General features: G+C 37.8%; 2 protein-coding genes and 1 pseudogene across 3 annotated transcripts; 2 read left to right on the top strand and 1 right to left on the bottom strand.

Moving 5' to 3' along the window:
* Positions 1-19,324: 19,324 nt before the first annotated feature.
* LOC311605056 (olfactory receptor 2T1) lies at positions 19,325-20,278 on the top strand (the record flags this gene model as incomplete). The annotated part of the gene is made up of 1 exon (XM_084795349.1): positions 19,325-20,278. The coding sequence occupies one exon, from the start codon at positions 19,325-19,327 to the stop codon at positions 20,276-20,278; it is 954 nt and encodes a 317-aa protein (XP_084651475.1).
* A 19,162-nt stretch (positions 20,279-39,440) lies between these two features.
* Positions 39,441-42,846, bottom strand: LOC311605055 (ATP synthase subunit f, mitochondrial-like; annotated as a pseudogene). The gene is made up of 2 exons: positions 42,798-42,846; positions 39,441-39,736 (listed from the first exon to the last, which is right to left on the bottom strand). The product of its transcript is annotated as an ATP synthase subunit f, mitochondrial-like (transcript).
* Positions 42,847-48,312: 5,466 nt separating this feature from the next.
* Positions 48,313-49,278, top strand: LOC311605053 (olfactory receptor 2T2; the record flags this gene model as incomplete). Its single annotated transcript, XM_084795342.1, has 1 exon — positions 48,313-49,278. The coding sequence occupies one exon, from the start codon at positions 48,313-48,315 to the stop codon at positions 49,276-49,278; it is 966 nt and encodes a 321-aa protein (XP_084651468.1).
* Between the last annotated feature and the right edge of the window lie 22,811 nt (positions 49,279-72,089).

The following is a 72,089-nucleotide window of genomic DNA, read 5'->3' as shown; positions in this document are numbered from 1 at the left end:
AAACACTTGAAGAAATGCTCAATGATCTTAGTCATCAGGGATATGCAAATTAAAACAACTCTGAGATTCCATCTTACACCAGTCAGAATGGCTAAGATAAAAAACTCAAGTAACAGCACATGCTGGTGAGAATGTGGAGAAAGGGGAACACTCTTCCATTGCTGGTAGGAGTGCAAACTTGTACAACCATATCAGAAATTAATTGGCATGTTTTCAGAAAACTGGGAATAGTGCTACTAAAAACCCAGCTATATCATTCCTGGGCATGTACCCAAAAGATGATCCACTATACAACAAGGACATTTGCTTAACTATGTTCGTAGTAGCTTTATATGTAATAGCTAGAACTGGAAACAACTTAGATGTCCCTCAACTGAAGCATGGATAATGAAACCGTGATACATTTCCACAATGAAATACTACTAAGCTATTAAAAACAAGGGGATATTGAAATTTGCAGGCAAATGTATGGAACTAGAAAATATCGTCCTAAGTAAGGTAACCCTGGCCCAGAAAGACACACATGGGATATATTCATTTATAGGCCAATATTATCCACATAACACATGATAGCCATGCTACAATATACAGACCCCCAAAAAAAAGCTAAATAACAAGGAAGATGCTAAGGAGGATGCTTAATTCTCCTTCAGAAGGACAGATAAAATAGACAGCAAAAGTGGTTGAAGAGAAGGAAGAGGAAAGTAGCCTAACTGAAGTCCTCTGAAAAATTTCACCTGTTGGAGATCATAGCAGATGCTGAGACCCACAGTCAAATTTTAGATAAATTGTGTGTAGTCTTAAGGAAGAGTTGGGGCATAGAAGAACCTGATGGAGACAGGAGCTTCACAAGAAGACCAATGGAGCCAAGAATCTGAGCTGAAGAGACTGATGTACCCACCAAAGACTATGCTCAGTGTCCTTGTGAGTCCCATAAAGTGGGCAGTAGAGGCTACGTTTGACTTGGTCTCTGGTTCTCACTCATTGATCACCTTGCCAGACACAGAGGAAGAGGATGCAGGCAGTCCAGATAAGACTAGAGAGTCTGGGGTTGCATGATAAGGGAGGAGGGTTCCCCTTTTCTGAGGACTAGGGAAGGAGGGATGAGGGAGAGAGGGTGACACCAGGAGGAGATGAGGAAGGGGGCTACAGTTGGGATGTAAAGTGAATAAGTTAATAGAAGAAGATAAAATCATGCTGTCTGAAAATAAGATGAGTTTGACTTCTTTGTTTCCTATTTTAAGCCCTATTTTTTAAACATAAAACCTTTCTCTTGTCTTATATTTTCTACAGATGGGATTTAAAGCTGATACTGAGTAGAGAAATAAAATGGGCATCCTTGTCTTATTTCTTATTTCAGTTTGTCTCCATTTGGTATCAATTTGGCAATATATTTGTTTTTCTAAGAATTATTCTAAGAATCAAATAATTCTATGGAACCAGAAAATATTGCACACAGCTAAAGCAATCCTAAGGAGTAAGAATATAGCTGTAGGCATTGTTGTACCTGAACTCGAATTTTATGACAGAGCCATATAGGTAGCAAAAAAATATACAGAACAAAGCTATGGCCACCTAATTTTTGATGAATGAGACAAAAGCATTCAGTGGAAAAAAACATAGACTATTAAAAAAAATGGTGCAGGCAAAACTGAGTAACCACAGGAAGAAGAATAAAAACAGATTCAAGATTTTCATCTTATAAAAATTAATTTTGAAATGGATTAAAGACTTTAATTAAAATCTGAAACTCTTAGAGAAAAAATGGGAAATACTTTTCAAGATACTAGAGTAAGGTGGCTCTGTGGTGCAATGGATAGTGCATTGGACTTCTATTGACCACGTGCCCTGGATGTGGAGGCCTGGTGGCACTCAGAGGAAGGATAGCAGGCTACCAAGAAGAGACTTGATACCCTATGAGCATATACAGGGGGAGGAGGTCCCCCTCAGTCACAGTCATAGGGAGGGAACTAAGGGGAAAATGGAAGGGAGGGAGAAATGGGAGGATATAAGGGATGGGATAACAATTGAGATGTAATATGAATAAATTAATAAAAATATTTTTAAAAAGATAGTGGAGTGATAACTTTCTGAAGAAAAGTTCAACAGCACAGGAATTAGTCCCAGGTATCGGTCAATGAAGTAAATAAAATAAAATTTTCTTGACAGAAAATGAAATTATCAGCAGAACAAACAGTCCACAATGGGGAAACTATTTATAAGGAGTAAGATACAGAATCTATAAGGAATGCAGAAGTTACATACCAAAGAAAGAAAACTTCAAATTAACAAAGGAGATAAGGAAATGAAACAATTTTTAGAAAATAATATAGAAATGGCTCATGGAACTCTGCGAGTTAAGGTCGAAGTCCATCTTTCCCAGACAGTTGTTTTCCAGCTCAGTCTATGAAGAATGGACTCCCTTTCTCAGTGAGGTTCTCACTACACCTGATAAGGTAACCCCAGATCTTGTAAGGGGAGTTACATAGTCTTAAAAAAAATAATACAGGTCCTACCCTTTCCTGATAACAAGCACAGGGATTGCCAGGAAGTAACCCCACCCCGTGCTGAGAGCCTAGCCTCCAGCAAATCGTCCTGAATTACACTAGGCACCATCCTCTCACATCTAGGATAATTACATACTGTCTTCCTTCCTGTGATAAGGGCCCTGTGTTACCACTGTATGTAGATGAAGTATCCTGGCACTCTTAGCCCAGCGAATTAGACACAGCCACCCTTATGGCCCAGGGTTTATAAATCCCTCATTCACAAGTAAGATTGCCTTGAGTTCTTACTTCCTATGACTGTCTCAGACTCGTCATTATGAGAAAATAAGGGCTTCTGAGACATGCCAGGCTTCCAGGATTTCCAGGAGATCACCAGTGCTCAGAATCACCTGTTCCGTCAGGGCAAGACTGGCACTGGTGGCTGGGGAAGCACCCACTGAGCTAGCGTCACACCCTGTCTGCCTGTGGCCTTCAGGCATCCCTCCACATCCCCTGCCATGCTGGGCGAGGTAGATGAACCAAAGAGCTGTGACACCGTGGCACTCATGAAGCTTGCAAATCCCCAATTCCTATTTAGACCTGCAGTCTCATTCTGAGAAGGAGCTTAGTAAACGCTCATTTCCCACCTCCTCTGAGAGTCTGGGAACCTGGTTCTGTGCCTAAGATAAAAGCCTCTACCCTAAAGTGAGAGAGAGAGAGAGAGAGAGAGAGAGAGAAAGAGAGAGAGAGAGAAAGAGAGAGAGAGAGAGAGAGAGAGGCAGGCAGGCAGACAGAGAGAGAGACAGAGACAGAGACAGACAGACAGAGACAGAGAGAGAAAGAGACAGACAGACAGACAGAGACAGAGAGAGAAAGAGACAGAGAGAGACAGAGACAGAGAGACAGAGACAGAGAGATGGGACTTCTGGCCTCGAGGTCCACTCATTCCCATCTGGAAGCAAGCAACGGCTGGACCAACCTGCTGAGAACCAGTCCGGTGCCACGGGACACAGGACTCAGACCAGACCCACTGGGTGCTACTGGATGTGAAACCACAATGGTCAATAATTATTTTTAAATTTTTATTGGTTAACCAGGCATGGTGGCACATGCCTTTAATCCCAGCACTCAGGAGGCAGAGGCAGGCAGATCAATGAGAGAGTTCGAGGCCAGCCTGGTCTTCAAAGCAAGTCCAGGACAGTCAAGGCTACACAGAGAAACACTATCTTGAAAAAACAAACAAACGAAAAATTGGTTCATGCACCCCAATTCCATTTGTTTCCCCCTTCCCTTGTACCTGTCTTCCACTCTTGCAATGCCCCCAACAACATAAAGAAAATGTCCCTATGGAAGCTGTAGTGTGCCGCAGGGTGTCCCACAGTGTACTGTTTTGTCCACTCCAACATCTAGGCCTTTGATGAACTGCTGGAATGCATGAAGGTGCTGGTCCTACAGATCCAAAACTATGGCATCTCCATGACACAGGACAACAACATAGTACCCAAGAGGAGTCCCAGTGAGGTCCTAGTATTGATAGTGTAGCAGAAGCCAGAGACCTCCATACCAGATCAATGACGTATTGCAGTGAACATTTGCAAGCAAAGAAATATGGACAAGAATTATATTTTAAAGGGTCTAATATCCCTTCCTATCAAGGAAATGTGAATTAAAATTTGAGCTACCACATCACCCGTGTCAAAATGGCTATCACAGAGAAATCTGAAAAGTGTTGAAGAGAATGTGGATGAAGAGCCCATATTGACTGCTTTTACAGGTGAAAATTAATACAGCTATTATGCACATAAGTTTAGTGGTTCCACAAAAAATTAAAAATAGGACTACTGTGTGACACAGACAGTCTACTTCTGGACATACACCCATACAAACCATGTATACATTTTCACACCTTTTATTGATGCCATTTTTGCTATAGGAAGAACCTAAATGTCTTTCGACAGGTGCATAGATAATGGCAAAATGACACACATAAATAAAATATAATATTCTTCATCTGTAAAGAAAAATAAAACCATGAAAATGGATAGACTTGAAAGTATAATATTAAGCAAGGGCACTCAAACTCAGAAATAAAACCCACATGTTCTCTCTCATATCTTAGCCTATAATTCATATGTGTTTGTATTTAAACAGCTACAGGTATGAGTATACCATAAGATTTGGAAAAGAGACAAACAAAGGACAACCTTAGGTTATGGGGAAAGACAGAATTCAGGCAAAAGCTCATGTTTGGGAGCTGCAGGTCCAGAGCTAGGCCTAGGCATGTGGCGATAGCCCTGGTGGGAGAGGTTCTGAGCAGCCCAGCAGGCAGAGCTTATGTATGCAATATGTATCTTACACTGCAGTTTTTTGATGAAGGTCTGTGTCTCCAAGCTCACATATTTTATTCTACTTAGTGCAAATAGATCACCAGTGATAGGAATCCCGTAGAACAGCTGCTGCTATAGTTTACAAACGCACCTGGCAGGTAGAAAGTCACAAGACAGGGTTGGACAGCTCTTGCAGACTTCGATTCAGGACAGAGAGGGGAATGTGCCCAGCGGGGAGCATCTCAGGTGCCTTTTCTTACTTTGCTTTGTTGTTGTTAACACATTATATGGTGTTATGTCTTATGGTGGAAGTCCGCATGATGACGTCAGTGACTTTGATGGAGCTAAGTACCAATTCCTCCAAACACGAACTGAACCTGGATTGTGAATATGAACTACAATGACATCAAAATAATGTGGACCTGACTTCTACAACAGAATAGTTGTTCAGAGAAGCCATACAAGGGAAGGATACAATATGACTACATCTTCAGTTCAGGGAGAAAAGGAGCCTCGATTCTGCAACAGAGAAAACATCATTGTTACTTCAGACACTTCATTTCTAAAAAGAAACACAACTGTCCAAACTTATAATTGAATTACTGCACCCTGCATATGGGCTGCTGCCATTGCAAAAAGCACAGGTTGGGCAATTTTACACATAGAAGTTTACTTTCACACATACAGAAGCTAGATTGAGATGGCAAATAGGTTTGATCACTTCTGGATCATTTCTGTAGTTTTTGGATAGCTACCTTCTTTCTGTTCTTCACGCTCTTTTTTTTAAACAAAACATTTATTCTTGTTACATCTCAATGGTTATCCCATCCCTTGTATCCTCCCATTCTTCCCTCCCTCCCATTTTCCCCTTATTCCCCTCCCCTATGACTGTTCCTGAGGGGGATTACCTCCCCCTGTATATGCTCATAGGGTATCAAGTCTCTTCTTGGTAACCTGCTGTCCTTCCTCTGAGTGCCACCAGGTCTCCCCCTTCAGGGGACATGGTCAAATGTTCACACTCTTTTTCAATGGTGCCTATGCCTCCATCACCTCTTATTAAGAGCACAGTTTTACTATAGTAGGGCCTCCTTCTGAGGAACTCACTTAACCTTGATTACAGATGCTAAAAGGTTTTTCCATCACAGTGAGCACATTTTGGCCCATTGATCCATGAGTATCTGTAATATTTTTTTATTATTGAAGACTCATTATAAAGACAGTTTATACTTTAGAGAGGCATTCTTATGATAACAGTTTTTGGAGAACTAATTGTTTAACTGTGGAAAAATGTACACAAGATTGTATTTTTGTTTTAACTTATTTTTGAGGCAGTATTTCATGATGGAGCCCAGGCTGGCCTTTAACTTGTGATCTTTCTACCTCTGACCCCCAAGCACTAAGATTACAAGTGTGGACCACCATCATTTAATCACTCTTCAGTGTACAATTCAGTGATGTTAATACATACAATATATGATAAAGCACTCCACCATAATCCCCAGTTGGTCTTCTCTACTATCCAAACAGAAATTCTTTACCTTTAGAAAATGTGATAGTTAATATTGGTTGTCAGCTTGACTGGATCTGAGATCAATTAGGGAGTGCACATTTGAGCAGTTTTGTCAGAGTGTTTTATAGACAGATTGTCTGAAAGGGGAGGACCTTCACTTGGAGTGGGGAGCACCATCTGGCTGTGGCCTAGATAATGTAGGTTAAGGGAAAAGCAGGATGCTTTGCCTGTTTGCCATTGCCACTTGATGGTGAGTGCATCTACTGTATAGCTCTTGCTCCCATCTGTACAGACATTGGAAGTCAGTTCTTTGGCCTTTGAGTGTGAATCACAGACCAGTGACTCTCCAGAGGACCCCACACCTTTGGTAACATATTCTAGGTTCATGAAGGCATCCAGCTTCATGAAACTAACAGTGACCTGGTGTTTAGCCTTTCCAGTCTGCACACAGCCGTATTGAACTACATACATGATATCATGTAAGTCAAACTATTACCAGCCTTTAAATGCATTCTTTCTGTTGGTTCTAAACCTTTACAGAACTCTGATAAATATAAATTTCTAATAACTTAATCATGTCCTCTAGCTTTTGCTTTCCAGGGAAAGAGAGAGGGACTTGAGTATGGCAGAAGAGTGCGAAACTCAAGAATCAGCCTCAGTGCAGGAAGAAAAGAAAACATAAAGAGTTCTGTAATTGTGCTGAAGGGATAACATTTGATCAAGTTAGACCATTACTTGCAGTGTACTTTTAATTTTATAGCTGAAGGGCAGAATTGAGGTAGAGTTTTCCTTATGGAAGATGGTGTTATTGAGTTCCATGCCAATATACCCAGTAACTTCTTTTTACCTAGCATGTCAAGAAGAAAGAGTAGAGAGCTCACGCTTCTTACAAAGGTGACTCATCTTCCATTATGATTTGTGTTTCCTCTGAGATCTACAAGACAGGAAGCTACAGATTCTAGGAAGTCCAACATATAAAGCATGTGACGTATTCCCTCATTCTGTCTGGATTCTCTCCAGTATGGTAATACAGAGTGTTACAGATTCTAGAAGGCTCCAATGATGCAAATGTGCAGATATTGTGTCATGCCTATAGTGTCTATTCCTATGCATGTAAAGTTGATGACAAACTTAGGTGGCTTTTCAACATTAAAAAAAAAAGACCCTCAAATGTCCAAGCCTTGTCAGCTAAAAATCTTTTTTTAAAGGATGTTATAATTATTTTAGTGTTGTCCTGATTAGACATTCTGTAAAGGGTGATTAAAAGGATAAAGAGCTTATTTCATCTCACAGTATCGTCTATCTTTTTTAAAATTATTTTTTATTTTTTACATGTACATTTATATTATTACACATATATACAAGAAACCACTTAATGCAAGAAGAACCATGAAACAATCAGGAATTACATAAATGTTACATTCTTAGTGTTTTTGGCTATTTGTATTTGACAGCCTTGAAGAAAACATCTTTCCTATCTTGGTGCATCTAAAATTCAGAGTGTAAATCAATCTGCATCACATATTGTTATTATCAACTTAAAACATCTATCTAGATCTAAAACCATCTTAATCCCTAAACAATTAAGCTTCATTGTAAAACTAAGCTACCTGGTCTTCAACTCCATCAGAGGCTTGAGAAGAAATAAACTTCATTACCTGAACATGCCAGGAGTACAGTTTAGTAGCTTTCCAAATGAGAAGATGACAGAGATAGGTTTCTTCTTGAATAGTCATGCAAACCTCTCTATTATGTTGGAGCATCATCTTCAGCCATCTGCTCCAATATATCTGACAGACATATTTGTGAGGCAGGAACTACTAAGGACTTGCTTACCCTGTCTTGGCAGAGTTTGGCCATCAACTCTGCCTGCATCCAAGTTTGCCTTCTTTAGGCAGAATTCTTCCTGTGGCACAAACGAGAACATTTTGCCCAGTGGCTTGTTTGCCATATTTCAAGTCACCTCCATAAGGAGGTTCTTTATTGTGCATCAACCTCTTTGATGTAGGCTGGTTGTTGCGAGGAGTTAACTTGTTTCATTGTCAGTAAATCTTTATAAAAACATTTTAAAATGCCATATTCTGTAGTTCTCTGAGGTTTTTGAAGACCTTATCTAACTATCCTATCTTATCTTTCTATAGAATAATATCTACCTGCCACATCTAAGATGTATATTCTTGTGATAAAAGTAGCCTAGTGATTGACATGGCCATGATTTGATCAGCTAACAATTAATTTGTATAACTTATTTATCCCAAACAACCTGCATTAGCACATTCAAAGTTTTGGAAGTAAACCTTGTATTATAATTAAGTTACATGGGTATAATGTCTCACATTAGAGTAGAAATATTTAAATATAATATGTGTGAAGAATAAACTTACATTTGAATTTTATACCACTGTATCTAGAATTAAACTCATTTTGCACCTATATACAAAATTATATACTGGTGAATTAAAAATAACCTTGTGAGCGACAACTGAGGCATTATGTTAAGTAGATTCACTAATCTACTTTTTGTTCTGTCTTCCCTATATATTTCTATATTCCTCCCTTCTTTCTTTTCAACCACTATCTCCAAACCTAAGAATGTTAATATAAAGGAAAAGAGACATTGCTGAGTCTAACTTTGTTTTCTTTCTAAATAAGACCAATAATAACTTGTAACCAACTCCCATTGATAATAATCCTCTATAGCCCAAGAAAGCAACCAAAAATCTTCCTGACCCCCCTAAAATGAAATGGGACATCATTCTCTTAAGTTTTTTTTTTCTGGCTGATTTGGGGATGAATAATACCTAGTAGAGGCCCAAATAAAATTGGGGAAATGGTTAAGCAAGCTAGAAATTGTGGTCCAGTTTTTTAATGTTGAGAAATTCAAGGCTTAATTAGAGTCCTGTGTGGGACAGTCTGAAATGTTGGACCAATTGGGGTTGGAAGCTTTCTTTGAAAGTGTCCTGGGAGCTGTCTTGTTCTGGTGAGGAACAGCAACTGAAGTATACTTGGTGCAGGAACATGAACGATACAGGATGTCAATGTCCAGAATGTTGAGAGGAATGCATCCTATCAGGTTTGATCCAATGTCAGTGTCTGGTTCTTTTTTTCTGAGAGCATAAAATTTCTCACAAGCATTATACAGTCCTAAAATTATAAGTATTTAAGGTGTATGTGATGCACAGAACAATTAAGGCTGGCTTTCTGTTCTTTGTATGAGCAGAAAAAAAATCTGTGAAACTTCATTCATGCCATATGAAGAATGGCATCTAATAGTAATTCATAGGGATTCTGTAGCCAACAAGAAGCACTGTCTATGCCTAGACACTCGTGTCTCAGCCAGTCTCAGAGCTATTCCCATATAGTGGGATTAGCAATTTAAGTTACCTGTTTGTTATGCCATTTAAGTTCTTCACATCCTGATTGTATCCCCCTCCCTTATTCCTTCCTGATCCCCCTCCCTCCCTCATCCCCTCTCCCTCCCTCTCTTAGTACTCAGAAAGGGGAGCCCTCTTCCGCTAACATCTGACCTCAGCCTATCAAGTCTCATCTGTACTAACTGTAACTTCTTCCTCTGTAGTCTGGCAAGTCTGTCTTGCCAAGGGGAAGTGATCCAAATTCAGGGGCCAGAGTGCATGTATGAAGTAGCCCCTATTCTTCACAAGTGTGATGAACAAAGAGACATCAGAGCAGTGGTCTAGGTTCACATCGGACATGGTCCTTGTTTGATGTTTCAGTCTCTGTGTTGTAGTGTAATTATCCTGTAATATGTAGTTAATATCCACTTATGAGTGAGTATTTACCATGCATGTGTTTCTGTGTCTGGGTTACCTCATTCAGGATGATCCTTTCCAGTTCCATCCATTTGCCTGAAAATTTAAAGATTTCCTTGTTTTTAATAGTGGAACACTATTCCATTTATGTAAATGTACCATAGGTTTTTTTTATCCATTCTTTCAGCTAAAATCTTTAAGAAAGTTTAAGGTGAATACAAGAGTTGGTTCTTTGAAAAGATTAGTAGGATTAACAAATCTTTAGCCAAATTAACCAAAAGAAAGAGAAAAAAGACTTATATTAATAAAACCATAGATGAAAAGTGAGACATGACAATAGATATTGAGGAAATTCAGAGAATCATATAAACATAATTTTTCAAAATCTATACTCCACTGAACTGGAAAACCTAAAAGAAATGGATATTTTTGAGTATGGATGACAACCAAAATTAAATTAAGGTAAAGGAAATGATTTAAAGAACCAATGAGTAAATGTTTTAACAACCAATGAGATGGGAACAGTAATTTAAAAAATCTTCCAACAGAAAAAGCTTAGGTCCAGATTAAGATATCAAAAGGTTCTACCATACCATCAAAGAATTAACAGCAAAACTCTTCTAATTATTCCATAAAATAGAAACACACAATACACTTCTAAACTATTTTTCTGAAGCAGGGATTACTATGACAAAGATTCAACAGAAATGAAAATTGGTTCTCAATCACAGATGTAAAAATTTGCAATAAAATAATTACAAATGGAATTCAAGAACCATGAAAAAGAGTGTTCACTATAATCAATTTGGTTTAACCCCAGACATTCAGGGAAAGCATAATATAAGTAAATCGATAATGAAATATACCAATATAATAATGGAAATGTAGAAGAAGCCCATGAACAACATCTTGTCAAATGGGGGAAAAAAAACTAAAGAAGTTTACACTGAAATCAAGAACAAAGAAAGGATGTCTACTCTTTGTGTTCAATATAGTGCTTAAAATCTTACCTGAAACAATAAAAGTAAAAAAATAAAAATAAAAAAGGAAATAGAAAAAGAATCAAATTATCTTTACTTGCAGATTATATGATTATAAACATAAAAGATTCTCCAGATATTTTATGTTTGATAAATGACTTCAACAAAGTAGCAGGACACAACATTAACACACACAAACCAGTAGTTTTCTTATATACGAATGACAAACATACAAAAAAAGGAATCAGGAAAACAATGTAATTCACAACAGCATTAAAAAAATTTAACTACAAAAGTGAAAGAATTAGATAATAAAAACTTTAAGACATTAAAAAATTAAAAATGAAAACAAAACAAAACAAAAAACAAAAAAAAAGAGGACACCAGAAGATTGAAAGACCCCTGTCCTCACAGATTAGAAGGACTAATATTATACAAATGTCCATCTTACCAGAGGAAATGTGCAGATTCAACACATTTCTTATCAAAATTCTAACACATTTCTTCTGAGCACACACACACACACACACACACACACACACACACACACACACACACACGGAAACAAACAAACATAAAACCCACAGGATAGATCTAACAGTAAAAGATCGGCTGGCGGTTTCACCATCCATGGTTTTAGTATATCATAAAGCAATGGTAATAAAAGCAGCATTGTGCTGGCATAACAAAAGCACACTGGTCAATGAACTAGAATTGAGGACCCATATGCACACTCATTCTTCTACAGCCCCTTGAGAATACACACTGGAGAAAACAGCTCCTAACCTGTATTTTCTGTTTACTCTGCTAATTACTTTTGTTCCTTCTCAAGTCTCTGATGGGGTTGAAGGCCAGATAGTTTAGTTTTACAATTAAGCTTAGTTATTTAGAGGTTAAGATGTTTTTAGTTCTAGATAGATGTTGTAAGTTGATAGAGATGAAATATGATAGATATTGTTTACATTGATAATAAGATAGGAACAATGTTTTCTTCAAGATTGCCAAATACAAATAGCAAACATTATGAATGTAACATTAATGCAATTCCTGATTGTTTTGTGGTTCTTTTTGCTGTATGTAGTTTATTTTATATATGTGTGTAATAACATAAATGTATATGTTAAAAAAGAATTAATTAAAATAAATAAATAAATAAACAGTGCTGGTTAAACTAGATAGTTACTTGTTGAAGAATGAAATCCTTTTCTCTTACAAACCTCGACTCCAAATAGATCAAGAATATTGACATAGGACTTGATACCCAGAATCTGATGGAAAACCCAAGTTGTACACATGAACTTACAGGGACAAGAAATGACTTTCTAAACATACTATGAAAGCACGTGCATTAAGACCAACAGTTAACAAATGAGATCCTGTGAAACTAAATGTTTTTGTATAGCAAAGGACACTATCACTCAAGTAGATAGGGAATAGGAAAGAAAATCCTTAACTACTCTATAAGTGACAAAATGTTAGTTTCTGAACTATCCAAAGAAGTCAAGAGAAAGAAAGAAGAAAAGAAAAATTTAAGCATCAAGAAAACAACATTAATTATAAACTGGGCATGGATTTAAACAGAATTTTCAAAATAAAATAAAAATGGTTGATAGTTGCAATGGTGGCATGAATGTTATGGGGGTAACCAACCATTTCCTGATTGGATCAAAGTCCCACTCCATGAGAGGGAACATATGACATTATTAATGGAGCTAAAATTCTGTGGCTAGATAGGTCATAGGCACTAAAGAAGAACCCAATAATATTATTCTGCTAAATGGGCATACTATTTAAATGACTACAAATGACTTATTGTTGCGTTGGTAAATCAGAGCATCTTTCAACTCTCCTTAGAGAAGTTTCTCTTTGTAATAGACGACAATTGGCACAGAGACTGGCAACTGGTCAGCATGCAGGGGCGGGGAAAGACTATAGAGTTCTTAGCACTAAATTGAACTTTCATATCACACTCTTCTCAAGATCTTTATGAAAAGGGAATGGAAGATTACAAGAGATAGAAGATACAGATAGTGTCAAGGAAACAGTTCTGTCCAGACACAATGAGGCAAATACATACTGACAGTTATTATGATAGTATGAGCAAGACCTATCTATGCAAGCTCCAGCCAGAAAAAAATCTGGGTAGGTGGGCACATAATCCCAACACTAGCTCAGGAGATAGTAGCATTTAATAAGGGTTTGGAGTGGAAAAGTCAGTTTTGTTTTGGTTTGGTTTTTTGTTTTCCAAATGATATGACTTCTGGCAGGCCAACTACATACTCAGGTAGTTGCCAATGCCAAGCCTATCTGGGAAACACAAACTAAATTTATTGGGGAAAGAGAGGGAGGGCAAGCAAACAAATCTAAGTTAGGTAGGAAGGAATGCAAGGGTTTAGATTTAGGGGGAGAAGCTGATTATGTTTAAAATACATTATAGGAAGCTCTCAAAGAATTAATAAATAATTTAACAATTAATTATCAATAAATAATTAAACAATTATTAATAAATAATGTAATTTTAAGTTAATAAATTATTTTTAAAGAAGAAAATCAAGACAGCAATGAGAATCATTTGGTTCTTGTCCTGACTCCCAACAAACTTTCCCAAAACTGTTCGACTCACATGGACTAATGACATTCAGTAACCAGGCCAGGACTCTCCTTAATAAAGAGATCTCTTCCTCCTGACTGATGAGATGGCCTCCATGGCCACCAATACCATGGAAATACAAGCATGAAAGGAAATGAAAACCAGAAAGATACATGCCATGAGGATAGTTTATATTTATTTGCATGGCTGAAGATTGAATTCATGACTATCAGCATATAGTTAATGTATTTTGTTTGTCTTGTTTTTATTTTTGTTTTGTTTTTTGGAATTTTTTTTATGTTGAAGGTCAAGGGTCTCAAACATAAGGTGGAAGCTCCACTATTTTACACACCAATACAGAGTAATATTATTTTATTTTTATTACTTTTTTTAGCCATGGAAATACATAGTTTAATATTTTCCTTGCTGGGTTTTGGTCTTGTTTTGTAAACTTTCTTTCTTTCTTTTTTTCTTTCTTTCTTTCTTTCAGTTTTTATTTGTAATAAGGTTTACCTTGAATCTTGGACTTGGGACCTGGACTTTTGAACAGTACTAAAACACTTCATCTTATGAGGACTCTTGGAGGTGAAATATATATTTACTGTAAGCCTAGCATTGTCTTTGGAGGATTGCAGTTGAATGTCATGATTTAAAGAGACATGTTTCATGTTAAGTTGACTAGAGACTTTTGATGGCTCACACCACAAGGGAGTTTCCAAAGAACTGACATTTGGGGCAAGACATAGGTGACACTGCTGTAACTGGGGGCCTTGTGGAATACTCACTAAAAAGGAGTAGGCCAGCCACTTAAGTCACTCTCTTTTTCCTGTGTGTCATGGTGTGAACTGCTTTGCTCTGTCACACCCTCCTCATCAGGATAGACTGAAAATTAAACCGAGGAGCTAAAAGAAATCTTTTCTCTATTAGAAAAACAAGAAGTAACAATACTTTAGAAACATTTCAATATTGTTCAAATAGATCAGTTGAATCTGGTTATTTTAGATGAAGTTGCAGAAAATCTGTTCGTTCATTCATTCATTCATTCATTCATTCATTCTTAAAGAGAAGTAAAAGTCATGAAGTGCACCAGTGTAATGGGATCTATAAGAACAGGAAGACAAAAAACAGAAACAAAACAGAAAGACAAATTTGTAATATTTTTAACTGAAAAGTTATAACCCATGTTATTTACCAAAATTGGCTTGATATTTCAAATTGAAGACGTTATTAAGGAACCTTTCATGATGGATGGCTAAAACGAAGTATAAAGGATGTTCATCAGAACACAATTTGTTGATCACATAAATTTAAACAATACATGTGTTGAAGATAGATCACTTGAAAAAATGCTATTGTTTTCTTGGATCAGAATAGTCTATGGGTGTGGAGGAAAAACCATAATCAAAATACATTGTTTGACAAAATTATTTTCAGTAAAAAAGAATAGTTCATGAATATAATTTGTTACACTTGAAGAAACATATGATATGCTTTGAGAACAGCCCAAATTGTTGATTATATATAAATATAAAGACACATTATACAGAGGCTTTTGTATATCTATGCTGATGCACATTAATTGGCATTAGAATATTCAGCTATCCAAATCACTTTAAAAAATATTTTTGCTATTATGGAAAGGCAGGAGTTTCTTTGCTTTTTTTTTTATAGCTTCCTGGTACATAGTCATAATACTTTTAAGAATAATATTTATTAAACCACTAAGAAAATACTAAACTATAACAAAAATTGGACTATTCTTCACTCTTGCACCTACCTTTCTCTGTGAGGAAATGGAAGGACATTTCTGACGAAATCCTTAGGAAATCACATTCAACATAAAGTTTTGTCATACTTTGTCAACACTTTGAAGCCAAGCAGCAGAAAGGCTTTTTTTTTCAAAGCCCATGTGATTTTTGATACACTACCCTCCGTTGGAATATTTCCCATTAGATGAAGCCAGGCAGTCAGCAAAGTCTCCTGAGGTCTGCTGGTCAGAGACCTGCCCTTTGTGTTTCTGTCCGTGCCTTTCCAGAAACTATTTATGCCTCACTTCTCACTGCAGGCACATCCTATCTTACTAATGATCTCCCACCAGAAACATCAAATGGATCCAATATCCTTTAGCGGTATGAAGCTTTCTTCCTAAAGGAACAGAAAAAGTTATTCACGGGTATTGATTTTTTTTTCTTCAGTAGCAAAATTTCCCCTCTAGCAACTGGAAGCAAGCGATGCCGCGTTTTCCTTGGAGGCTGAAGAGTCCATGCTCTTGGCATCACATGCTGTCTTAGGGATTCGGGGTATGCTGTGTTCTTTAATGATACTGTCTTTGGCTGATTCCTCTTACTAAAGTTACAGGTATTAGGAACTTTATGTATGCATCCCTTTAGGCCGAGTCTATCATCACATCTCTATTCCTTAAATAAACATAAAGGCCTTTATGTGCCACATCTTGTCTAGTAACGTTCTAACAGAAGCTGAGCGTACAGGTGGACCATATCCTGCGGGTGAGGACAGAGACAGCTGGAGAGCTGGGACTGAGAATAGAAATGACTGCGAAATTGGGGGCGTTTTATTTAATGAACTTTCGAAGATCCTCTCACTTTGAACCCAGAGTCAGAGAGTGGAAATAATTACAGTTCTCTGCAATGAGTATGAAAAGTTCAAGCAGAGCATGGTTGTGCACACCTGTAATCCCAGCCCTTGGGAGGCAGAGGCAAGTGGGTCACTATGAGTTCGAGGCCACCATGGTCTACAGAGTGAGTCCAGGACAGCCAAGGTTACACAGAGAAACCCTGTCTCAAAGAACCAAAACAAAAAAGGTCCAATATTAAAAAAAAATAGATAAAGGGCTCATGAGGAGATGGAGAACACAAGAAAGAAGGCCACACGTGGCAGGGTCTGTATTTTCTGTAGGCTTTATACAGTGCTTCTATTTATCACAAAATCTTATCTAAATATAATTTCATTCAAGTCAGGATACTTGAAGAGATAGAGAATATAACTACTGAAGTAGCTTCATATCTGGGCTTGTACACCTGACAATCAGGAGGTATTTAAATTTAGATGCATGATTTTACCTGAATATGTGTATACTTAAAGGAAAATATTAGTAATTCTTATATACTACCCAAGAGTTTTATAAAACATTGTCACTACTTTGCATGGATATATATATATATATATATATATATATATATATATATATATATAATCACTACTGTTTTCTTATTTAATTTCAAATTTTCAAAGCTCTCTATTGAGTTGGCTGAAAATTCCTGCTATAGAACTAACTATAATTTAATGTATAAATACTGAGTCAACAGTACAGTGGCTCCTGTATAAGAACAGAAAAGTATTGTTTTTCCTGTACTCACTATTAGAAAAAACATAGAACTGTGAATTTATCAGTAACTCAGACTATTCCATTAGATCAACCTAACTTAAATAGACATTGAAGCTCAGCATCTAAAGAGAAAATTCCAGCCCATGGAACTAACTTGCATCACAACCAGAAAAGGAATCCATTTCACCTAATTTCAAATTTTGTCTTACTTTATATCTACTATGTCACATCAGAGTCAAATTTCTGTGTGAAAACATAGAATCATTACAGTAACACTATAGAAACATCTCAGGGTTTCCTGGTTATTTTCTTGTGTACTAAATCATCACAAAAGGATATAATCTGTGACCAGCAGAGTGAACAGGTTCTGACGTATGATCTTCCCTCATCCTGAGTGTGCAGAGAGTAAACATGGCCGGACAGTTTCTTCAGACTCACGGTTCCCATCCAGGGGATTCTCCTGAACAAATAATGTCTGTCGTGTGCACACAGGAGGAGAGGCAAGTAAGCTGTGATCAGGAACGGCTCTCAGGCTTAGTCTCCACTGTGCTGTGACTTTAAGACTGGCGAGGTACTGGAGAATCCTGGACAACAGAGAATTCAAAGAGCTGTGATAGGTGTGCGTATGAAGATTTGAGAGAAGAGTTTAAATATGAGGATGAGCATATAGCTATCCTCTACTATCAAGGTCAGAAGATCTCACATAGGTAAGACTCCAAGTTAGGAAACATGCAAGCAGTTAGAGTGAGAAGAGCAGAAGAGCATGCATGCTGTCCCATAACTTACCAGGACTTTTCTGTTTTCACATATCTAAAAGGACTAAAAATATAAAGCATGTGGGCATGTTGTAATAATAATTAAATCTTCTGTAGTATTAGAGTAAGTTGTTAAATCTGGTACCAAAAAGTTTGAAATCTGAAAATAGAAGATAAAGGACAGTAACCCTGATCACTTAAAATCAGTAGAAACAATTTATTATATTTCCCCACTAAAAATGTTCTTACCAATCAAACCAATGTTCACACATAGGTAAAATAAGCAGATTCATATGTTTGACACATCGGTGGTAGCTATGATAAAGTTTGAGCTGCTGTTCTGGGAGATGGTGAGAACACAATGAATTAAGACTGCTGTTCAAATCTCCTCCTTCAGAAAAAAAAGCTGCAGATGGAAAGGCACAGCTCCCAGCCCTGGGGAAAGGGACTTTCACGGATCTTTACTCTTGCTTTATTGTAAAGATAAACAATGGATAGGCAGCACTTGCAAGTGTACGCTTCACAAAGTCATTGCTGCTGTTTTCTGTGTAATCACCTCAAGTGGTCACGAGTTAGTGGTCTGGTTAGTGGAACATTAGATTAGAATTAACTCACACAGTTTGGCAAAATGTCTCCTGCAACTTTACCCATAAAGTACACAAAGAATCATCCTTGACTTTTGTGTATGTTGCTGTGGTACTTTTCCCTCACCCAAATCTGAAATTATGAGAGAAACCGTCACTGTGTTTTTGCTAATTGTGAACACTATAAAAATTCAAATTTCCAAAATAACTAAGTGGGCTATAGCTCCATATAGACTTTATGTATTTCTTCGTGCTCTTTCCTCTGAATCCTAATTGCTAATCTCACTGACCTATGCTAATGCAAATCATAATCATAACTCTGTTTTCTCATCATACTAAAATTCAAATTCACTTTTAAGAGTAAGAGTTGTTTGTAGACTCCGTGATGTCTGAGTTTGCAAGAGCACTCTGCCTTGTCAGAGCATTTCACCCTACATGCTTTGTTGTTACATGTTTGAAGGGAAGCACAGTGTGATCTCCTAATCTAACATGATGAAAACATCAGATTACACACACTAATGGCTAAATGGTAGCCAGGCAATGCATGGCCAGGGTCAGGAATGTTTTGGTGACAATAATTATGCTGACCATTGCTAAGATACACTTTGTAACAATACCAAGTAAACTTCACTGAAAATAGGATGTGCCTTATTTAACCTTATATACACACACTAGACCATAGTATAAAACATATGCTTAGGTGATATAAAATATGAGTATGATTATGATATAGTAACATCTACTGGCATCTTGCTCAACGTATTTAAGGAATTAATGATTAATAAGGAGAAATTGTCCTTAAAGTTTGTAGACTATTAATATTCTTATATAAGTCAGTTGTATATCAATTTAGAAATGCCAAGAAAACTAATTTTGAATATTTTTATTGATCCCATAGGTTGTAGTTTTAACTCTCTAGAAACAACACCATTTTATTTGGAAAGTTTTATATTATGTCAACAACATCATAGAGTCAATGGAAGGGTACAACACATCATCTACTGACTTTACTTTTATGGGGCTGTTCAACACAGAGGAAACTTCGGGTCTTGTATTTGCCACCATCTCTGTCATCTTCCTTACTGCTCTGGTGGCCAATGGAATTATGATCTTTCTGATCCGTACGGACACTCACCTCCACACCCCTATGTACTTCCTCCTCAGCCACTTGTCCTTCATTGACATGATGTACATCTCAACCATTGTGCCCAAGATGCTAGTTGACTATCTTCTAGGGAGAAGGACCATTTCCTTTGTGGGATGCACAGCTCAACACTTTCTCTACCTCACCCTTGTGGGAGCCGAGTTCTTTCTTCTGGGTCTCATGGCCTATGATCGCTATGTGGCCATCTGCAATCCACTGAGGTACCCTGTTCTCATGAGCCGCCGAATCTGTTGGATTATCATAGGAGGCTCCTGGTTTGGGGGATCTTTGGACGGATTCCTCCTTACCCCAATCACCATGAATTTCCCCTTCTGCGGTTCACGAGAGATTAATCATTTCTTCTGTGAGGCGCCTGCTGTGCTGAAGTTGGCATGTGCAGACACAGCCCTCTATGAGACAGTGATGTATGTGTGCTGCGTCCTGATGCTGCTGATCCCCTTCTCTGTAGTTATCTCATCCTATGCCCGGATTTTGGCCACGGTCTACAGTATGAGCTCTGTAGAAGGGAGGAAGAAGGCATTTGCTACCTGCTCATCTCACATGACTGTGGTAACCTTGTTTTATGGGGCTGCCATATATACCTATATGGTGCCACACTCCTACCATTCACCATCCCAAGACAAAATTTTTTCTGTGTTCTACACCATCCTCACACCCATGCTGAACCCCCTCATCTACAGCATGAGGAACAAGGACGTGACCGGAGCTCTGAGGAGGGCGCTGGGGAAGCTCCGAAGTTCTCACAGAGTGTCTGGAGACCTTTGACTGTTGCCTCCTCACATCAGTGGAAAATGGGAAATTGTTGGTGTGGCTGGGCCTGAGCTGAAGGATAATAGTAGAAGGAAGGATTGAGTGATCCGGGGAAAGAAGTTGGCATAAAAATGTGACTTCTCCATCTCCATTGCTTCCTCTATTTCCCTTCCTCAACACTCTTTTTTTTTTTTCCTGAGTTTTGAGAGAAGATTTTGTTATATAATACTGGCTGAATTTGTTATTTGCTACATAGCCCAAGCTGTCTTTGAATTTATGGCAGTCCTGTGACTTTAATCTTCTGAGTGCTGGGATTACAGATATGTGCTGCAATGCCTGATTCTTCTTTTCCTTCTTATATCTTGTTCTGTGGCTTCTCAGAATAAAAACTGGAATTTTTTTTCCTGAGAGTTACCTTTTAGAGTTGAAGATGTCTGCAAATATTAAATGGCATGAGTAGCACCAAGAAGATCAGGAGTAAGGTGGTATTAGGCATTTGCTAGGATGCTGTGTAAGCCTATCTCACTGTCAAGGGGGTATGAAATGCCACCTTTTCTGAGTTGGCAAGAGCTATGTTCCTACTCATTATCATCATGTGTTGGCAAGATCGCAAGATCCACTGACCACAGTTTTTCCAAAAGGCATTGTTTTCACTAAAAGCATTAAGTAGTTATACTTTCAGCTTTAACAATTCAGTATTTAACTTTTGTTTGTTTGTAACACATCTACAGAAACTACTTTTGTTTCTGTAAATGGATAGATGAAACCAAGGATACTTGGCAGCAAAGAAAGCATTAAAATGTATGTAAGGCTCCAAGGCATTGAAGAAACACACAGAAATGTGGGTTGACTCTGTGTGAGCTACTTTTCAGATGCAGTGAAGGACAACAAGATGAAGAATAATACAATGAAGTAGGTAAACTTTAGCTCACTGTTTATCTCTGTTTCCTCCACACAGCCTGTAACTGAACTCAGAAAACATGTGGCAAAGTATTTTCGATGTCCACCTCATAATAGAAATACATTATTCAGAACAAAAGCTACCACTAAGATTTTAAGTCATCATGTGCAAATTTCATGATTGAAATTTAACTTTGGCTACAGTCAGCATCATATGGGCAGTCTCTCTAAATATTTATCTGCCTTATGTTGCCTTGTTTTTATGAAATTTGACACAATCTAGTATAACTGGGGAAGAGGAAACCTCAATTGAGAAAATGTCCCTACCACATTGGCCTATGGGCAAGCCTGCGGTATGTTTTCTGGATGGTTGATGTGTGATGGGCTATCTCACTGTGGGCAGTGCCACCCTGGGTTGGTAGACCTGGGTGCTACAAGAAGGCAAGCTAATCAAGCCAAAAGGAGCAAGCAAGCATTTCAATAAAATATACCTTAATAGCATGGATTAATCTTATAAACATTAATAGCATGGATTAATCACTCATGGCCTCTGGTTCAGTCCCTGCTTTGAGCCGGGCCTGATGGCCCTCCTTTAATGCCAGCGCTCAGGAGGCAGAGGCAGGCAGATCGCTGTGAGTTTGAGGCCAGCCTGGGCTACAAAGTGAGTCCAGAACAGCCAAGTATACACAGAGAAACCCTGTCTCAAAAAACAAAAACAACAACAACAAAAAAAAAAGTTCCTGCTTTGATGTCCTCTAGTGGTGGACTGTTACGTGAAAACATATTGTGAAATAACCCTTTCTTCTAAAGGTTACTTTAGTCGTGGTGTCACATCACAACCATAGAAATCCCAACTCAGATATGCCTTGTCAGTTCATTATCTGCCAACAAGTTCATGGCCAATGAAGTACTTACAGTGAGTTCTAATTCATCTGTAAACAGTGGCTGTGGTACAATGGTGGGTTCTTCAGTTAGTATAAAGGGACATTCTCCATCCATAACTAAGTCTGGTTTGATGCCTGATTTCTCAGGTAACACTGCTATGCCTGTTTGCTTTCTAGTTCCATATGTGCTAGGAAAGATTTTTTCATATCCCTTTACCCCAGTGCACTATTGTCTTGACAGTGCAGTGTATAGGCAATAAATAGATGTCTTTTTTTTTTAATACAATCTAATAATCTAGGTCTTTGTATTAGAGAACTAGGACATTGATGTTCTAAGCTGTTACTATAAGACATTTATTAATTCTTATTATTCTATCACTTTATAATGTTTGGCAATTTCTTTTTTCCTCTTTAATTAAAAAAAACAGGGCAGGGACTGCCTCTGACATGAACTCTGGTGCCCCCAATTTGATCACTTTTCCTTGATGGGGAGGCCCAGTGGCACACAGAGGAAGGGAAGCAGGCTATTAAAATGAGACCTGATAGGTCATGTGATGGAGGAGGAGGTACTTTTCTGTTAGAGGTCTAGGGGAAGGGAACAGGTTGGGAGAGGGAGGGAGGGTGGGAGTTGGAAGATACATGTGAGGGGATAACAATCCAGATTTCATCTAAATAAATTATATTACACTTAAAAAATAGATTCTTGGGATAGGAGAGATGGCTCAGTGGTTAAGAGCACTGACTGCTCTTCCAGAGGACCCAGGTTCAATTCCCACATCGACATGGTAACTCACAACTGTCTGTAACTCCAGTTCCAGGGGACTTGACACCTTCTCAAAGATGTACATGCAAGCAAAACACCAATGTACATGAAATAAACATAAATTTTAAAATTAAAAATATATTCATTCCTTATAAAATATATCCTTATTACAGTTTTCCCTCCCTCTACTCCTGCCAGTTCATCACATCAAAGTTGGACAAGGTAAACCAACAGGAGAAAAAAGTGCGCAAGAATCAGAGACCCACTCACACACTCAGGAGCCCCATAAAAATAATAAACTGAAAGATATAGCATATATACAGTGGTCCTGGTACAGATCTGTGTGGGTCCTGTGCTTGCTGCTTTAGTCTCTGTGAGTTTACATGATTTAAGTTGATTTAGAGGGCCTTGATCTCCTGGTGTCCTCCATCCTTTCTGGCCCCCAGACTACTTCAGTCTCCTCTTCTATGAGGTTACCCTCAGAGCTCAGGTTCCCCTCAGATTTGATGGAGACATCCATTTATAGTTGTATGTTTCAAGGTCTCTCTCCCCTCCCCTCTCCTCCCCTCTCCTCCTCTCTCCTCTCCTCCCCTTCACTCCTCTCCTCTCCACTTCCCTTCCCTTCCCTCCCCCTCCCCTCCTCCTCCTCCTCCTCCTTCTTCTTCTTCTTTCTTTCTCTCTCTCTCTCTCTCTCTCTCTCTCTCTCTCTCTCTCTCTCTCTCTCTCTCTCTCTCTCATTTAGCAGAATATATATTATTAGTACTTTAAAATATATCTATAGTATTTGGATTTACTCCAGGTCTCTGGGCTATCAAGTTTCTTGTTCCTGGCTACCCATGCAGTGTCAGTAATGGGTTCCACCTCATGAAGTGGGCCTTAAATGAAATTAGACATTGATTGGTTACAACCACAAGCTTTCTGCCATTTTTATCCCAGCATATTTTGCAGACAGGACAGATTGTAGACCAATTTTGGTGTGTGTGTCTGGGTTGATTTTTATGTTTCTCTTTTGTTAGCCTGCAGAGTACCTAGTACAAAGATTCTAGAACATAGGGATGAAGGATCTATGTGGCTCAACCTCTCCATGTTCAATGAGTGGTGTGGATGTTATCTTCAGCAATGGAGCCCTGCTGTCAGTGTATGAAGAGAAATCTATTTTCTTGGCATCAGCCATAGTTGTTTGTGGGTTTTCATGGGACCACTTTAGCCAACAACTCAAAGGATGTAATCCAGTACAGATACTGGAAGCTTTGTTTGGTGACAGATGGCTGATCAGGACTCTGTCTTCCTCATTATTTGGAGACTTCATTAGGATCACATTTATATGATTTAGGAGGGTTCCACTGCACTAGAATTCCATACCACCCATCAAGTGCCCCTCAGTTCCAACTGTCTCTGCTTGCATTTCCTCCCTCAACCCCATCTCCACTCCCTTTCCCCCTCCCTACCTAACCTTTCCGCTTCTGCCCCTATGATCCCCAGTCCACCCATAAGATATATTCTATTTCTCCTTCTAATGGAGATTGATACCACCTTCCTAGTCCCTTCCTCTGTGTCTGACCTTTCTGGGTCTACAGATTGTATCTTTTTTAAAAATCATCTTTTTAATAGCTAATATCTATAGATAAGTGAATGTGCATCATATTTATCTTTCTGTGTCTGTGTTACCTCATTCAGGATAATTTTTTCCTAGATAATCCATTTGCCTGCAAAATTCATGATGTCATCTTTTTAACAGCAAAGTAATGCTCCATTATTTAAATGACCACGTTTTATTTACCCATTCTTCTATTGAGGGACATCTAGGTTGTTTACAATTTCGATATATTATGAATAGAGCAGCAATGAATATGATTGATCAAGTGTCTATGTAGTAGGATGTGCCCAAGGGTGGTTTAGCTGGATCTTGAAGTATGTCAATTTCAATCTTTTCTGAGAAACTACCATATTGATTTCCATAGTTATTTTACAAGTTTGTGCTCCCACCAGTAATGAATGGTATTCCTCAATAGCGTAGACTGTCACTTGTGTTACTGATCTTAGCCATTCTTACAGGTGTAAGATGGAATCTCAGACTCATTTTGATTTGTATTTCTCTGATGGTTAAGGGCATTGAACATTTCTGTGTGTTTCCTCTGCTGAGAGTTCTCTGGATACATCTGTACCCCATTTTTAAATTGGTCTATTATTTCAGGTTTCAATATCTTTTTCTTGAGCTCTTTATATATTTTGAACACACACACACACACACACACACACACACACACACACACATATATGTATGATGGGGAGTTGGTGAAAATTTTGCTACTCAGTATGCTGCTGTTTTGTCTGAATGCTGATGTCCTTTGCCTTACAGAAGCTTTTCAGTTACATGAAGTCCCAGTTATCAATTGTTGCTCTTAATACCTGGGCTACAGTGCTTAGAAAGTCTTCTGTTTCAATGAGTTAAAGGCTATATCTCACTTTCTCTTTTATCAGGTTCCATGTTTGTGGTTTGATGTTGAAGTCTTTGATCATTTGCAGTTGAGTTTTGTGTAGGATGATAAGTATCGATCTATTTGGATTCTTCCACATGAAGCCATCCAGTCTGACCAGCACCATTTGTTGAAGATGCTTTGTTTTGTCCAGTGTGTATTTCTGGCTTCTTTATCTAAAATCAGGTGTCCATGAGTGTGTTGATTAATGTCTGGGTCTTCAATTCAATTCCATTTATCAGCATGTCTGTTTTTGTGCCAATACCATGCAGTGGGTGGTAAGGCAGTTGTTTGTTTGTTTTTGTTTTTTCTATAGCTTTGTAGTTCAACTTGAAATTAGGAGTAATGATTGTTCAAGATTGTTTCAGCTTTTCTGTTTTTTGTTTGTTTGTTTGTGTTTTGTTTTTGTTTTTGTTTTGTCTTTCCATGTGAAGCTGAGAGTTGTCCTTCTAATATTGCATTGGAATGCTGATATAGATTGCATTGAATCTGTACATTGCTTTTGTAAGATGGCCATTTTTACTATGTTAATTCTACTGATCCATAAACATTGCAGATCTTTTCATCTTCTGATATCTACTTCAATTTTTATCCAAAAACTTGAAGTTTTTTACCATACAGAGCTTTCAGTTTCTTTGATAACTTGCTCCAATGCATTTTATATTATTTGTGGCTATTGTTCAGGGTGTTGTTTCCCTGATTTCTTTCTTAGCCTGTTTGTCAATTGTATATAGAAAGGCTACTGAGGGGTTGGGGTTTTTTTGTTTGTTTGTTTGTTCTTAGTTAATCTTATATCCAGCCAGTTTGGTGAAGGTGTTTATCAGCTGTAGAAGTTTTCTGGTAGAATTTTGGGGATTGTTTTGTATACTATCATATTATCTACAAATAGCGATACCTTGACTTCCTTCTTTCCAATTTATATCCCCTTGAGCTCCTTTGGTTGTTTTACTGCTCTAGCTAGAACAAGTACTATAATAAATAGATATGGAAAAAGTAGGTAGCCCTAATTTGTTCCTTATTTTATTGGAATTGCTTTGAGTTTCTTCCCATTTAAGTTGATCTTGGCTATAGGCTTGGTGAAAGTTGCGTTTATTATGTTTAGGTATGTCCCTTGTATCCTTGACCCTCCAAGATTTTTATCATGAAGGAGTGCTGGAATTTGTCAAAGGCTTTTGCAACATCTAGTGAGATGAGCATGAGGTTTTTTTTTTCTTTCCGTTTGTTTATATGGTGGATTACATTGACAGATTTTTCTATGTTGAACAACCCCTGAATCTCTGGATGAAACTTACTTGATCGTGGTAGATAATGTTTTTTTTAATGTATTCTTCAATTCTGTTTGCAATTATTTAATTAGTTTTTTTCATCTATATTCATGAGGGAATTTTGTTTGTAATTCTCTTTCTTTGTTGAGTCTTTATTAGGTTTGGGTATCAGGGTATCTGTAGTCTTATAAAATGAATTGGGCAAGGTTCTATCTGTTTCTATTTTGTGGATTAATTTGAAGAGTATTGGTGTTAACTCTTTTTTGAAAGTTTGATAGAGTTCTCCATGAAAACCATCTGTCCCTGTGCAGTTTTTGTTAGAAGACTTTTAATGGAAACTTTTATTTCACTAAGAGTTATGGATATGTTTAAATTGCTTATCTGATCTTGATTTAACTTTGGTAAGTGCTACCTATCAAGATAATTACCCATTTCTTTTAGATTTTCCAGTTCAGTAGAGTACATATCCGTAAAATATGTGCTTATGTGTCTCTGGACGTATAAATATCTATGGTGTGTCTTCCTTTTCTTTCCTGATTTTATTAATTTGGATATTCTTTCACTACCTTTTAGTTAATTTGGATAAAAGTTTGTCTGTCTTACTGATTTTCTCAAAGAACTCATTGTTTCATTGATTCTTTGTATTGTTCTGTTTCTATTGCATTGATTTCAGCCCTGAGTTCGATTATTTCTTGCCATGTACTCCTTTTGGTGTAAGCTTTCAAGTATGCTGCCTAATTGCTAGTATGAAATCTTTGCAGTTTTTTAAATGTAGAAACTTAGTACTATGAAATTCTTTCTTAGCATTGCTTTCTTTGCATCCTACAAGTTTGGCTATGTTGTGCATTTATGTTCATCAATTCTAGAAACAACATTCATTTCTTTCTTAATTTCTATCTTGATCCATTTTTATACTCAGTAATGAATTGTTCAATGGGTTTGTAAACTTCCAGTTGTTTCTGTTGTTGTGGATAGCCAGCTTTTTTTATTAAACATTTTTACATGTACATTTATATTATTACACACATATACAAGAAACTACCTACAGAAAGAAGAACCTTGACCCAATCAGGAATTATATAAGTGTTACATTCTTAGTGTTTTGGCTATTTGTATTCAGCAGCCTTGAAGAAAACATCCTTCCTATCTTGGTGCATCTAAAATTTGGAATATAAACCAATATCTATCATATCTCATCATTATCAACTTAAAACATCTATCTAGACTTAAAAACATATTGGCCCCGAACAACTAAGCTTAATTATAAAACTAAACTATATGGTCTTCAGCCCCATCAGAGACTTGATAAGTAATGAAATTGATTATCTGAGTATACTGGGAGTGCATGTTAGTAGCTTTCCAAATGACAAGATGACAGAGACAGTTTGCTACCTGAATAGTCACCCAAAACTCTCTATAATTCTCTATAGCATCATCTTCAGCATTCTGGCCCAATATATCTGAAAGACATATTTGTGAGGCAGGAACTATTGAGGACTTGCTTACCTTGTCTTGGCAGAGTTTGGCCATCTATCTGCCTGCATCCAAGCTTGCCACGTTTTAGGCAGAATTAATCCATGGTGGACAGATAGGATGCAAAGAATTATTTCAATTTTCTTGTATCTGTTGCAGGCAGGCAGTAAGACTTTTTCCTTTACCTTTTGAGATAAGTATAATTACATTATTTCCTTCCCTCCGAGTTGACTATGAATTTAAGTTTGGTGACAGAGTTGCCATCTGTGTCTCTAGTTGAAACCTGTTAAGACAAGATTGGTCTCTATGCAGTGTTTTGGTAGAACTCACATGTATTATAAGTTGGCTTTCTGCAGCACACATGATCTTAGCTTGGATATGTTTGATGCACAGAGTTTCAGATAATGTCATCCTTGTCAGTTCTTCATATGGTTCTGTGGTTTTCTTCTTCTTGTGATCTCAGTGGGTAGAGGGGAGATTTTAGAGTTTGAAGAGTTGGTTTGCTGAGTTTTCTATTCTCCTCAAAAGATTCATTTGCTTTCAGAATTTTTCTCAGGACTTGCTTCCTCCTTGCTATAGATTAATAGGCAGCACTGGGAGTAAGGAAGCACAGGGTGTTTTCTCACAATCTATTCCATCCAATGCACCTCTCTGTCAGTCAAATTTTTGGCTTTAGTCTATTTAATTCTGGAGATTTCCTTTCTCTTTTATTTATGGACTTACTCTGGGGATCATAATTACCCCCATTCTTCACTGGCATAGTATACAGCCCTTTGTTCCTTTTATAGTTTTACATTCAATATTTCTGTGTTTTATCTTACCATTCATAGTTTCACAGTTTACTGAGAATCCCCTTGCCTTTCTATGATTTTCTCTTCTTTTATAAGTCATGAATCAAATGTTTTCCTTTAATGTTTGTGGATAGTAGAACAGTGATGTTTGTGTGTACATTATCAACTTCTATCAGTAGCCATGGGCTGTTTCTTGCTCCTTTCTATGATATTCCTAAAAGTCAGACTATGGTAGTTGTGACTGAAGTTAATTTTTGTCTGAGATAATCTATCAGACATCTAACAGACTAGATTATAATAGCACTGGTGTGTGATTACTAGATGGGTATGGAAAACTTTTTTTTTTGGTTTTTTGAGACAGGGTTTCTCTGTGATAGCCTTGGCTGTCCTGGACTCACTTTGTAGACCAGGCTGGCCTCGAACTCACAGCAATCCGCCTGCCTCTGCCTCCCGAGTGCTGGGATTAAAGGCGTGCGCCACCACGCCCGGCTGGAAAACTTTTCATTCAAATGGTATGGCCTAGCAATATGGTACCCCAGTGGATGTTTCTTTCGAGTGCTGAGCATGTTAAACTGAAGGAAAATGGAAAACTACAGAAACACAGAGTTCAGTCTGAATTTCTGGTTTTCTCACTTGAGATATGGCAGCACAGCTCTATTCTACATCCCCCTCCTGAGAATGGGTCATAAGGCCTCATTCCAGGGGTACCCATCATGCAAGGACAAAGAACCCAAGAATTATCTGAGCTAGTTTTTACCCATTACCTCCATGTCTTAGTCAGTGTTCTATTTCTGTGAAGAGACCCCATGAGCTTTGCAACTCTTATAAAGGAAAGCATTAAACTGGGGCTAGATTATAGTTTCAGAGGTTTAGTCCATTGTCATCATAGTGGGAAGCATGGCAACAACCAGGCAGACATGGTGCTTAAGAAGGAGCCCAGAGCCTACATCCAGATCTGCAGGCAGCAGGAAGAGATAGAATTGAGCTTGAACTGGGTGTTTTGAAATCTCAAAGCCCACTCCTAGTGACATGCTTTGCCCAATAAGGTTATACCTCATATTCATGTCAAATAGGACCACTCTCAGGTGACCATACATTTAAGTCTGTGATCTAGAGGGAGATCGGTGTCATATAAAACTTACACTGAATCAGTTTGTTAGGCTTTTTTTTTCTTGTGAAACTGTTTTATCCTAAAGTTTCTTTGAGTTTTTCTACATTTAATATGATGTTGGCTATTGGCTTGCTGTATATAACCTTTATTATGTTTAGGTATTTGCCTTGTACCTTCGATCTCTCCAAGGCGTTAGCAATCAGAATCATTTTATTTATCTGTTTCCTTTGTTGTCCTGAGTGTAATTAGCCTCTTTGGGTTGGACTTTTCTTTCTATCTTCTGTAGGGATGGATTTGTGGATAGGTACTGTTTAAATTTGTTTTTATTATGGATATCGTGATTACTCCATCTATGGTTATTGAAAGTTTCACTTTATATAGTAGTCTGGACTGGCATCTGTGGTTTTTTAGGGTTTGTAAGACCTCTGGTCTGACTCTCCTGGCTTTTATGGTCTATGCAGAAAAGTTGAGTGTGGTTTTTATAAGTTTGCCATTATATGTTACTTGGCCTTTTTACCTTGCAGCTTTTAATATTTTTTTGTTCTGTACATTTTGTGTTTTGATTATTATGTGACAAGAGTATTTTCTTTCCTGATCTACTCTATTTGGTGGTCCGTAGGCCTCTTGTTTGTTTATAGACATTTCTTTCTTTAAATTAGGGACATTTTCTTCTTTCATTTTGTTGAAAATATTTTCTGGGCTTTGGAGCTGGGCATCCTCTTTTTCCTCAATTTCTATAATCCTTAGGCTTCATCTTTTCATGGTGTCCTTGATTTCTTGGATGTTTTGTGTCAGGAATTTTTTAGATTTAACATTTTCTTTCATGGTTGCATCAAATTTTTTCATTGTATCTTCTAGAATTGAGATTCTTTCCTCTATCTATCTCTTGTATTCTTTTGGAAATGTTTACCTCTACAGTTCCTGTTTTCCTCTCTAAGTTCTCTCTTTCCAGGTATTCCTCAACTTGTGCTTTTATCATTGTTTCCACTTTCATCTCCAGACCTTGAACCATTTATTGATTTCCTTCACCTGATTGTTTGCATTTTTCTGAATTTCTTCTGGTGATTTATTTATTTCCTCTCTATAAGCCTCTGTCATGGCATCCCTATGGTCCCCATCTGTTTGGCTGTATCTTCCTGTATTTGTTTATGGATTTTATTTGTTTCCTCCATTGTCATCTTTATTATGAGGGATTTGAGGTCCTTTTCTTGTGCTTTGGTTGTGTTTGAGTTTCCAGGGCTGATTGCTTTAGGATAACTGGGTTCTGGAGGTGCTATATTATTTTGATTTTTGTTGTTTGTGTTTTTACATTGTCTTTTAGACATCTTGCTGTTTCTGACACTGAGTGGTAGTTTTTGGTGTCCTTCACTGGCTCTTGAGAGCATCTCATAGGTAAGTGGCTGTAGGTTGAGACCCCCTCACCTGCAAGGATCAGGGAACCCTTCCATGGATCAGGAAGATGACATAGGTTCAGATCTAGGAACTTTCTATGGTGGCCTAAGTTCAGATCCACTTGTGCTGTACACTGTGGGGTCTCCTCTTGGCTCTAAGATGCAGACACTGCCATCTTGTGGCCCACAGTTCCATCTGAAACACAATCCTGCTGTGGCATGTGGCTAGCTAGGCTTTGGAGCCTGTGCCTGCTTGGACCTTTGAACTCTCCATGGATTGGCTGAGCGACCAGTGGTTTGATCCACCAGTGTTCCACACCTTGATGTCTCCCCTGGGCTAGCCGACCCAGACACTCTTTCTCTGAAACCCACAGTTCAGTCCAAGACACAAAGTCTGAGATGGAGTGTACAGATGCAGGTCAAAGGCAGGTATGCATCCAGATTCTGGGTCAGGGCACCTGCCCAAAGGTGCCCATTGACCAGTTGGACGGCCCAAGGCCAGACCCACCTGTGGTCCACACAGTGTACTCCTCTATTACCCAGGGCACTCCAGCTCTGGTGCTCTGTAGCTCCCTGCCTGTCCTGCTGATCAGACACAGTGCATGATGAGTGCAGCCTTCCTGCATCCTCTCCTTTGAGGATATTTTAAGACCAAAGTTTCACAACTCTTCCACATTTTTTCCACAAATGATTTTTAGAGTCCTAAGAACCACATGTTCAGATTTATCATCACAACTGTCCAACTTCTCAGTACCAATTTTCTGTCTAATTTTTATTGTTCTAATAAAATATCCTGACAGAGCAATTCAGGGATAAAAGAATTTATTTTGACTTACAGTTTCAGGTATCTATAATCCATCATGGTATGGGAGACACAGAAGCCACCAGGAAAGACATGCTGGCAGGAGCAGGAAGCTGGTTGGTCATACTGCACTCACACTCAGAGAGCATAGTGAACTGGAACAGGAAGAAGAATGAACAAGCTGAACCTAAGGGCTTTGACTTTTCTTGTTGTATCTTATTTTGTCCTGTTTGGCTGTTCTATCTTGGAGGTCTGATCTTTTCTAAAAGGAACCAGAGGGGAAGTGGATGTGGGGAAAAGGAGAGGTGGGAAGGGGGTTAGGATGGGTGGAGAGAGGAGAAACTCTGCTTGGGATGTAGTGTGTGTGTGTGTGTGTGTGTGTGTGTGTGTGTGTGTGTGTGTGTGTGTATACATATATAATCTATTTCCATAAAAAGAAAAGCAGTGCTAGGATATAAAGCCTCAAATAAATGGAAGTAGAAAATAAACTGTTATAATTATTCTGATATTTGACAAAAATAGACTTCAAGCCAAAATTAATAAGAAGATATAAATCAGACTACTACATATTAATGAAGGGAACAATTCATCAAGAAGGTATAACAAATGTAAGTAGATACGCACATTACAAACTTACCAGTTTACAATACAAGAAATTAATAAAGCAGTGTGGAAATTTCTAAATGAATAAAAAGTAGAACTTCCTTGTGAGCATATTACTCCTTATCACATGATCAAAGACTGTAAGTTAGCATATCACTGTCATAGGATATTTGATCTCAGTATGATCCCTGAGATTGCGAATTGCAAAAATCTGTTTTTGATCCCATTGTGTTCCCTGAGAGTGAACTGTAAATCCCTGTTTCTTGTGGTTGAACCCTAACACACCTTTAATCCAAGAAATATTTGTTTATTGTAAATGGGTGATTAAGGTATGGTTCAACCAGCCTAACATACACCTTTAATCCAAGAGCTATCTGTACACAGCATTTAATAAAGTTAACCCTAGGTCAAGAGGCAGAGCAAGAAACCAGCTGACAGGGATTAAAGAGTAGGAGGGACTTTGAGTTGAGGGATTTTTAAGACAGCATGTAGAAGTAGAAGGTGTCTTTGGCACTTTAGTACTTTAGTGTGGGATTTTAGTTTACCTCTTTAGCTCTTGAGATCCTCAACTCCTTGACCTTTGCCTTTTGAGCTTGGGCTAGTAAGCTTTTGGGCTTTCCATCCTTGGCTGTCAGCTGAGCTAGTGAGCTTTTTGGGCCTTTTGCATAGGGATATGAGCTGAGTAGGAAGTTCAGTTGGGTGCTTTCTCCACCTCTCTGAGCTAGTAGGTTTTTCAGCACAGCATCTGGCTCCTGAGTCTTTACTGGTAAAATAGAACAATCAGGGATTTTCAATTAACACAACATATCACAAAGCAACTCACATGATCAGGTTTACTGATTCACTAGTCACAAAGCCAAGAAGTGGAACCAGTCTAGATTCCTAATCAACAAATGAATTAAAAATGCTTAATATACACAGAATAGGGCATCATCCAGTCATTAAGAAAACTAAAACCATGGCATTTGTAAGGAAATGGATAGAACTGGAAATCACTATATTAAGCAAAATAAATAAGACTGAGAAAGACAAATGACAGGTTTTCTGTTATACTTAAAATCTGTATTTAAGTTCATATTTATGTACTTCCATATGTGTGTGTATACACACGTGTGTGTGTGTGTGTGTGTGTGTGTAATATTAGACAAGGCATTGTCTCTTTTATTTTTCTGTCACTGTGATAAGATAAAATATCCTAACAAAAGCAACTTAAGAAACCGGCTCTCATGTCCCTTTGATGGGGAGGCCCGATGGCACTCGGAGGAAGGATAGCAGACTACCAAGAAGAAACTTGATAACCTAGCATCATATTCAAGGGGAGGAGATCCCCATAGTCACAGTCATAGGGAAAGGGAATGGGGTGAAGGTAGGTGGAGGGAGAAATGAGAGGATGCATGGGATGGGATGGCAATTGAGATGTAATATGAATGATTTTATTTTTCAATAAAAAATAAAATTAAAAAAGAAAGAAAGAAACCGGCTCTCAATACACAAGTATGGTAGGGAAGTCAAGAGCTTGACACAGCTGGCCACAAACCATCCACAATCGAGAAGAAAGCATTAAATGCAAGAGTGCTGCTTAGCTTTTCCTCCACTTATAGTCCAGGATCCTAACGTGGAATGTATCACCCATATCGGGGTCTTCCTACTTCTATTAACACCAGTAAAGATAATTTCCCTAAGGTATGCACAGAGGAGTATATCCAAGACAGTTCTAATTCTGTCAAGTGGAGCCCTCTACCCATTACAAGGATGATGAGAGGTGCAGAGGTGATAGAAAGTAGAGGTGGGGAAATAGATGAAATTAGAATATATGTTACATAAATCAGAATGGGACACTATTTTGGAGATGGAGTAAGTGGACCAAAATGAGAAGTTAAGGGTGAGAGGCAAGATCACTGGAGGAGGGGGATGAATAAAAACAAATTATGTGATATATGTATGAAAATGCTTTGCTACATTTAAAAAGGTAATAGAAAAGGTCTTAGTTTATAAAAAACAAATCTAATAGCAGTTTTTAAATTATTAGTTCTACAATGCTGGAAAAGTAGGACACACACATAAGGTTTTTTTCATTATCAAGAAAATCTCAGCCAATCTTTCTATGGAAAATAGTACTGTTAGGATTCTGCTTCAGTCTGTCTACCTGTGATGTCATTTCCTACCTGCCATGGGGCGTGGCCCTACCCAGGGCTGTATAAAAGGACAGACCCACCTTACCTCTCACCCTCTCCTTCTCACCTCTCTCGCCCCCTCCTCCCTTTTCTTATCTCTTACCTCTCTCCTGTTTCTCTTCCTCTGTCTCTGCCTTTCTCTCTCTGGGGTACCCCTCTCCCCTCTATCTTTTCTCCCCATGTTCATTTAATAAATTTCTCCATATCTGGAGATATATTTAAATCATTAAAAGTACCTTTTTATAATGTATAATGACAGTGTATGTATCCAGTGTTAAAAGCAATGATTAAAAAGTGCAATTTCAAGTAGTTAAATAGAATTATTTCATGATTTGTCAGAACTTACCAAGATTTGCTATCTTTTTACACGTATAACTTGTCAAGGATTCTTTTTTTTTCTATATTAGTTAATTTTCTCACTACTGGAAAAAAGATCCTAAAAACAACAACAACTTAAGACAAGATGGGTTTATTTGTCTTTCAGTTCCAAGGTCCAGTTCACCATGTCAATGGAGGCATGTTGGCTGAAGAACAAGGCATCTGGTCACATTGTATCCACAGTCAGGAACCAGAGAGTGGTAAATGCTGCTGCTGATCAAGGTGACTTCTCGATTCTGTTCAGTCCAAGACACCAGCCTATACATACAACCATTGCATGCATTCCTGGGTCAACTAATCTTACATAGCTAATCCTTGATAGGAATTCACAGGGACTATCCTAATTGTATCTTCTAGGTGGTTATAGATCCTGTCAGGGTAACAGATATACGTTAACAACCATATCCCCTAAGAGACCATTTATTCGAGTTTCTATTCATTATGATTTACATGTAGTCCTCTCATAAAGAATTTTCCCCCAAGTTAATTCACTTAAAGAACAGGAAGCACATATTTTTACCACTTTGCTCTAATCTGCCTTCCTGTTCTTCTCACCACTGTTTGGTAAACGTGGTGATTTACAACTTTTGTTGTGTGGTTATGAAAGTTCATGTAAACACATCCATGGTGGAATGTGTCATTTGAAAGGTGATCTGTTCTCTGGTCAAGGCCATTCATACTTGACTAAGAATAAACTCCAATTCTCTCTCTGGAGTGACAGCTGTGTTCAGCATCCACAATCTAACTGTAACAAATTCAATTTACAAAGAATTGCCCCCATATAAATCAGGCTGTATGTCTCTTCAAGTAAAGTTGGATTCCTTTCTACCTTATTTATGAAAAAGGTTATTTTGAGATGACTACAAAGCAGAAGATCAGCATTGTACGAGAAATTCATAGAGAGAATGAACACAGGCAAACACAAGGGATGGCAGCAAGAGCAAAGTGTGGATGCAGGCAGGGACTTGGGGAAAGACAGGAGAGGTACCTTTAAAGGACATCAAAGTTTTGGTCACTTTAATTGTCTCAGTGTTTACTTTAAGAGCTTCTTGATGGAAGGACATACAGTGAGAAGGACTTTCTGACTATGTGTCATGGCAAAAGCTAATTGATAGAGCTAAAATGTAGTATACTTTATAAGAAAGCTTTGCCTTAGATGAGATTCTTGTTTATTCCTTGAGGAGAAAAATAAAGATAGAAATGTGAAAGATGAAAATGTCCCACACATGAATAGCATAATGAGAAAGTCCTCATCAGTTCGCATCTTCCTGGGAAGGCTAACATGACCTTTGGCTGGGTTTTAAGATGAATGATGGGCTTCATGGAGATGTGTTCTTCTAACAGCTCCCCAAATGTTAGTTAGAAAATGTATTTTATTGTGAAAATGGTCATAGTTTTAAAGGTTTAGGTGTTATTATTAAATTCTGTAGCAAGCATGGTAACAAGTACCCTGTTGTTCAAACCAATAGCAACAATTTTGTCTATCATTTTATTGATAGGCTTCTAATGGCCAATAACCTGCCTTCCACGCCATCTGCCTGATCTATTTCTAGGGACTTTTAATGACATCTTTCATGACCTATGTCTATGCAATTAACCTTACAATATCATGTACCTTAAGCCAACATAGGTGTCGTGTTTGTGTCAACCAACTGAAGAACAGTTTAGAAAGTTCATATCATATTATTTAACCATAGGGATATTTTGAGTACATACTATATATCTACATGGAATAGGCAAATTACATACTCTTGAATATATAAAATATTGAAAGTATACTAGAGTTTAAAGTTGTGCCTGGAATTAATTAGTAGAATATATGGCTAGTATATGATATGGATACTATATGTAAGGCACCAATTCTTGTCTACCAAATGGCAATAAAAATAAGGAGTGAGGGGAAGGGGGATGTATACATATCTACATGGTATCTCTATAGTAATAATGAATATGATAATCTAGAGAGTATTCCTGCCAATTTCTCACCTTCTCTATATTATGTAATGCTATATGTTTTTATAAATATTTAAATATAGGACATAAGTCAACAGTAACAGAATAAAAGCAAGAGGCTATTAAAATCTGAGGAATCCAAGAGCCCCTCAAATATTCTTTTTCCTCCGTAAGGAATTACAAACTTTCTAAGGTCTTATTAGCAAGTTGCAGATCCTGGAATATTTGCAGCCAGAGCTGACTTACTGGGAGATGTCTTTCTGTTTTTTCACTTTGGGTCTTTACCATCCCCCCTGGGCCAATGAATGTCAGTGTGCTTCCTCTCTATTGGGCATTTACCGTCCTCTGGCTTAAGTGAGATAATGAACACAGTCCCCTAAGGAGCTTGTTATAACTAAGGGCCAAGGCTGGGTGGACATTTATCTCTTTATCATGTGGATGTTGATGAATATTTACTTTAAGGTTTTCCAGTGGGAGACAAACACAGGAATAGACAGAGAGTGCCTAATGGGAAAGCAGCCAGTGAGAGGGTTGGACAGAATCAGACAATATTTTAAGGCCAAAGAAGAAACTGAATAGTGAGCATAATGTAGGTCTGCTTGGCAAAGATCCGGCTGAGAATTATTTTCCTTGATGCAACTCCATCCATCATGAAGTGGCTGTATAGAATGTTCAGCAGGGATTGGTGTAAATTTCTAATGTATCTACTAGTAATTTTTCATTTTTTAAAGGATTGTATATTCTGAGAAATGAGTTGTTTTAAATGGAGAAGGGGTGCAGTTGAAGCTTTAGTAAGTCACACTGCTACTGGCAAGGTGTACATCTCTCAGGAGATGTCTTGTAAGCTGTTTCTGCTACTAACTATTGTCCTAAAGGAAATAAGACTTACCATTCATTCAATGGCACTCACTCTGTCAAGTGACTATTAGAAGGACAGTTTGACTGTATTTCAAATATTTTTCCAACATCTGATTACTTCTCTTATAGAAATATTTAATTCCATCAAGCCATTATCACTTGTTGGGAAAAATAATTTTGGCTCTATGAAACATTTCCTTTACTAAACCTAGCAACATAAATACACACCAAATTTTGGAGAAAAATACTTTGAAAATGTCTGGGTTTTTTCCTTGCTAAGTCAACATGGCATGGTTTGTTCCATATGATGATACATGGTGTTGGTAAACATGGGCGACTTTTACATTTTGTATCCCTTGTTACTAACATAATTACATAATTGGGTGCAAACTAACTAAGGGACTTTTAAAATTATACCATTTTGTCTTACTGACATTTTCTGATGACAATAATATATTTTAATTTTTGAACATTTCAACTTCTCCTTGGTTATGTTAATGTTGCATCATGTTAGTCTCCAGTCTTTCTTTATTCCGAAACAAATATCCTATGGTACATCAGGTTCCAATGATCCTGAAGTAGCAGGAGCTATAGCAACACAGGAATTACAAATTGTTTGCATATCCCACTGCTGGACACTGAACTTAATGCCTTGGGCATGCTACATACTCTACTTAGGCTTTATAAATCTACATAAATACTGCTCATCTTAAATAGAATAGAATTCTCCTAGCAGTCAGGTTCTATAGGTTCTACACTGACATAAATGGATACAGTTTAGTCTTTAAATCTTGAAAAGTATTGTTCAACCATTTTTTTCAAGTTGATACATTTTAATCTGCAGGGAAGCTTATTAAGGACCAGTATGTTCTAAAAGAGGCTTCTTAAGATTCAGTAAGTAAACAACTCAGAATATTCTGGAAGTACCTGAAGCTTACAAGATACACTGGGACCCCTCCTACCTGGAAGAGGCAAACCAGCCAAGTTTCTTAGAAGACAGAGACCAATTGAACTCCCTGGGAGATTCTTGGACTAGCTTAGCTGCCTAGAAGAGACACTCCCTGACCTGTAGAGATCTTTGTAAGCTATGCAGTGAGTGCCAGGGTTGTTCTATTTTCTTTTTCTTCTTCTTCTTCTTCTTCTTCTTCTTCTTCTTCTTCTTCTTCTTCTTCTCCTCCTCCTCCTCCTCCTCCTCCTCCTCCTCCTCCTCCTCCTCCTTCTTCTTCTTCTTCTTTTTCTTCTTCTTCTTCTTCCCAGTCAGTCACCTTTTGTTGGACACTAGTTCTCAAGATATGAAAATTCAGCCACAGTCAAATTCTTCATGGAAGGGACTGGGGCAGGCAGTTATGCTCAGTCAGGCAGTGCCTTCCATGATGACCCCTCTTCCGTGGTACTTCTGTCGCCATTCATATTTGAGTTCCTTGTAAGAAATGCAGTAGCTAAAAACCACATAGGCTGTCAGCACCATGTTAATCCCAAGATACTACCTTTCTAAACATTGATGTACTTGTTGTAATACTGGTTATAACCTCTCTGGAAGGCTCCTGTAATCCCACTGCGGGGTGAAATTCCACATCAGTATCCAGTGTGGCAGCTCCCCAAGTTTAACTTCCAAGTTTAGCTTCTTCTCCTTCAGTGGCATGAGCGATGCTATCTTTCAATCCTGGTGTCTGCAAAACTGTGTTCTAGTTTTCATGAGCCATCACATACAATAGAGTGGACTTTTGATAATGCAACCACCATATTGAGTATTTTTGCTCCTTTAGGTAACCTCTTACCCATACTCATGTAAGTATCCCTAATACAAGTCATTGGTTTACTAAGTTGGACTTTCGTGGTTATCCTTACTTTGGTTTGATTTTGGTTCCCTCTCATGAGTAAGTAGATGTTTATTATGTCTCTCCAGAAATAGTATCACACAACAGCAAGGACCAGATTCCCAATTTGTGGCTATCTTTGTCTGCCATGTCAGCTACTGTCACTGATATCTCACAGCACAATCTCAAGAAAATAAAGAAAAGATTATTTTCTTTAATTTTTATAAAAATGTTAAGTGCATACTAGAGATGATCATAGAGTTTCTGCACATGAAGTAAATATGATAATGCAATATATATCAAAACAGACTCACACCATTTAAACTTAACATCCACCAATTATGGACTCTGATGAGCTCAGAAATGACTGGATTGTACCAAAGCACTTTATTCAGCAGGTGAGAAAACATCTAAGAACACCTTGAACATCAAAGAACATCTAGAACTCATTCAAAGACACACAGAATGTAATAGAATTATGGATACAATTCAAATATATCCGCCTCAGTTTAAGTCTCTTCAGCATTTCCCCTGAACCTTTAAAAACTGTTTATCAACATGGTTCATAAGTTTCTACATTTCTCAGAATGATATTCTGTGAAATCTTCTTGTCTCAGGTCTTTAACTAACCTCATGGTTACCTTTTGTCACAGACCCACTGGCATGTGTATCCTTCTTTCAGAGGTATAAGAAGAAATGTATGAAGCAGCTTCTTAAGTTTTTCATGATACACAGCAGGAATATTTTTCAAATGAGGATTCACATTTGAATTGTGAAGGTATATAAAATTATTTAAAACCAAACACCCGGTTTTCAAAGTTATTTTTAAATTGTAGGCTTCTATTTATTTCTATTTCCATGCAAATGTCACTGCTGAAAAAGGGAGTAAGAAATGAGATATTGAAAAGAGAGCAAGAAAAGAAACATGATCAAGAAATGTGAACAAGATTGTGGCATCTTAAATTGCCCATAATGTACCAAAATCTTGGGCTAGTATACTTTAATATAAAAATTAAGCTCAACACTAGACAAAAAAATTATGACATATGATTTAGAAACACATACCAGTCAATTGTATGTTCATTGGTCTGTGGTTTGATTTAGAAAAATTGTTGACAATAATAGTAGAAGCTTGGTCTAATTGGTCCAGATGCATTTCTCTGCTAACTCCAGATATGATGATTATAGACATGTGTTGCTCTGTGATACATGAAAGTGACTATTGCCCAGAACCTAAACTCCTTGGTGGTTGTAGCCTTCACAGTTATTGCCAGAGCAATACAACAATGCAGAATCAGGAGGATAAATATCCAGGTGTAACCACCTGTAGCTTTTTAAAGAGCAACAGTACATTGGACAAGATAGATTGAAGTTAATCCAACAAATAGTGGAAGGATCTTTTTCATTTCTGGATAACCTGTAAAATTATTGTTAGAAAGAATTAGTAACTGTGTAACACTGTAAGCAAGCACATATACACGCATAGTTTTTCATTTGCTTTTCTCCCTCCTCTGTAATGTAGGGGGTAAAGTTATAAAGCCTGTGTCTAGTGGATCAGCACTATGTAGAAGTCACATAAGTAGTACAGCCATCACCAGACTGAGTGAGCAAAAAACATTCGATCATGGTGTTCATCATTTTCATCAAACCAGAGAGATTCCAAGGTTAGAAAATAGCTTCTATGATGAAATATCAAGAATTAATGCCAGCTCTCACTTGGGGAAAGAACAACCTGGCAGGTAGAGCAATGCATTCTCCAAAGCACAAGGCACCCGGGTGATTAATGACCCAGAGCTTCCTCATGGGGCTTGAGCAATCCACTCTCCATGAAAGTTAACCTTGACTTAGCCTCGCTTTCATGACCAGGTATTTAAGACATCTGCCTCCCACTGCTAAGTCTCACTAAGCCCTGGGCTCACCAGCTTGAGGTAAGATCTTGGACTTTTATGGAAAAATAAGAAGGTATCACTAACGTACAAAGATTCTTTCTCTGAATGTCGTTGACACTAGTAGAAGCTGTAGTCACCTTCTATGATGCAAACAAAAGCAGTACCCATTTTAATACTGAGAGGACCAAGTGCATACACTTACTCCTTGGCAAGATTATGAAATAGCAATGTTTAACTTGACAAGGGGATAAAAGAAATATGAGAATAAGTGCAGAAATACATTACTTTATAGAAAATTGGGATATAAGGGGCTGGAATGATGGCTGAGCAATAAAGAATACTTGGTAATTTTCCAGAGGACCAAAGTTTAGTTCCCAGCACCCATGTCAGGCAGCTCATAACTGCCTGTAACTGCAATTCCTGGGAATCCAGTCCCTTTTTCTGGCCTCCACTGGCACCCCCACGAATATGGCATACACTCACATAGACATAAATAAAAATATTTTTAGAAACTTATTTTTTAAGCGCTAATGCTTAAAAGAGCACAGCTAATATTCATCACTGGAAGTTCTCAGACAGTTATGCTTAGCTGGCAAGAGTGGAACAGCACACGTGGCCCCTTTGAATAACGTTAATTAGAATGCTGTTTCTATGTACGTAGGTGGTTATTAAGAAGAATTTTATGTGCTTGGAGGAAGATACAGAAGTTGAATACTGTCTTTTCCAATTGGATCCTTTTTTAAAATTTTATTTTCTTCCCCGTACCTTGATGTCAAACACTGTCACTATGAATAGATGACATTCACCAAGAAACCCCAAGAAGGCATATTGTGTCATCTGGAAGTCTACCCAATTGAGTGAGTCAGTATCGTGCAGTGATGGTTACATGCTGGAAGCTTAGACTGCAGGGTGCAATGGTGGCACTGTGTGTGTGGAACCCTAGGTCTCTGCTTTGCCTCTCTCCCTTTCACTGCTGCTCCTGTGAAATCGCTCCTTCCCTCTCACCTTCCAGCTGCCTTCCTTCAGGAACAGCGCAGTGGACTCGCTGGTCCATATGCCACAAACATGCTTTGATTTCTATTTGCCACCATACTACCTGATGACACTGCTCAGAAATTTATCTCTGTGTACTGAAACCATAGTCCTTCTATGTTCATTGATATTTTCTGATCAATTACCATCTGAAACAGAAACACACAATCTTACCCACATGCCACCATCATATTGACTTTTAGAAGACAAATCATCTCTGACACTTTCACGTTTAATTTTCCACTTTGACAATTTCTAAATTGACTGTGAAGGTTATGATACAGAGAGATAGCAGTGCACTTCTGACTGAATCACCGTGTACTGCAGTGAGTATAGCAACTCTAGGGAGCATTTTTGGAGATGTATGGTGATACAAAATGGGTTCTTCATGTATAAACACAAAGAAATTCGTATAGAGAAGCAAGAGTAAGAATAGAAGAAAGTGTAAACAGACATAGCTCGTGTGGCTGTTAAACACTTACTGTTAGTACCTTGTGTCTGTGATGTTGCTTTCAAGACTACCCTGACTATCCTCAAATAACTGTTTTGTTGCTGTTTCTCACTGGAAGAACGCACATGCACACCCCATTTTTCAGTATTTTAGACAGTCTGCCAGCTTTTATCCTGGTTTCACTTCCCCACACCCTGCATCTGAAGGTCTCTTCTCAGCTGTTTTTGAATTAACTTACCCCATGCCTCCCCCACGCCTATTTCCACCTGTGCTCTTGCACACCTTGCCTGGTTGAGCTGGTTGCTGTCTTCTCTTGTTTCCTAAGGCTGCTGTTCCAAAGAAGCAATCGCTTCATTCTCCTCATATGTCTTATCATTTTAAGGTATCTCAGCCTCTAATGCCAGGCTGAGTTCTTCAGATAAAGCCTATAGCAGATGTGGGTGGTAATGAGTAGCACTTTCACACTTTCTCACTTTCTACAATGTAAATATGTGATGCGTCTAGCGTGCCTGTGGCATGCCCTAGCTTGTTTAGTGAATATTCTGCTACAACTCTCCATTTCTCCTTTGATGTCTCTTTGGGTCATTGTGTCTTTCACATCTTTGCCTTCTTTCTTTTTGTAACTTTTATCTAAAGCACATGTATACATGTATACCAAATGCAACCTTTGGTCAACTTTTTCCTACTCAGAAATTAACAACCCTATTTAAAGCAATGCGATACAGTTTAATCCTTTTCCTGAAAAAAAAAAAAAGAATGAGTTTCAGAGACATATGCCTATCATGCTATTCCTATGTTAAATTTATAGCTCCATATAGCACAGATACGTGAGCAGCTTCTGCCATGCTATTTCTCTCCCTCTCTCTCTCTCTCTCTGACTAAGAACATATTAACAAAATATGTCTCTAGAAATTTTCATTACATCTACTATTTGGTTTAATAAGTATCATTGGTATATATTGTATTTCTCAAACTTTATCAAATACTCCTTAGGGAAACTGTCATGGTGGTGGATCTTTGTAGATCACCAGTGTGAGGTACAGTGCCTTGAACATAGAAGGTGTTTGCACACAGGGCATTTATTTCACCTCTGAGAAACACTAGAAACCTTCCTCTGAAAGTGTTTCAGGAACAATGGACCAGGCAAGCACATTCTCAGCTTTCTGGTCACATGAATGGCAGGCCCTAGCAGAAAACTTCTCACTGCTCCTGGAGTCCTGGGTACCTGAGGAAGTCTGTCAGAGGAGTTGGTATAAATTCCTGAAGGGATATCATCTGTACTCACTTGAAGGATACTTCTTTTAAGGTATAGCAAGTGATGATCACTTACTTTGACTGGATTTTTGTGACACTGCTAAGCCATGCTGTCCTGAACTTTGTCCCTGCAGAGAAACCTTCCTCATTCTTATGACCTCTTCTCCCCATGGGGATGACCATTGGTACTAAATGCCTCTCACAAGGCTCTGCCATTCTTTTCAGCTATAAACCCAACCATCTTGACATCAGACATTGAGAGTCCCAGGTACAGCTTCCTCCACATTTGGCTTACTTCCCCAGTTCTACTCAGTACTGTTTGAGTAGGTGCCTGTGTGACACTGGCCTAACCAGCTCCCAAACAGCAAAAAACAAACAAACAAAACAAAACAAACAAACAAAAAAGCGACCATAAAGTCAAGCAGATGAAAAATCTTTATTTATTCTTTGTTGTTGCTTCTGTTTTCTCTTTTTCCTTTTATCTCATCTTTCTAGTTTTTAGAAGACTATAATTAGTGAGGAAAATAGGAGAGAACACTCGGGCCTTGAGAAATTAAAAATGAATATCAAGAAGGCAAGTTTACTTAACAGGTAGTGAAGAACAGGGTTTTCTTAAAGGATAAACAAGAAAGACAACATTAAACAAGCATGTCAGCTCTGATTTCTGAAGTAGAACTCTAGGAACATATGTAAACAGAACTAATGCACAGAAATCTTTGCTCATAATACAGACACACAAACTCAATAAGTATCTGTTGTCCTGAGCAAGATGTATTAGTAACACAGTCAAGTGTATGCTTTCTTTTAATGTCACATTTTATTAAGTAGGAATACATTTTCGAGCTACATAAATTTTATTAGTTTTAACTCACCAAACATTCTTGATTTAACTTGGCACTCATGATCACTAGCAATTATGGGTTCTTTTATTCTATTCCTATCTTAGTTGCTAATTAACTAATTTGAGATCTCATACCATAGTTTGCATAATTATAGGTTACAGAACAAGTATGGAAGGGACAAAAACCTTGGAGATCTCAGGAGGCTTCCTGTAGGCAACATAGATGTAAGCAGAGTGTGTGTAAGTTACCCCAGTGAGTCAGTAATAAACCATTCACAGAACTCCTCCGCTAAAGCCTGCTAAAGCACAAGGCTGGTTTTAGGTGCAATTGTTGGGCCAGGTGCAGAACTGCTGGAAGTTCAAGTAATATGTCAGCCAAGTAACCATGCTGAGCTAAAGACCTGGTCAGAGGCTTAGTAGGCTTCAATTTTGTGAAGTATACCAGATGGCTCAATGAAATCCCTACGGCAAGTGGTTGGGCGCCACTGTCTCTAAGTGTGGGGTGTCTAGAAGGATCTGAAATATTTTTAATACAGTGTATAGTATGATCTGAATCTTTACACAAAATTCCCTAGTTGGTATACCTATGCAAAAGCAATTTCTTCTTTTTCTAGGTTATTTTTAACTTGAATTTGTTAACAAATGCTTGCTATTTCAGTTTTATTTAGAATATATTTTAAATGGATAAGAGGAAGATGATTTGGCAATACCAATAATTAACACATGAAATCTACAATTTTGCCAAAAAACCGCAAAGATTTTTTGGTCAAAATAATATTGGCTGCCTGTCTGAGTCTTTTGATTTCCAACTAGTCATTACACAAACCCTTTAAGTGGAGCTTCAGTTTTCAATGATTTAAATATAGTTTCTTTACCAGTGGCTCACATCCAGATTCATATGTTAAAGGGGACAAAATCTGGTTTTTAATCAATCTTGGCATGAATTAAAATTTCATACTCAGAGTTTGCCCCCTTCATTGACTCATAATATGTGCCAAATATATAATATATTTTATTTTAATCAAGATAATAAATTTATAATTAATAGTTATTATATCCTGATCATTAATTATAATTAAATATAATTATAGCTTAATTAAATGTAATAAGTATGTTAATTATTAAATAATAATTAACTTACAATTAATATACTTTATATACTATATATATTAGCACATACTAACAAAAATACAAGTATATCTAAATTATGTATTATTTTACATACGTATGGTTCTTTGGAAGTTTTTTTATGAAATGGCATGCCATGGTTTGCTATATTTATTTTTATATGACCGTTTCTCAGTTTCTTTGTTAGCATGGCTATCATACAAATAATTGAGACTGCTTTATATTATTATTAACAAGTTTCACAGCATAGAGAAGTTATTACTCTATTCTTAACACTTTAAGCTACTTTGGCTTCCTCCCAGCTTACATCCCAGGGATACTGAGATATTTGCACTTCGTAGCTTTCCTGATCCAGCTCCCTTCTCTTGATGTCTTCTTGGACCTCTGCTCCTGGCAGAGTCCCTTACTTCCTCTTCTAACTCCTTCTCCCCTGACTGACAAGAAGTCTATCCCTATTCTCTCTCCTGCTCTGCAAGCTGCTTTATTGGCATACCATGGGACAATTGGAGAGCAATGTTTCCACAGCTCCTGAGATAGGAGATTCTCAAAACAAGGATTGCAACCAGATATGGGGGGGTAAAGAAATGAGTTTTTGAATTACACAATAACCTTATGCATACAATGCTATAATAATAAAACTTGACAATACATCCCTTGATATTCACTGAACATATTGAAGAAGAGCACATTCGTATTCCTGGATGGGGAAAGCATGAGAATCTAAATATAATTCAAAGGAGTTTTTAACCTTTTGATATTTTCCCATTTTGACTAAGGAGTTACTTTATTTATAAACATTAAAGACCAAAAATAGATAAAAATTCAAAAATAAAGCAGGAGGGAAAGCCCTGTTAACAATAGATCACATTTGCACAAGCTTAGAACACCCTCTCAAGGAAATTGGCTAATCTTTTGACAGGACAATAATTTAAGAGAAAAATATGTTTTTTAAAAAATGTAATGATGAAGCGTTTATCACAAATCATTGCTGATTTTATGGTGTCAGTCAGAAAGACCACTATAATGAGGAACCTAAAGCACTGCTTCCTAAGGAGAGTTTCTAGAGACCCCGACCTGAGGATTTTAACCCCATGTGGTCTTCTAAGAACAAGCAGAAATTAGTCCTTAAAGTATTCACATCTAAGCCAAGAATCTTCTCTAGAGCATAACATCATATGATCAGACAGTGTGAAGCTAACTCTCATAGGAAGTTGTCTTCACTGGCTTGTTAACCTGATGTCCCAAACTTATTCATAGATATGTAATAATTCTCATAACAAAAAATGATTTTTTGTTTAAAAACTTGATTATATGTTCATATCACAACAATATCTTTAGTTGCAAATATTATTTGTATAAGACATTAACACTTAATTATTTTATCAGGTGAAAAAATATTATTGAAGCAATAATGGTTGCAAGGATATAGTGAGTATAGTGTAGCTACCAATGGTGTAGAAAATTCAATATGGATAATGAGATTACAAGAATTATGTAGAATATGGTTCAAAATACAAGAAAAATACCAAGAGAAGTACTACTATTGGTGGTTACATTTACTTCTTTCATCCAACTTAGAAGGTTTGGATCCATGATGAGCCATTGGAACTGGTGGATTTGAGTTTAGACTTTGATTTGTGTAACGCTTTGTTCAGGCAAGGAGTTAAGAAGATTCTGAGGTGAACAGTCTTTCCTTCTTTAGTATTGCTTTGAACATGGCTAATAGCAAGTGCTTCCCAAGTACAAAAATAATAATTAGTTGACACACCAATTTTATATCTCTACAGACAACAGTGCTGCCATGCACTATCAAAATGAAGGCTGTTTACCAGAACTCCACTGACTTTATCCTCCTGGGCCTCATCACCCACCCAACATTTCCTGGGCTGATCTTCGCTGTGGTTTTCTCCATCTTTGTGGTGGCTGTAACAGCCAACTTAGTCATGATTATGCTCATCCGTGTCGATTCTCGTCTTCACACACCCATGTACTTTTTGCTCAGCCAGTTATCCATCATGGATACTGTCTACATCTGTATCACTGTTCCCAAGATGCTCCAAGATCTCCTGTCCAAAGAAAAGACCATTTCCTTTCTGGGATGTGCACTGCAAATATTTCTCTACCTAACACTGATTGGTGGGGAGTTTTTCCTGCTGGGCCTCATGGCCTATGACAGGTTTGTGGCTGTGTGCAACCCTCTACGGTACCCCATAGTCATGAGTCCCAGGGTTTGTCTGTTTATGGTGCTGGGATCCTGGGCTGGTGGATCTTTGGATGGATTCATGCTGACACCTGTTACAATGAGCTTTCCCTACTGTGGCTCCCGAGAGATCAACCACTTTTTCTGTGAGATCCCAGCTGTGCTGAAGCTATCCTGCACAGACACATCACTCTATGAAACCTTGATGTACACATGCTGTGTGCTGATGCTACTCATCCCAATATCTTTCATCTCGGTCTCCTATACACGCATCCTCATCACTGTCTACCACATGAGCTCTGCGGAGGGCCGGCGTAAAGCCTTCACCACGTGTTCCTCCCACATCATAGTAGTGAGCATTTTCTATGGGGCAGCCTTTTATACCAATGTACTGCCTCATTCCTACCACACACCTGAGAAAGATAAGGTGGTGTCAGCCTTCTACACCATCCTCACTCCCATGCTAAACCCACTCATATACAGTTTGAGGAACAGAGAAGTGGCTGCAGCTCTGAGAAAAGTCCTAAGAAAGCACGCCTCCCAGAGATTACGAGTGAGCCATGTGCCTGGAAAATACTAGCAGGATGTAGCCAGTACTCCTGTGTGGATGCCATAACCTTTATATAAAATACTCTTTGTTCTGCTCCGCATCATTTCAATAATCTAAAATTATCACCAAGAAAAATCACTCTGTCATTATAATCACTAATGCAGCTGGGTGTGGTGGCGCGAGCCTTTAATCCTAGCATGTGGGAGGCAGAGGCAGAGGCAGATGGATTGCTGTGAGTTTGAGGCCAGTCTGTTATACAACGTGAATTCAGGACAGCCAAGGCCAGAGAGAGAGAGAGAGAGAGAGAGAGAGAGAGAGAGAGAGAGAGAGAGAGAGAGAGAGAGAGAGAGAAACCTGGTCTTGGGGGTGGGGTGGAGAATGGAATATGATATCAAAGGCAGAGAGTTCTCAACATTACTGACATTCTTGTATGTATTCAGCAGCAAAATGTTCCAGTGGTTTTAGACAATCAGCACTGCGAATCTTCCCAGGCAAGATGAACATCCTTCTGAAGTGCCCTGTACTGTTATCTTTATGTGTAGCATTTGGCCATATGTTCTTTGTGTCTGCATTAATTATGAATGTCTTTGAGAAGGAATGGAGCCTACAATTCTACTCATGCTAATTTGTATGCTAGAATTGAATAATCGCAACTATCCTGGCCAGGCTTTAAATGGAAATTTCTGGAATTTCTTTCCTAGTTCTTGAGGATTTAATTTTAAATAAAACATCAGACATTAAATATAAATTAAAGATTTTCTAGTGATGACAATGTAATTTTATTTTAAGAGTCAGAAAACCAAGATGCCTGGTTTGAGATATGCTGCATACATGAAATCTTAACAATATATTTGTCTAAACAAGGCATGCATCATGGTCACACTAATCAACATGCCAATGTGGATGTGGAGAATTTAACATTACCCTATGTCCAGATGAAGAGATACAGGTAGCCAATGGCTGAGAGAGGAAGAATTATTTATCCGTTGGGACAAGCCTAATAGATTATCAACTTCCGTGTGGTCATCTCTAAACACATGTACATACAAAGAACTCTAAATTGACTTAGTAGGTTATATATGCATACACACACACACATAGAAGTAACACTAAGACAAATGGTCCGAAATTTAAAAGAGAATAAGGGACATGGGATTAGTTGATGAAGGAGGTAGGGGTGGAAATTGTATAGATACATATGATATTATAAACTATTTAAAATTAAAAGGCAAAAGAAAGCCCACCATGTTTTGTCTCTAAGAAACATACCACACTACCAAAGATATATACCACGTTAGGATTAAAGGATAAAGAGGATACTCCAAGATAATGAAACTAATAAAGAAATCAGGTGTATCTGTTGTAATATTTGATAAAACTAGACTTCAAACTGAAAATATAAGAGACAAAGAATGTCTCTTTATATTCATCAAGAAGACAATATTCATCATGTTGGTATTATAATTCTGAACATGTATGCACCCAACATAGGAACTCCTAATTTCATAAATAACACTCCATGTAAGACAAAGATTAATACAACATAGTGATAGTGAGTGACTGCAGTACCTTCCTCTCACAAATAAACAGGTCATTCAAACAAAAACTTAAGAGAAACATTAGAGTTAAATGACAATGAGTCAAATTTCCTAATATAAATCTACAGAACATTGTACCCAAACACTAAGGAGCACACAAAGTCATAACAAAAAGAAGACTACCAGCCAATATTCTTCATAAACATAGATGCAAAAATTCTCAATAAAATACTTGCAAATCAAATACAGGCATATATCAAATATGTAACCCACTACAGTCAAGTTAGCTTTACCCCAGAGATGAAGACTTGCTTCAAAATCAGATAAATGAACTTAAAAACAATGTGCTATCTCAATGATACAAAGAAGAGTTTAATGAAACTCAACATGACATTATATTAAAAGCCTTAGAGAGGGTGGGACCAGAGTATACCTAAACATAATAAAGGCTATATATGAAAACTCCACACCCAACACCGTACTATAGGAACCAACACCAAAATATAGGAAAATGAAATAGCTCATATCTAATGGATAGTAACATCAATAGAAGCTACATAATGTACACAAACTAATGGAGATTAATCAACACAGTATTGAATGACAAATAGTTCACTGAAGAAATCAAGAAGATTTTTTTTAATTGCAAGAGTTGAAAGAAAATCTAAATCTAAGTATCAAAATATCAATTATGACACAATTAAGATATCTGGAGTGATTTGAATGAAAATGGTTCCCACTAGCTGATATACTTACTACTTGGTCTCCAGCTAATAGAACTGTTCGGGAAGTAGTAGGAGATACAGCCTTGTTGGAGAAGGCGTGTCACTGGGGATGGGTTTTAGGTTTCAAAAGTCTATGCCTTTCCCAGGTGCCTCTCTCAGTCCTTTGTGCTTATGGATCAGATGTGAGCTCTGAATTACTGCTCCAGCACCTTGTCGGCCTGCCATGCATGCTTCTCACCATAATGGTCATAGATTCTAACTCTGGGAACTTTGAGCTCCAACTTTAAAGCTTCTGTTATAAGTTGTCTTTGTCATGATGTTTTGTCATTGTCATAGAAAAGTAACTAAGACAGAAATTGGTTTTAAGAGTGGAGTATTTCTGTGACAGGTGTGATGGCACTGTTTTTGTGGAAGACTTAGAGATTTTGAATTAGGAAAGCTACACTGAATGCTGTAATTGGGATACTAATTGGCCATCCTACTGGGGGAATGGAATAAAATACTTTGAGAGCAATGTAGACTATGGTGGCTCAGCTCAAGAGGTTTCGGAATGGAACAATATTAGCAACTGGGCTGGAGATGATACTTTTGATTTTTTTTTCAAAGAACATGCTGCTTTTTTTGCTCTTATCTTAAGATCTGTCTAAAGGTAAATCAAAATTTTTTGAGCTAATATCATTGTCAGAGAAGATTTCAAAACAGTCTCATACTGACACCATCACATAGTTATTAACATTCACTCTTATGCAGATTTATATTAAAAAGATCAATCAGGGAAAAAAGAAGTACAAAAGTGTATAGTTTAAGGAGAAAAATATAACGAGAAATTTTAATGTTGTTAACAAGGCTTTTGCTAAAGAGCATAAGGGGTGGTCTTACACAAATATAACTAAAGGCAATACTCCACCCAGTTAACCTTGAAATTTATGAAAGGAAAGACCTAAGGGATTTCCTATTCCTAAAAAGCAAGGAAAGCTTATACAAATGTGATTCAAGAAGGTTAAGCTCCACCCCAAGCAGTCAGCATGAACTTGGCACCATAGGCTACACGGTTCTAGATTCATGAAGAAAACAAGAATACAGGAGTAAAGAAGCCAAAGAATCTTCTGTGGTTATGTAAATCTTCTGAGGCTAGACACATGACAAGGGAGTTCTTTCATGGAGACCCTGAGAGACCATTATGTGAAGCTGTGGAAGTGAAGCCTGGATTGCATTAGAGACCTCAAATTTTAGCAATGCCATATCTGTGAGATATATGCCAAAGAGAGCTGAAGACAGCCCAAAGAGGGAACTGTGTTGCAGTTGGCAAAGCTGGAAGTGTGGCACAATCTAAACCCTTTGATAGCAAATGAAGAGCTATAGGATTTGGAATTTGTCTTGCTGGGTTTTGTCTTGTGGTACAATATTTTCACACTATGTCCCCATTTCTCACTTTTAGAACAGTAATGAATATTGTGTACCACTATATGTTGGAAGTATGTAATCTGCTTTTTAAGTTTTCAGATGGTTACAATGAAGAGAATAACAGGATTGTGTCTACTCTTTGCAAGTCAATATGACACGTGAAGTCTTAGTTATATAAACTCAAGAGAAGGAATAAAAAAGATACAAATAAAGAAAGAAACAAATCGAAGTATCTCTTTCTGCAGAAGATACGAGTCTATACATAAGAGACCCTAATATTCAAACCCAAACCTTCAGTGTTGATAAACATGTTCAGCAAAGTGTCACAATACAAATTTAACACACATGCCATTACTACACAATAATGATAGACATGTTGAAAGGAGAATTAGCTAAACAACCCCATTCCTTGTAGCTCAAACTACTTTGAAATAAACCTAGCCAATAAAAGAAAATAGCTCTACATCTTTGAGACGTTGAAGAAAGAAGTTGAAGAATGCATTTAAAGGTAGAAAGACTTCCCAAGTTCATGTATCAAAAGAATGAATCTTGTAAAAATGTCCATCCTAACACAACTCAAAAATTCAATACAATTATAGTCAAGATTCCAGTGCTATCTTTGCATACAGAAAAAACATCCCAAAACTTTATATGGTAGCACAATAGATCAAGAATTGACAAAGCAGCTCAGAACAAAAAATATACTTCATGAAGTATTATAATACCTAATTTTAAATTTTACTAAATAGCTATCATAATAAAATTATCTTATTATTGGTAAAAAGCAGACATGTAAATAAACAAAATAGAATAAAAGATATAAGTTTATAAAACTATAACTCAATGACTTTTTACAAAGATACTGTAATATTCATTGAAGGAGTCACAGTATCTTCAACAAATGATACCAAATAAGCAATACTTTTCAAAATAGTCTCAAAAAATATTTTGTAACAACTCTATCCAAGCAAATAAAATACTTGTACAATTAAAAACTTGAAGGCATTAAAAATATTGTAGCCATCAGAAGATATAAAATATTCCCCTATGCTCATGAATCAATAAGATTAATGTTGTGAAAATGGCTACCAAATCAAAAGCAATCCACAGAGTCAATGCAATCATCTTCAAAACTTTGTCACAACTCTTTAAAAATATTGAAAAATAATAGCCATTCAACTTCATGGGGAAACACACACACACAAAAACTAGTATAGGTAAAATAATCCTGAATGCTAAAGAAGGTATTACATCCCAAATTTCAAATTGCATCACAGTGCTGTTGTAATTTTTAAAAGCATGATATTGGCATAAGAAAAATGTTGATCAATAGAATCAAACTGAGAACCCACACATGAACTTTGAAAGCGACCATGGTGACTGTCCTACAACAGGTGCCCTTGGAAGCAATAGTGGCACACATGTTATGGCAATAGCCAATCATTTATTTTTTGGTTAGAGTTTAGGTCCATCTCTTGAGATGGAACTCATATATGACACTGCTAATGAAACAAAAAGCATGAAATTAGATGGTTGTGGTAGTTTGAATGAAAATGGTCCTCATAGGCTCATGGGGAGCGGCACTGTTTGAAAGGATAAGGATGTGTGGCCCTGTTGGAGCAGGTGAGGCCTTATTGGAAGAAGTATGTCACTTGAGGTAGGCTTTGAAGTTTCTGAAGAAGCTCAAGCCAAGCCCAGTGGCTCATTCTCTCTTCCTCTGCCTGATGATCCAGATGTAGAACTCTAGTCTCCTTCTACAGCACCATGTCTGCCTATGTGCTGCCATGCTTTCAACCCTGACAATAATGGACTAAACCTCTGAACCTGTAAGCAAGCTCTAACTAAATGTTTTCCTTTGTATGACTTACTGTGGTCATGGCATTGCTTCACAGCAATAAAAACCATAACTAAAACATTGGTCACGGGCCCTATGGAAAAACGTATTACTATATTCTGATAAATGAACATAACAATAAGTGACTTCTAGCGACATATGGCTATTCCCATATATTGGTGCAGTCCTCATCAGAGAAGCTTTTGCTGCCAGTAGATGGGAATTAATAAAGAGACAGTGTGAAGAGTGTGAGGAATTTTGGAGCACTCATCTTTACATGGGTTATATCTACCACACATCCCAATCAAGGCTAGGGTCCCATGTGGAAGAGGACATAGAAAGGACATTGTAATAGTCTGAGGTTGTGGACAACTTTGAGGAAACAGCATTGTCCATACACAATAGGAATGAGGCACATATGAACTCACAGAGACTCTGAAAGCCACTCAAGACGTGTGCAGGTTCAGAAAAGACAAAATCCCAGCATATAGAAAAAGTCCCACCTCTAACCAAGAAGCTATTTGCAATGATAGCTTCTTGGAGAGAGAAATATCAGTTTCCCTCATTGGAGTTACTGATAATATCAACCATACTCCATGGAAAGGCCCATGCTTAGGAGTAATTGGCCAACATAAACCAGATTCTATTTTCAGGCTTTCATTTTAAGAGAAAAAAATGTCAATTTGTGTGTATATGTAAAGCTCTAAGAGAAGTTGGGAGAGGAGAAAGAATATGATCAAAATATGTGAAAATTTTTAATTAAAACAAGCTGGTGTGTAAGGTATGCGCTATGGTTTGGAAGCATCGTGATTGAGAGTATGATTGGGTGTGTTCAAATGTGAAATATTATATAAGAAAGTATGAAAAGTATATAAGGCTGTGTTTGAGAATTTGTATGAGTGAGATTGAGTATCAAGTTATATGTAAAAGTGTCAGTGAGTGTACTTGAGTGTGTGTGTATGAGGATAAAAAAATGTAAGGATGAATGCTAGTGTGCAAGCTTTTGCACTGATGTGATTGTGTTTATACTGAGTTAGAGCTATGAGATTGTGGTAGACTACGCAAGGGTAAGAAGTTGTAAATTTTTTAAGTATTTAGTCATGTGAGCATTTCTAATTCTGGGAGTATGAAAGCATTTCATATACACAAGAGTGTGTAATAGTTTATGAGTTTGTGGGATTGCATATAAGTATGTGAATGCATGAGATGGAGAAAAATGTGTTGAGTTTGCAAGATAATTACAATGTGCTCAAAAGCAAAAATTAAAAAGCAATGTGCCTGAGAGAACTTGAAAGATTGTACAAAACTGTTCAAAACTGTGTGTCAGTGTGTTAGTGTGAAATTCTGAGTGTGAATGAGTGTACATAAATAGATGTCAACAAATAAGTGTGTGTCTGTGTATCTGTATGGATAAGTATGTCAATGGACAAGAATATATGAATGTTAAAGAGTAAATAAAGAACATGTATGTGTATGAAATTGTAATTGCATGAGTATATGACATGTATGATTGTACTGATTTATATTAGAATGTTTGCAGGTATGTGAGTGTGCAAGTTATGTCTGTGGAAGTATGTGAATGTGAATTAGTGCACTGGAGAGTTAATGAGTATGACTGAGATATGTGTCTGTATGTGTATGTGTGAGGATATGAGAGTGCACATATGAGTTTGCGATCACACATTTAAATTTTTATAAGAGTGTAAGCAAGTGTATCAGAGTATATGTACATACATATAAGTTAATACAAGAGTTCCAATAACATGCAAGAGTGTGTTATGATATGTGCCCAAGTGTGCAAGTGTGTTAGTGCATGAGTAAGATAATGTAATGCAAAGTGTGGAAGATAAAGTAAAATGTGTGTGTGCATAACTGTATAGATATTGGAGTGTGCAAGGGTTTACTGGGTATAAGCGCAAGTGCATATGTTAACTATGACCAATTTGGAGATTTTGTATTTGAGACTATTGTCTAAGAATGTGAGAATGCATAAAGGTAGTGTGAGTGTCTTGAATTTCTGGTTGGAAAAGAATGTGAAAATTTACAAGTGTTCAGGAGTATGTAGATGCTTTAGTATGGAAAATATGGAAAATATGACAGTGAGTACATGAGTATGTAGGTGAATTCCTAAATGTAAATAGGCAACTGCAATTGACTGTAAATGCATGCTTGTATGAGAATGTATTACTCTGTGCCTAGATTGTGTATTAGTGTGGACATGTGTGCACAAGTGTGTATATATATATATATATATATATATATATATATTAGTGCACATGAGTGTGTAAGGATATATGAGAATATATACAAATATGTAGAGATGGAAGTGTTTAAATACGAAACAACATGTGTAAATATAATTGTATCAGTGTGTAAGTGTACAAGTGTGTCATAATGTGTACTTTTTTCAGAGATTGTGAGTGTGTGAAGGTGTTAGAGCATTATGGGTATGGAAACTATGTAACTACAAACTACAAAACATGTGTTAGTGTGAAGATATGAGTGTAAAGTTATAAACATTTGATTGTATTAATGTGAGAACATATAAGAGAATGAAAGAATGTGAGGAAAAATGTCGGTGTGTGAGCATATGGGTGCTCAAGATTGTGTGTACATTCAAGATTGTTGAGTATGTGCTAAATCAGTAAGGTTTGTTTTGCAAGCATGTGTTTACATTTGACTAAAAGTGTGAATTGTATGTCTATGACTGTGATATATAGTTGCGTGCAAATTTATGCCTTTGATGTCATAAGGATGGATTTGGGCATGTAAAATGTATTTAAGACCTGAAAATAGAAATAGAAGCAATAAAGAAAACACAAACTGAGGAAATCCTGGAGATGGAAAACCTAGGTAAGAAAACAGAAACTATAGACTCAAGCATCATCAACAGAATACAAGAGATGGAAGAGAAAAATCTCAGGTGCAGAAGATATAATAGAAGAAATTGGTACATGTTAAATCTAAAAAGTTTTGAACACAAAACATCCAGGAAATCTGGAATACTATGAAAATACCAAATAAAATTAATAGGACTAGAAGAAGGAGAAGATTTCCAGCTCAAAGGCCCAGAAAATATCTTCAACAAAGTCATTGAAGAAAAATTGCCTAACCTACAGAAAGAGATGTTTATACATGTATAACCATTGAGATGTAATATGAGTAAATTAATAAAAATTTTAATTAAAAGAGGTAATTTGAAAAAAAACATATTCATTTCAGTAAAAAAAAAAAGAAGAAGAAGAAGAAGTTTTCGGAACACCAAATACATTGGATGAAAAAAGAGAATCCTCCCATTACATAATAATCAAAACACTAGATGTACAAAACAAAGAAAGAATATTAAAAGCCACAAGAGAAAAAGGCTAAGTAACATATAAAGGCAAAGTTATTAGAATTACATCAAACTTCTCAACAAAGACTTTAAAAGCTAGAAAGGCTTAGGCAGATGCCTTACAGTCTTGGAGAGACTAGATATGCCAGGCCAGACTACTATATACAGCAAAACTTTCAACAACCATAGATGGAGAAAACAAGATATTCCATGACAAAACCAAATTGAAATATTATTTTTCCACAAACCAAGTCCTACAGAGGATACTAGAAGAAAACCCCAACAACACAAACTCTGGTGCCCCATATTTTACCACATCCTCTGGATGGGGAGACCTGGTGGCACTCAGAGGAAGGATAGCGGGCTACCAAGAAGAGGCTTGATACCCTATGAGCATATACAGGGGGAGGAGGTCCCCCTCATTCACAGCCATAGGAGAGGGGAGTAAGGGGGAAATGGGAGGGAGGGAGGAATGGGAGTATACAGGGATGGGATAAAAATTTAGATGTAATATGAATAAATTAATAAAATATATTTTTAAAAAGAAGGTTAACTATACCCAGGAAAACACAGGAAATAAATTCACACAAACAAAACCAAAAGAAGAGAAACACACATGATCACCACCAACATCAAAAGAACAGGAATTAACAATCATTGTTCATTATTTCTCAACATCAATGGACTTAATTCCCCTATAAAAAGACACAGACTAACAGAGACAATGCAAAAATAGGATTCATCATTCTGCTGCATACAAGAAATACATCTCAGCAATAAAAATAGACTTTTACCCTCAGAGTAAAGGACTGGGAAAAAGTTTTCCAAACAAGTGGACCAAGAAGCAATCAGGATTAGCCATCCTAATATGTAATAGAGTAGATTTTCAACCAAAATTAATCAAAACAGAAGGCAAAGGACACTTCACACATTTCAGTTAAAAAATCCACCAAGATGATGCCTCAATTCTGAATATCTTTGCCCCAAATGTAAGGACACACACATTCATAAAAGAAATATCACTAAATATTAAACCACACTTCAAGCCATACAGGTTAATAGTGGGAGACTTCAAGACTCTACTTTCAGCAAACTGGCTGCATAAAAAATTAACTAAAGAAAATCAGTAGCCCTCCTTTATGTAAGTGATATCCAAGCTGATACAGAAATTATGGAAATAATACCCTTCACAATAGCAACAAATAATATAAAATATTTCAGTGTAACTCTAACTAAGCAAATGAAAGACCTATAAGACAAGTGTCTTAAGAAAGAAATTGAAGAAGATATCAGAAGATAGAAAGATCGCCCATGCTTGTGGATCAGTAGGATTAATATAGTAAAAATGGCCACCTTGCCAAAAGCAATCTATAGATTCAATGCAATTCCCATCTAAATGTCAACACAGTCTTACAGACTTTGAAACAGCAATTCTCAACTTCATATGGAAAAATAAATACCCAGTAGAGCTTATTTTTTAAAAGTCCTGTACAAAAACAAACAAAACAAACAAACAAACAAAACAAAACTTCTGAAGTTATCACCATCCCTGATTTCAAGCTGTACTCAGAGAAATAGTAGTAAAATAAAACACACATTGTATTGTCATAAAAACAGGTTGGTCAATGGAATTGAATCAAAGACACAGAAATAAACACCCACACCTACAGACATTTGATTTTTGACAAGCCAAAACTATACAATGGAAAAAAGAAAGCATCTTCAATAAATGGTGCTGGTCTGTGTGCCTGCATGAACAAGAATGCAAATAGATCCATATTCATTGTCCTGCACAAAACACAAGTCCAAGTGGATCAAAGACCCAGCATAAACCAGGATACACTAAATCTTATAGAAGGGAAAGTGGGGAATGGTCTTGAATGCATTGGTTCAGGAGACAACTTCTTGAATACAACATCAGCTGCTCAGACATTAAGATCAGCAACTAATAAACGGGACCATATGAACGCAAAACATTCTGTAAGGCAGAGGACATTGTGAATGGACAAAACAGTCAGCTACAGAATTGGAAAAGAGCTTTCCCAATCCTACATCTGAAAGAAAGCTAAAATCCAAAATACATTTTAGAGAGTATATCTTGTATATTGTATGGACACATTGCCTGTCAATTAAGAAAAAAAAACAAACAAACCTATAGCCTATAGGAGAGAGAAGAATAGAAAGTAGAACATCAAGCAGGCAGGAAGGATTCTGGGACAGAGCCAGGTGCAGGAGATTCATATGGGAATATGTGTAATGTGTTATTTTTAAGTTACAAGCTCCCATTATTCTAGGAGCTTGGTATCAGGAAGAAAAATGCCAACCATACCACAGATGGTTCCCAATGTGGTAGGCATGTAATCAAAACTTACTTAAAAGCTCAACCTTAAGCACAAAATTCAGGCATTAAACCAAGAATTCTAGAAACAGGAGGCAGACCAGAAAAGCAGGCAAGGTTCCTTTATGAACTGGAGTGGCTGTGGGCCAAGGGAAGGCTGAACTGAGGTCTCTCTTGCACCAGAGGGCAAGAGTAGCTGCTGTTTCTCCCCAGAGCAACAGTTTGAAGTGCATTGGGAAAACAACAGCCCAATTCAATTCCATACATATAAAGGGCTAAAGATACACTGAGGCAAGGTGTGTTGGAAAAGCCTGGCCAGGGCCTACAGGAGGCAGTGCCTGGAGCCCTGAGATATCTGAATGGTGGAGGCAGTCCCGAGCATCTGAGCTGGGGAGATATTGAGTTTGATGGGATCTCAGAATGGTTTTGATTTGTATTTCCCTGATAACTAAGGACATTTAGCATTTCTTTAAGTGTTTCTCAGCCCATGCCATATTCCTTTGTTGAGAATTCTCTGTTTAACTCTGTGCCACATTTTTAATTGGGTTATTTGGTTTGGTGGTGTTTAATTTCTTGAGTTCTTGATATTCTTTGTATATTGGCCCTTTGTCAGATGTAGGGTTGGTGAAAAATCTTCTCCCAGTTGGTAGCCTCTCACTTTGTTCTGTTGACAGTGTACTTTGCCTTACAGAAGCTTTTCAGTTTCATCACGTTCCATTTATCAATTGTTGATCCTTGATCCTGTGCTGTTGGTATTCTGTTCAGAAAGTTGTCTCCTTCGCCAATGAGTTCAAGGCTCTTCCCCACTTTTTCTTCTAACAGATTTAGTGTTTCTGGTTTCATGTTGAGGTCTTTAATCCATTTGGACTTTAGTTTTGTGCAAGGTGATAAATATGGATCTCTTTGCATTTTTCTACATGTAGACATCCAGTTAGACCAGCACCATTTGTTGAAGATGCTATCCTTTTTCCATTGTATGATTTTGGTTTCTTTTTCAAAAATCAAGTGTCTGTAGGTGTGTTGATTTATTTCTGAGTCTTCAATTTGATTCCATTGATCCACCTACATTTCTATTCCAGTGCCATGCAGATTTTATTACTGTTCTCTATAACACAGTTTGAGATCAGGGATGTAGATACCTCCATAATGGTTAACATCAAAAATTTAAGTGACAGCACATGCTGGTGAGGAAGTAGAGAAAGGGGAACACTTATCCATTGCTGGTGGGAGTGAAAATGTATACTACCACTTTGGAAATCAATCTGGCACATTCTCAGAAAATTGGGAATAGTGCTACAGCAAGACCCAGCTATACCACACAAAACTCTTGAGGAATTAGAATAGCATCTCCTAGATGCAATATATTGAATTAAAAATCCATATTGTGCTTATTGATGCTACCATACAGCAGTATCATACAATAAACTATTTGAATCATTTTGTAGCCTTTGGAGCATGAAGCTATGTACACGGGTTATTGCATTATGCTATTGATGTATATTCAGAATTCCAATGGACTTCTGCTATGAATTCTGAAAAGGATGATTCTGATATTGCACATTTATTAGAGATAATGACTATCTTAGAGTTGCCATTTAAAGATCTTCTCTGTAATGGGAAGAGAGGCAGCATACTCCCTTGCTTTAGAATTCTGGGCTTTGGAAGGCTATAATAGGATTTTTTTTCAATCCAGGGACTGACTCTTTGGGCAACAAGAAATGAATCCTTATAACTCAGAATAAACTTGGCTAATAGTAAGAGCTGCCTCCCATGGACTTCTCTCTTGCAGTACAACTAAGCAAATGCTCCTTGGACTTCTGAATGCCTTGCTTTGTGAAGCGCCAATACAGGCTTCTTTACATAGAGTGAGCTATGGAAAGGGTGCTTTTCACACAGGCACAATTTGTGATACATGTACTATAATTGAGACTCTTACCACTAGACAGAGACAATCAAATTCTCAACTATATTACATGTGTCTAAGGGTCAAAGAAAAAAACCACAGTCACTCACTTCAGAATTAATGTTGGAAGGAAGAGCTACAATGGGTTCTTTGCATTCTGTGAGCAGAGCATTGGTAGGCAGTAAGAAATGAATGCTTAGCAGTGTCTCCAAGAACTAGTCTCTTGGAGTGCAATTCCTGGGAGTGGAGGCTGTCTCTGAATCATTTATCTGCCGGTGGGAGCCTTTTCCACCTACTGGGTTTTCTCACCCAGCCTTGATGTGATTGAATGTGCCTGGCTTTATTGTAGCTTGTTATATCATATTTGATCGATGTCCCTTGGAAGGCCTGGTCTTTTCTGAGGGATTGGATGTGGGTCTGGGGGAGAGGGGAGGTAGAGAATGGGAGATTATGGAGTAAGAAGGGGAGAGAATGGACGAAGGAGAGGGTAGGGAAACTGAGGTCTGGATGTAATATATATGAGAGAAGAATAAAAATAAATTCAAATTTAAAAGCTTATAAAATGGAAGTAGAGAAACAAAAATAAAAAGTATATTAATAAATCAAATCAAAATCCAAAGTAACTATAAAATGTAAAAATAAGGTATAATTTTTCTTGCACTTTTGAGCCTCTTGTTTTGTGAAATCCTAATATCGTCCTCTTTACCTATAATGGACTATGCCAGGTGACTTAAGCAAGGGGAGATGGTTTTAAAAGTCATTTTACAGCCTGATCACAGCTCCCTTTTTTCCTCTCCTCCAAGTCCCACTCTCATACCCCCTCCCCCAGTTCCCCTTCCTCTTCTCAGAAAAGGGGAGGTCCCTAAGGGGTGCCAACCCACCCTGGCACCTCAAGTCACACCAGAACTAAGTTCATCCCCTCCCATTGAGACCCTAAAAGGCAGCCTACCTAGGGCAAAGGAATCCAAAGGCAGGCAACAGAGAGACTCTACTCCAATCATTAGGGAACTCACATGATAACCAAGCTGCAGATCTGCTACATATCTGAAATGGATCTAGGACCAGCCTGCCCATGCTCTTTGGTTAGGTGGTTCAGTCTCTGTGAACCCCCATGGTCCCAGATTAATTGATTCTGTAGGTCTTCTTACAGCCTTGACCCCTCCGGGTCCTTCAATCCTTCTTCCTAGTCTTCCAAAGAACTCCCCACATTCAGCCTATTGTTTGGTTGTGTGTCTCTGTATCTGTTTCCATCAGCTGCTGGTTGAAGCCTCTCAGAAAACTGTCATGCTAGGCTACTATCTGCAAGCATAGCAAAGTTTCACTAATAATGTCAGGTTGGCTCTCTCGCATGGTGTGGGTCTCAAGTTGGCCCAGTCTATCAATTTTTGGTCCATCTTTATCCCTACACTGCCTGTAGATGAGACAAATTTGTGGTGAAAGATTTTATGGGTGGGTTGTTGTCTACTACAAGACACAGCTATACCACTTCGGGCATATATACAAAAGTATACCACCATACCACAAGGCTCAGCTATGTTCATAGAAGCTTTATTTATAATATCCAGAAACTGGAAACAACTGAGATGTCCCTCAACCCAAGAATAGATATAGAAAATGTGGTACATTTACACAATGGAATACTTATCTATGAAAAAACAAAGACATCATGCAATTTTCAGGCAAATGGATAGAAGTAGAAAAGATCATCCAGAGTGAAGTAACCCAGAGCCAGAAAGAAATGCATTGTATGTACTCACTTATGAGTGGATATTAGCCATAAAGTACAAGATAAGTATGTTACAATCCACAGATTCTGGCTGTTACCAATAGAGCTGGTATGAATATAGTTCAGAAAATGTCCTTGTTATATAGTAGATCATCTTTTAGGTACATACCCAGGAGTGGTATAGCTGGTTCTTGAGATAACAATATTCCCAATTTTCTAAAAAAAAAAAACTTACCAGATTGATTTCCAAAGTGGTTGTACAAGTCTGCACTCCTACCAGCAATGGAGGAGTGTTCCTCTTTCTCCACATCCTCACCAGCATGAGATTTCACTTGAGTTTTTTATCTTAGCCATTCTGATGGATGTAAGATGGAATCTCACAGATGTTTTGGGAATATTGTTATATTTGGGGATATGCACAATGATGAGTTTAGGAATAAAGTTAGGACTGGATTAAAATTAGGGTTGCTAGGATAGGGATAATGTTAGGGTTAGAGTTAATGATAGGGTTAGAACTAGGGTTATTGTTAGGTTTAGAGCTAGGATTAGGGTTAGGGATAGGGATAAGTTTATTGTTAGGATCATAACTTGATACTTATATGACAGAAATAGCATCAGCATTAGGGTTATAGATAGTATTAGAATAAATGTAGGGATAAGTGTTATGGCTAGGGTAGTTTTAGGGTCCAAGTTAAAGTTAGAACAGCTGTAACAGTGTGTTAGGGTAGTGATAGAGTTTTTGAACAGGTTAGTTCTGGTTTGAAGTCAAACTTAGATTTTAGGTTAAGGTTAAGGTTATGTTATCATTAATGTTAAATTAAGGTCCAAGTTAGGAAGCAGTGCATTGTTAAGGTTAGGGTTTATGTTAAATTTAGAGTTATCAGTAAGAGTGGACAAGATTAAGAAAACAATTCACCACAAATGCTGATGAGAATGCAGTAGATGTATCATATGACATATCTACCATTCCTTGTCATACATACAAATAACTCCATATATGCTTGCTTATGCATGTTTACTGGTGCTCTATTTACAATATTTAGGGATTAGAAGTGACCAAGTTGTTTGTTAAACTGATGAAAGGATAATGAAAACATGATACATATATGTTATGGAATACTATTCAGGATAAAAAAAACCCATAAAATCATGAGTTTTTATAAAACTACACTTGAATGTAATTAGAAAATATAAACCCACAAAGACAAATGTAATGTGTTCTCTCTGTTATTTGTAGATTCTAGCTCAAAATCTTTATATGTAAATAACCTGGGATCACCACAGAAATCAGGAAAGTAAAAAGAAACTGTGTTTGAGGATCTAGATATGAGCATAGTAAGACACAAGTTCTATGAAGGTAGAAATCAGAAAACTGTGTGGAGCTTTAATTGAGGAAGGACAAGGGGGGAACTACATAAGGATAACAAGGGAGAAGGGATAAATAACACTAAGGATTTTTGAAAAAGTAATACAGAAACACTTTGTTTACTTAAAATAGTATATATGTGTGTACAAATATGTGTGTGTGTATTTATGTATAGTTTAAATAAAGTTACTCTATCTAGTTGGGATGCTATTATAAGAGCTATATACCAAAACAAAACCCTGGTCCCAGGCATGTAAAGCCCTCTTTTGAGTTAAAGAGATGCCCGCCCCCGCAAGCAATATAGGCTATTGCCAGTGCCCTTGCTTTGCTCCTGAAACTTGAAGGTAAGCCTGTATTGTTGAAAGCACCACATACTTTGCTTATAGATTTGGAGGAACCCAGCTGGAACTGGCCCAGAAGTATCATCCGGGGGGTCTAGCTTTCTCCTCCTTTATTAAGAATAGATTTTTTGTTTTTTTGTTTTTTGTTTTGGTTGTTTTGGGGTTTTTGTTTGTTTTGTTTTGTGAGGGTTGTTGTTTTTGAGACAGGGTCTCTCTGTGTAGCCTTGGCTGTCCTGGACTCACTTGTAGACCAGGCTGGCCTCGATCTCACAGACATCCGCCTGCCTCTGCCTCCCGAGTGCTGGGATTAAAGGTATGCGCCACAACCTCTCTGCTTACAGTGTGTCCTGATTACAGTTTCCCCTCCCTCTATTGCTCCTAATTCCTCCCATCTGGATCCATTCCCTTTTTGTGTCTCATTAGAAAGTCTTGTAAGAGATAGCAATCAAGCATACCGAAATGAAATATAGCAAAGACGAACAAATCACATCCAAATTGGATAAGACAAATTAACAAAGGGGAAGGAGCCCAAGAGAAGGAACAAGTGTCAGAGACCCACTCACTCATACACTCAGGAGTCCTGTAAAGATAATAATCTGAAAGCTTTACTATATAGGTAGAGAGCATGGTGCAGACAAGTGTAAGCCCTACGATGGCTACTTCAGTCACTCTGAGTTCATATGAAATTTTCTCAGGTGATTTAAAGTAGTGATTCTCAACCTCTGGGCTGTAACCCATCAGAAAACATAATTATATCATACTTCATAACAGTAGCAAATGTACAGCTCTGAAGTAGCAATGAAAATAATTTTAAGGTTAGGGGTCACAACAACTTGAGAAATTGTATTAAAGGAAAGCAGCATTAGGAATGCTGAGAACAATGACTTAAGAGGGTCTTGTTCTGGTGGCTTCCATCCACTCTGGCTCTTAACACTCTTTTTGCCTCCTCTTCCCTCAGAAGTTTCCTGAGGGGAAGGAATTGATGGTGACATCCCATATAGAGCTGTGTGTTGTAAGGTCTCTGGCTCTCTCTGGCTCTGTCTTTCTCTATACTATCTGGCTTGTGCATGACTGTATTTATTCCCATCTGCTTCACAAAGAAGCTTCTCTGATGATTGCTGAATAACTCATTGACCTGTGAGTATAGTAGAATATCATTAGGAGTCATTTTATTGTTACATTTTTTTTAGAATAGTAGTTCATAATTTTATCTTGGATATCTGGGATATTTAGTCTCTGGCTCATGGTCATCGAAGCAGTTTTGGGTATGGGTTCCATTACATGGTGTGGGCCTTAAGTCAAATCAGACATTGGTTAGTTACTCTGCCAAGATTTGGGCCAGCATCGCCCTAGAATATTTTGCAGGGAAGATAGATTATAGATCAAATATTTTTATTGGTTGGGTTGGTGTTTATGTTTCTCTTTTGATGGCCTACAGAGTACCTAGTATCAAGACTGTGGAACATAGGGATGAAGGTGCTATGTAGGCACCAGCTCAACCTCTCCATGTTCAATAAGCTTTGTGGTGTCTTCAGCAACAGGGACCTGCTGTCATTTTCTGAAGAGCAACCTGTTCTCTTGGCAACAGCCTGGGTTGTTTGTGGATTTCTATGGGACCACTTTAGCCAACAACTTAATTGGATGTAACTCAGTCCAAGTACTGGAAGCCTCATTTGGTGACAAAAGAAGGCTGATCAGGACTTTGTCTCCTCATTATTTGGACATTTCATTAGGATAACTTTTATATAGTTTAGGAAGTTTCCACTGCACTAAGATTCCATCACATCCTTCAAATGCCTCTCAATTCTATCTGTTTCTCCCTGCATTTTCTCTCTCAACCTCATCTACCCCCTCTTCCCCTCCCCACCCAATTGTCTCATTTCTCTCCCTGATCCTTATGCTACCCACAAAATCTATGCTATTTCCTCTTCGTGTTGAGATTGATATCACATCCCTAGTCCCTTCCTCTGTGCCTTACCTCTCTGGGTCAAAAGATTGCAGCTTGTTTTTCATTTATCTAATGGCTAATATCCACAGGTAAGTTAATATGCATCATATTTTTCTTTCTGTGTCTGTATTGCCTCATTTAGGATGGTTTTTTTCCTAGATTGATCCATTTTCCTGCAAATTTCATGATGTCAATTTTTTAAATTTATTTTTAATTTACATACTCACTTTACATCCCGATTGTAGCTCCTTCATTTCCCATCCTCTTCCCCTCTCTCGTTGTTCTAAGAAAAAGGGAACCCTACCACCACCAACACCAACCTACCCCAACACATCAAATCTCATCAGAACTGGGCTCTTCTTCATCAATTGAGGCCAGGCAAGGCAACCTTGTTAGGAAGGAGTGACTGAAAGCAGAGTCCATGTCATAGACAGCACCTGCTCAACTTACTAGGAGACCCACATGAGGATCAAACTGCCCATTGGTTACATATGTGTAGGGGGCCTAGGTCCAGTACATGAATGCTCTTTGGTTGGTACTTCTGTCTCTGTGAGCCCCCATGGGTCTATGTTAGTTGACTCTGTTGGTTTTCTTGTGGCATTATTGTCCCCTCTGAGTCCTTCTATCCTTCCCTCCCACTCTTCCACAGGACTCCCTGAGCTTTGTCTAATGCTTGTCTGTGAGTCTCAGCTTCTGATTTGAAGTCATTTTTAAACAGCTGATTAATACTCCAGTGTGTAAATTACCACATTTTCTTTATCAATTCTTTGGTTGAGGAATATCTAGATTGCTTCCAATGTCTATATATTATGGATAGAGTAGCAACAAGCATGGTTCTTGTAGTAGGATGAGTACCTTTTGAGTATAAGCCCAAGGATGGTATAGCTGGATCATGAGATCATCAATTCCAATCTTTCTGAGAAGTTACCATATTGATTTCCATGGTGGCTGTACATGTTTGCACTCCCACAAGAAACAGAGAAGTGTTTCCTTTACTCTTCAGCTCAGTCAGCATGAGCTGTCATTTGCTTTATTGATCTCAGAATTGTTCTGATTTGTATTTCTCTCATGGTTAAGGGCATTGAACATTTCTTTGTGTTTCTCAGGCAGTTGAGTTTCCCCCAGTGAGAATTCTGATTAGATCTGTATCACGTTTTTAAATAGGCTTATTTGGGATTTTGGTATCTACTTTCTTGAGTTCTTTTTTGTTTGTTTGCTTTGTTATATTGTATGGTTAATTTTTTAAGAATGCATTTACATTACATCTCAATTGTAATCACCTCATTCTTGTCTCATCTAGATAGCCTGTATCCCCTTCCTCTGTGTTCCCACAAGGCCTCTCCGACAAGGGGTACCAGATTTCATGTCAGAGGCAATCCTTCCCTTTCCCCACCCCTTCTCCATGTGGAGAATGAGCTGTCCACCAGCTACATCTGAACAGGGGTACTAGGTTCTCTGCTTGTAATGTCCTTGGTTGGTGCATCAGTTTGTGCAGCCCCCCTGGGTCCATATCTACCAGCCTTAATAGTCTCCTTCTGGAGCTTCTGACAGCCCCCCGTCCTTCCATCCCCCATCTTTTCCATACAACTCGAAGCTCTTGACCTCACGAGGCTGAGAAGTTTCTGTAATGCAGAAGACACTGTCAACAGAACAAAGAGACAGCCTACAGACTGGGAAAAAATCTTCACCAACCCTACATCTGACAAAAAGCTAATATCCAAAATATAGAAAGAACTCAAGAAATTAAGCACCACCAAACCAAATAAGCCAATTAAGAAATGGGGTTTAGAGCTAAACAGAGAATTCTCAACAGAGGAATATTAAATGGCCAAGAAACACTTTTTAAAATGTTCAACATCCTTAGTCATTACAGAAATGCAAATCAAAACAACTCTGATATTCCATCTTACACCTATCCAAATGGCTAAGGTCAAAACCTCAAGTGATAGCACATCCTGGTAAGGATGTGGAGAAAGGGGAACACTCCTTCATTGATGATGGGAGTGCAAACTGGTACAACCACTTTGGAAATCAATCTGGCACTTTCTCAGAAAATTGGGAATAGGGCTACATTCAAGAACCAGCTATTCCACTCCTTGGAATATACCCAAAAGAGGCTTCTTGATTTTAATGCTTTCTTCACTATAGAAAAAGAGCCCTGATGTAGCCCTTGACAAATCAAGTAATCTGAAGACAGTGAACATGTTAATGTTTTACTCCTAAGAAGAAGCATGGTTTTCTTTTCCCTTTGTGCCACAGAGATCCTGTATTGTTGGTACTCCCCACTTTATTCATCAGCACTCACGGTTCACTGGAAATGAAGAGGTCTGTTCTAGGATATCACAATAAGACTCTCACCAGTCTAGTCCCAACCTTGATCCAGGGACTGGAGAGATGGCTCAGTGGTTAAGATCTTCTTCCAGAAGATCCATCTCATTCCCAGCACTCACACAGCGGCTCACGATTCATAAATCCAGCTCCAGAGCACCTGATGCCTCTTCTGACCTCCCTGGACTACACACACACACACACACACACACACACACACACACACACACACACACACACACACACACACTACAGACATACATGAAAGCAAAACATTTACATGCTTCCTGTACCAGCAGCACCAACACAAGCATGAAGAAAGTTCCCAAGACCCTTAGATGTTCTTCAAGAAATCTGGAATGCACTAACCCTATAAGTGACACAGTGCAAGGACAAAAGTTCTTTTTATGTGGAGGGAAAAGGCATTATGACAGGAAACAATGGCTATGGGGGCACACTAAGCCTATTTTCCACAAAAGGCTAAAAATACAAAGGAGAATATGCTGAACCTTGATTGGATTGAGCAGAAGTGAAGATCTTAAAGAACGTTGGCCAGTAAGAGGCTCAAGCCTTTAGCACTGGCAGGTGATAGAAACAAAAGAACCAAGTGATCCCACTCTAAGCTGATGCTATTATGAAGACCATAAAATGATGAGATTTTACAACAAAGGTACTTATATACACAAAATAATGTAAATAAATGTTAAAAAAACACAATAACCCTAAATAAAACCCAATTTTAACATTTACCCTAAACTTACCCTTACCTAAACACCGAAACTATAACCAAGTGTAACTAAAAAATTTACCTTGGCCTTATTTTTCCCATAACTACAACACTCTCCCAGCCTAATTTACCCCTAACTTATCTATTGCTGACTCTAACCCTTGCCCTAACCCTAACAATAACCCTGAATGCAACCATAAGCCTATTCCAAACCCCAACCCTAGCACAAACTCTAATACTACCCTTTCCCTGCTCCTGATTCTATCTATCCCTTATGCTAACTCTGTCTGTAGCCCTAACAGTAATACCTACCCCTAATATAGTTACCCTAACCCTAAACGTAGATGTTATTTCTAGCTGTAAGCATAATCTTAACCCTAAAGTTAATTTTAGCTCTAACCTTGTAAAGCGGTTTAAGTCAAGAATCCAGAAATGCTAAACGGGGCTTTGGAAGTGCCTCCAAAAGTGGAGAGTATAGACATCACACAACCTGCAGTAGCAACTTCAGTCATGAGCATCATTTCTCCTTGCCTGAGGTTGTAATATACAGAATGGTGACAGGCAGTTGTGAAACCATTGAATGTGTTTTCTTGGCTTCTAGAGAGGGCTTAAGTCAATGTTTATCTTCTATTAGTTCTTAAGTCATTCCTGTGTTCTAAGAATCCTCATTTGTAGAGTTAACATTCATGTGCACTGTGAGTAAGGAAGCTGTTGTTAGCAAGATTTTCAGAAGCCTAAAAAAATTTACCCTTTTTCGCTGTCAAGGACTAGTTAACAGCTAGTTCACATAACTGCCACAAGTACTTTCAGAGTTATGAGCATTCATTTCTTTTTGCCTCAAAACCATAGTGATAATGGGGAAAGAAAGCAGATGCAAACTTTAAAACCCAAGTAGTTCTGAGGCCAGCACATGTGGAAACCTGATTTACTCCAAGAGAAAAATGAGATTTGTGTGTCTTAGTTTTCCCACCTAGCATTTATGCTACCAAGACTCTTTCCTAAACAATTCATCTTTTATTCTCCAAGTAAAGAGGCCTATACTAGGAATCCAAAAACCAAGGGTGTTAGGAACCTAAGGAGGATTTCCCTGGTTCTACTCCCAGGGAGAACCTAATTGTTAACGGTTCCCCCCAACTAGCTCAAGTGATTTCTGATGAGCATCCCTTTCTTCTTGCACACGAATGCTCTTTCCACAAGCAGAAAAAGCTGGACCGAGCCTTTCAATGCCTAGTTCTAGGCATGTGGGTTATTTTTTGTTTTATTCCTAGATAACAGTTTTGTCATGTTTCTGTCATTTATCCCAAATATTGCCTGCTATGCATTTTTTCC

This window comes from Acomys minous, assembly GCF_964271855.1.
Source record: "Acomys minous genome assembly, chromosome: 9".
In the NCBI taxonomy this organism is placed as follows: Eukaryota; Metazoa; Chordata; class Mammalia; order Rodentia; family Muridae; genus Acomys; species Acomys minous.
This window is presented reverse-complemented; position numbering and strand designations above follow the sequence as displayed.